Raw genomic sequence first — 72089 nt, 5'->3', positions numbered from 1 at the left:
CAATTAGAGAACGAGTCATTGGTCGTGCAAGACAGGGTCTGTACAGTTCCGTTGCTGAGGTGGTATTAGGGTTGTTCAGATGAGTTCAGTTCAAGAACCAAATGGTTGGCTGTTCCAGAATCTGATGGTGTGCAACTTTAGGGTTCTGTACCTCCTACCTAATGATAGCAGTGAGACGGGGGCATGACTGGATGGTAGGGATCTTTGGTGATCGATGCCACCTTCTTAAGGCAGCACCTGATGTCGGTGAACACAAAATGCTGGAGTAACTCAGCGGGTCAGGCAGCATCTCTGGAGAAAAGGAATAGGTGATGTTTTGAGTCGTGATCCTTCTTCAGATCTTCAGTGTGAACCAACATCTGCAGTTCCTTCCCACACCAGGCTTTTTCTACACCTGGCTCCACCTGAGGGGAAGGCTGTGCTCGTGATGGAGCGAGATGAGTCTGCTACACTCTGCAGCCACTTGCATTCCTGTGCTTTGGAACTGCCATACCAGTCCACGATGCAACCAGTCAGGATACCTCCTGTTCAGTAATGACCACTGCTTAACGTAGAACCAACATCATCCAGGGAATCCTTTATACAAATTATATCACCATGCTTATTTAGAATTCATTGAGGTTGAAAATTTTTCTTTGATTACTCATGCTAAATGGGCAGGAGAGCTCTACCCTCCTAATTTAAAATGAGCCAATGTCAAGAGGGGAATATACCATTCAATCAATACGATTGCACATATTAAGCATGAGCAACCACAGGGAGATTTCCACTGCTAGGTGTATAAACACACTTGAAAGCGAGAAGTGAAGATTGGCATTTTGTACAGGGATTATTCTCTACGACCTGTTTCTCCTTTAATGTAGTTTTCTGCTGCCAGAGTGATCCAGATGAGAATTCGGCACTAATTAGTTGGAAGAGGTTTCACAGAAGGCAAACGAGCTGCTACATTATGCAATGGTGAACAATCCATAATTATTATACGTTAATAACACAGCACCTCATTTGATTAAAAAGCTTGTAATTCCTGTTTACCATTTCACAGAAGTGTTACTGATTAAATATATTAGCAGCATAATAGAATTTTAGTTGCACACATGTTAATTGTTTATGCTGATCTTATTAAGGGTTTTGTAAAATAACTTTTTAAACTTCTGTCATTGAGCAAATTAAGTTAAATATATGACATTCAATGAGAACAAAAGTATCTGATTAAGATATCACAATTAGTAATTCCAGTCACAAAATTGTTTGTATAACTTTAGAGAGTTGCAAACAAATATATGTATTGCTATTGGTTTATTGTTGTCGTATTTGCTGAGGTCCGGTGAAAATAAAAAAGTTTTTATTTTTCAGTGGACCTATCCAGTGCAAATCAGACCATCAATCAGTACATCAGGTAGTGCACATGGGAAAATAAACAAAGTGCAGAATATGGTGTTACAGCTACAGGGAAAGTGCAGATTAAAAAAGGTTAGAATAATAATCTTCAATATTTTAACCTGAAAACCTCGGCGCAGAGGGAGAACAAAGAGGGAAGAGACAGAGACTTTAAGATTTTGCCTTCCACCACAGTGAGGAGGTGTTTGGTGAACTCACTGTGGTGGATGTTAAATTTGTGTTGATTGTGTGTTTTTGTCATTTTTTATTATATGTATGGCTGCAGGGAAACGAAATTTCGTTCAGACCGAAAGGTCTGAATGACAATAAACAAATCTAATCTAAATCTAATCTAAAAATCTATTACAGTTTCTTCATAATTTCTGGGTCTAAATCCTGGAACTTCAACCCCCCCCACCTCCCACGAACTGCAGAATAATATCTTTATTTCAATATTTTGTTTTTCGGGGCGGGGGGGGGGGGGGGGGGTTTAGGGGGGAGGGAGGGAACGGTTGAAGTTCCAGGATTTTAGACCCAGAATTGATGAATGGACAGCAATAGAATTTCAGGTGCAAATGCTGGAGAGAAACCTTTATGTAGTAACATTACATATCATGAGTAGGAAGAAACTGCAGATGCTGGTTTAAACCGAAGAAACACAAAAAGCTGGAGTAGTAACTCAATGGGACAGGCAGCATCTCTAGATAGAAGGAATGGGTCTCATTTTGGGTCGAGACCCTTCTTCAGACATTACATATTATCTTGACACCTAGACTTTATTGGGTCTGTACCCCCCCCCCCCCCCCCCCCCCCCCCCCAACAGCACTGAGGGAGTATCTTCACCTGAATGACTGCAGGGGTCATGGAGGTTGTTCACCATCAGTTCCGCAAGTGCTGTTCGGGACGGATAATAAATGTTGGCATTGCCAGTGACACCCAGATCCCAGAAATTGAGCAAATAAAAAGAGTCATTGCTGATTTAATGTTCTGTGATAGGGCAAATGAATTTAAATGGAAACTTGAGCAAAAGTAAAGGCTTCTTAAATGTAGTGCAATCTTGAATACATTTTGTGCCTGGATCACCGATTGCGACTCAATGTGAAACCCTTAGCTTGCTTCTTAAAGCCACATTACTGAAATGAAGATGAATTGTGAATGGATATTTTAGTAAAGCCACAAATCGTGCTCAGCTAGTCACATATGTCAATGCAATCCAGGTGCTGAAAATGTTGAAGTTTCAAACCTAACTGAGCTGGACGTATAACCTTGTCTTGTAGCCTCACAGACCTTTTGGACTGATTGACGTGTCAGTTTGGAAAGAATGCTACAGTGGTTTGGTTATTTATCTAGCTGCTAAGGTTCAGGACCATTGATTTTGAGACAAAGTTAAAATCTCACTGTGGTAGCAGTGGAATTTAAATTCAAGCAATTAACTAAAATTTGCAATATGTATAAAAAAAGCAACTTTGGTTATGGTTACTATTCCCTTCAGGATAGGGAATCTGCTGCCCTTATAGTCTGGCTGGATGTGACTCCTGGTTCATTCACATGGTCAGCTCTTCACTGGCTCCTTAGTCCAGTTTCAATCACAGGTAGACAATAGATGCTGACATTGCCAGCAATGTGCACAACTCATAAACAAATGAATAGAAGAAACTTTCTTGAAGCGACCCCAGCCCATCAAACAGGCCAATTGCACTCTCAACATCCGGATTACAGGCTTCTGTTGATAGTGCATTTTCTGGTCTACTCCTGACACTGCAGTGGATAGCAAGTGATCAACAGCCAACCCTGGCCTGCTTCTTATTGCAAATTTAGTCTAAATTGAATCAATGATGGCAGAGCCTCTTCTTCTTCTTCTTCTTGTGTATGGCATGCACAGCCTAAAGTTGTAGGACAAAAGTGCTGGAGAAACTCAGCGGGTGCAGCAGCTTCTATGGAGCGAAGGAAATAGGCAACATTTCGGGCCGAAACCCTTCTTCAGACTGATGTAGGGTGGGGGGGGGGGGGGGGGGGGGCGGGGGGAGAAGAAAGGAAAAAGGAAGAGGAGGAGCTTGAGGGTTGAGGGAGAGCTAAGAAGGGGAGGAGACAGCAAGGGCTACCGGAAATTGGAGAATGCAATGTTTATGCCGCTAGGGTGCAGACTGCCCAAGCGGAATATGAGGTGCTGCTCCTCCAATTTCCGGTGGTGCTCACTCTGGCCATGGAGGAGGCCCAGGACAGAGAGGTTGGATTCCGAATGGGAGGGGGAGTTGAAGTGCTGAGCCACCGGGTGATCAGGTTGGTTAATGCGGACCGAGCGGAGGTGTTCGGCGAAATGATCGCCAAGCCTACGCTTGGTCTCACCGATGTAGATCAGCTGACATCTAGACCAGCGGGTGCAAACAACTTGTTCTATTTGATCTCATTTGATTGTGCACGCCAGGTTGATTGCATTCATTGAAACAGGGCGGACCACGTGGAGGTTGCAATCTCCCACCCCGTGGCAGCGCCTGATACTTTTTATTTTTTATTTTATTTAACCTTTATTTAACCAGGATAAGTCTCATTGAGATTAAAAATCTCTTTTACAAGAGAGTCCTGGCCAAGACAGGCAGCAGCACAGTTCCACAGTTACAGACAATAATTAAAAAAAAACAAAAAAAAACAACAGAGAACATATAAATAGAGTCACAGTCAGATTCAAATTCAGCAGGGGTATTAAAATTAACAGCAGACTCAGCAGAGCCAGGGACTTGGTTAGGTTGAACATTCCTTGAAATCATATTTGTAAAACAAACAGACACAGTTAGAGACAGGAGGAGACGTGTGCTGCCATCTTGGATTTTTGCCACAGAAGATGTCGAGACGGTGCAGGTTTGGAATTCCTCCCACACCACACAAAAGCCAGACCGGCCCGGTCAGCACCGGCGAGGCAGTAAGGGGGGGGGGGCTGTTCTGGATGCAGGTGTCAAAGTCCAGAAAGATTTTCTCCCCTCTTTTGGTGCGCTAGTTTCATGGCAGGTTGCCAGCAACAGTTGTGGGAGCTCGGCAGTTAGTTGATAAGACTGCTCGCAGTCCCAAAACAAGCAGAAACTTTTAAAATAAATCTCTGCAGCGTCGCAGCGATACTCCAAGATGTTAAAGGTTCCGCTGTGCCTCCTCCGAAGTCCAAAAAGATTTTCTCCCCTCTTTTGGTGCGCTAGTTTCATGGCAGGTTGCCAGCCACAGTTGTGGGAGCTCGGCAGTTAGTTGATAAGACTGCTCGCAGTCCCAAAACAAGCAGAAACTTTTAAAATAAATCTCTGCAGCGTCGCAGCGATACTCCAAGATGTTAAAGGTTCCGCTGTGCCTCCTCCGAAGTCCAAAATACACCATGATCTGCACTGGAATTGGCAAAGCATCAAGGGCAACGGACCAAGTTCTGGTAAATGGGTTTTTATAAATGGGTACCTGATGGTCCGTATGGACAGGGTGAAGTAAAGGGTTTGTTTCTGCGTTTACAGCTCTTATGGTATTTATTCATAGTCAACAGAATGTCATAAGGACAAATGAAGCCAATTATAAGCTTAAGACCAAGAATAGAGTGGCTTATGGGATGTGCCTGGTTACTCACCAGGTGATTAAGATTGTGCTATTGCAACTACCCAAGGTCATAATTGAACCCAATTCCACTGGTTTTTGTTCCTAGTGAAACTCCATCATTTGGAGAATGTTGGAAAGCATTTTTTTCATTTAATTGTTAAATAAAAACAACTAAAATATGAAAAGCAAGAAACAAACTGCTGGAGGAACCCTTGAGGCCAGGCAGCATCTGTGGAGGCAAAGGGGTGGTTGACTTTTCGAATCTAGGCCCTGCATCAGAGTTTTTTTGCTTCCACACCTCCACAGACACTGCCTGACCCCTTGAGTTCCTCCTGCAGTTTGCTTTTTGCTCTATATTCCAACCTCTGCAGTCACTTGAATGATCGTTTATGAAAAGTTGTCAGGTAAAAGTAAAATCTTACACCACCAGATGGCACTGAAAGATTGCATAACCCATGGCCAATTGTAACTGGCTTCCAAAATAAATTTGCTTAGATGCGTGGAACTAAATTAAATGGAATTAAATGGAGAGCAACATTATTCCCCTCAGTCAATGTTGATGTATCTTCTCTCTCGACACAAAAGATATTAACTGGAGCAGAGGCTGTATCTCTACACTGTCTGAATGCTCAAAGCCATTAATACGAGGTTCAGGATGTTCAATTGTAATGCTTACAAGAAGATTGTTCTCCTGCCCTCAATGGATACATCCTCACTTCAGTAAATCCTTCAAAATTGATGTTGTCCTTCCCACATCCCACATTACACTCACCATGGCAAAGAGAAGCTGTAAGAGAAACTTAACCAGGTCCAAGGGGATGGGTATTTTTTACTGTAGCAGAAGGGGAGACAGAGGATGGACCTGATTCCCCGTTCTGCCGAAAACCTAATTTCAGTCTGCCTTGGCCTACATGATCTCCTGTTTACAAAACATTTAACACCCTTCCCCATTCCCATACTGACCTTTCTGGCCTGGGCATCCTCCACTGTCAGAGTGAGGCCACAAGCAAAATGTTTGTGTTGAATGCTGATTTTTCTAATTTCAAGTAACCCCTGCATTCCCTCTCTCTCCATCCCTCCCCCACCCAAGTCGTCCTGCCACTGTTCACATCCATATATCCCTTTTTTTATCACCTCTTCCACAGCCAACAATGGACCATTGTGGGCTCCACCTTTCCTTGGTCATCGGTGCTGGCTCTGATTTGTTCTGAACCTATTCAGACCTCTAGTTTCCCTCTCCCCCGAGTCTCAGCCTGAAGAAAGGTTTCTACCCGAAATGTCACCTGTTCCTTTTGTCCAGAGATGCTGCCTGACCCGCTGAGTTACTCCAGCACTTTGTGTCTATCTTTGGTGGACCTGGTAGAGTTGTGTGGGTTTATGAAATGGTTTGTCACTGGCAGGACATTTGCAAGTCAACACCAGCACCTGCAATCATAGATTTCAATTTCTTTACAACGAAGATCAGGAGATTGCGGAACCCACACCCACACAAGGCCCAGTCCAAGTGAAAATTCGAGATCAGGTTAAAACTGGGAAAGAGGAATAGAAGGTGGAGGGGGTGGGGGTTGGGGAGAGTATACGGCAAGGATGCAGAAGGTGGATGATGGATGAGAGGAGGGTCCTGTGGAGCAGACCCAACAAGGTGGGATGTTGTGGGTAACTGGCCTTTGTTTGTACAGTACATTGCAATGTCATGCAGAGTTGTTGTGGCACATTGAATAGTTTCATTAATATATGCACTGGGTATCAAAGATGGTCTGAAGAAGGGTCCGACCAGTCCATGTTCTCCAAAGGTGCTACCTGACCCACTGAGTTACTCCAGAACTCTTGTGTCTTTTTTTGTAAGAGAACATCTATAATTCCTTGTGCCATCAAGATGGACCTGTTCTCTACTATAAATACTTGGCAATATTTTGCAATCGTTCCTCGAGATTGTTCCCAGTGTTATCACATTTTCCCCAGTAAATGGGAAACCAGGAATATTAATGGAAATGAAATATTGCTGTCTGTCTTATATATATTCTGCATGCTTTTCAGATCAGCAGTGCAGGTCACATTGTAAACTCCAAGGAATCAGTGCTTGAAATATCTTTCATTTGATATCCAGTTTTACTAAGTTTCAGACCCTGGCTGTTAATTTTGACCTTGCAAATTCTTAATTCAATTCAATCTTTTCAATGTCTTCATTACCCTTAATTAACCACATCACAGATTCCATTTTCTCTCTCTAACCTATTACAAGTAACCTAGAAGCTAGATTCATATGCTTTGGAGTTTAGAAGAACAAGAGCTGATTTTATTGAAACATGTCAGATCCTGAGGGACCATTTAGATGTTAAAATGTTTTCACGAGTGGGAGAGTCTTGAAAGAGTCTTGAAAGAGGGGACAGTTTATAATTTGGGGGCTGGTTGTTTAAAACTAAATTACATAGGGGCCTTTTGCAGAGGACTGAATCTTTGGAAATCCCTACCTTCAGGGATGGAGAGTGATATTTAAAGAGTAAGTGATACATTTTTGCATGATCAGGGAATCGAGAGTGAGAGGAAAAACTGGCATGGGGCAGACCAGCCATTCATATTAAATTAGCTAATGGTGTAGTCCCGATCTCCCAACCAACCTCATTGTGGCTCTTGCACTTTCTTTATCCTGCACTTTCTCTGTAACTGCAATACTGTATAACACTGAATAATAATAATAATGATATAATACTGTAACATTGTATTTTGCACTCTGGTATTTTTATCTTTGTAACATCCGATGTCATTGTGTATGACTTGATTGCTCTTATACGTAGTATGATTTGGACTGAATAGCATGCAAACGAAGCTTTTCATTGTATCACGGTACATGTGACAATAATAAATCAATATCAATTCCATGAAATGGCAGGGTAGGCTTAAGGGCTGAGTAGCCCAAGCTAGCCTTTATTCTTTTGTGCTTTGATGTTCTAACAAGACTTAAAATGATTAAGGTATTTCACAATAGAACCAGTTGGTTGAACATCCAATATTTATATAAATATAATCGATTTTTGCTGATTGCAAAGAATGAAAACTGTGCAGTGTAGTCCTAAAATGCAATAAGTTCATATCTGCCTGTTAAACTATGCCTGTATATAAATCCCAGAGCTGCTACTAGGTCATGGAGTAATGATGACAAATGCAATTAGTTTTGCCATCATTTCTAATACAAGATCTTAGCAACTAAAATTTCTTCCCCACTGTTGAAATCCAACAAATGCTTTACTTCTCCAGATTTTCAGATGATTTTTCCCCACAGAGCAACCACAGGACACCACTGGAGTTATTCCTTTAATTTCCCTTTCCTCTCAAAATCCATACAAAATAGACAGAAGATCAAAAGGAATATATTTAGCAGAGTGAATATTGCAAAAGTGAATATAAACAGAGCACAGAATGTAGTGTCATAGTTAAGAGAAAGTGCTGATTAAAAAAATGTGCAAGGGCTGCAAAGATGTTGCAGACAGGTGGTTTAACAGACAGTCATCATGTTTGCCATTGACATTGTGGGCAAAGTGCCTGTTCCTGTACTGCACTGTTTTATGAGGTGGGTGGGATGTCGGAAAAATCTTCCTGAGCATATGAGATTCTGTTCAAGAGTCTGATAACAATGGGGAAGAAGCTATTCTTGTGGTGCATGCCTTTAAGCTTTTGTACCTTCTGCCTGATGGAAGAGGGGAGAAGGGGGATTTACTGGTGTATGAGCAGTCCTTGATTGTGTTGACAGATTTCCCAAGGTAGTATGAAGTACAGATGGAGTTGATGGCAGGGAAGCTGGTTTGCGAGATTGACTGGGAGTAGTGTCCATGGCTCTGCAGTTTCTGGCGGTCTTGGGAAGGTGGTGGTAAGCAGCCTTCTTGATCCCCTGAAGTGCCTCTGGTGAAAGTGCTTCCACAGTGCTGTTGGGGAGAGTGTTTAGATCCAGCAATGAAGAAAGGCCAATGATATATGTGCGGCATGGTGGTGTTCCCCTGCATCTGTTGCCCAAATACTCCTTTGTGGTAAAGGCATAGGGTTGTGAGGTTGAGCGTAGTGACTGCAGTGCATTATGTGGATGATACTCACCGCAGCTACAATGCACTAGTAGTGGAGGGAGGGAATGGTGAGGGTGGCGGATGGGCTGCTTTGTCGTTGATGGTGTCAAGTGTTGAGAGAGTTGTTGGAGATACCTTCATCGAGGTAAGAGGGGAATATTCCATCACACTCCCAATATGCCTGGTGAAAGGACTGGGGTGGCAAGAGGTAAATTACCTGCCCAGTCTTTGATCTTCCCTTACCATTACAGCACCTGGTCCAATTTTGAGCATTTGTTAATGGGAACTTGAGAAAGCTGATAGTAGGGGATACAGTGAATGTCAAAGAATGACAAAGGATTAAGAAGAGAGGGACAACATTTAAAGGAGATGTGTGGGGAAAGTTTACAGAGGGTGGTGAGTGGATGGTATGTGCTGCCAGGAGCAGTGGTTGAGGGAAATACAATAGTGTAGTTTGAGAGTTTTTGGACAGACATATGGCAATGCAGGGAACGGAGGGATATGGATTATGTGCAGGTCGATAAGAGATGATCTTGGCTTCAGGTTCGGCATAGACATGATGGGCTGAAGGGCCTGTTTTTGTGCTGTATTATTCTAAGTTCTATGTTCTATGCGCCAAGATGGTGAGACACTCTTGTTGGAGATGGCCTTTGCTTGCCAAGTGTGTGGAACAAATATTATTTGTTGAAAATAGGTGCAGGAGGAGGCGATTCGGCCCTTCGAGCCAGCACCGCCTTATCAGCCATAATCTGCCAGGACTTGGTTCTTGTAGGATGGTGGCCGCTGCATCTTCTGCTCAGCAGCAAATGGAGCTGAGGACTACTGACTCTGAGTGGGAGGCAAATACTTGGCATTTTGGGGGCCTGCACATTCCCATTCGAACCTCAATGGTTTAGCAGAATCAGAAAATGTTCCAGTAATGTCGAAAATGTCTTGTACTTCATTTAAATGCTCATGATTAATGGATAGTTACTTTATTAAATTTATACAACTCACCTAATTAGCCCTCAGTTAGAAGAGAAAGCCAGCTGATAATGAGAATATATGTTTAAAGGGAGCATTTGTTCAGGCTCTGATTCATATCTCCATGCAGGATGTTTGTTAATAGGAATGATTGGCTGAAGGGAATGATATTCTCTGTGCAGGAAACCTCCCAGTAAGATGTGACAACTACACTAGGTGAATAATGTCCAGAACTGTAGTGTATGGAGAAACCATTACACTTCTTGTTCTTCTTGCGTATGGCAGAGAATATGCAGACTCCACAAACAGCTAGCCTAATCTCACTTTCTATTCTCCCCACATTCTCATCAGATCCCCAAGACTCTACCACTCCCCTACGCACTAAAGGCCAATTAACCTCCCAACCCACACGTCTATGGGATGTGGGAGGAAACTGGAGCACCCATGAGGAAACCCACATGGTTACAGGAGCAACTTACAAACTTCACACAAATAGCTCTGGCAGTCAGGATTGAACCGGGTTTCTGGCGCTGTAAACTAGTTTCACGTAGTTTAGAGATACAGTGCGGAAATAGGCCCTTCAGCCCACCGTGTCCGCGCCACACCAACGATCATCCGTACACTAGTTCTATCTTACATACGGGGGATAATTTTTTATAGAAGCCCAATTAACCTACAAACCTGCACATTTTTGGAATGTGGGCGGAAACTGGAGCACCAGGAGGAAAACCACACGGTCACACTGGAAAACGTATAAACTGTTCAGACAGCACCGGACGTCAGGATTGAACCAGGATCTCTGGCACTGTAAGGTAGCAACTCTACCGCTGTACCACCGTGTCGCTCTCGAGTAACGGCTCTAATAGTCGCACCACCCTTCTGCTGCTCCTTCCGCTCTCTCGTGGTGCTACTTCAGTAGAGAAATTGTTCCTGGTCTCTCAGATGAAGGTACTATTAGTTTCTGGAGGCTGACTATGTGTAAATTGCCTCCTCCATTGCTGTGGTAAATTCACTTCATCAGCAGTAAGATGCTGTGAGAGATTGTGAAAAGCCACTATAGAAATGCAAATGTTTCTTTAGCTGCATCAGACTATAGTTCAAAGAATATTTTTTTTCAATGGAAATAAAAAAGAAGCATTTATACTCTATTACACTGATACATGGAATATTTCACAAATGTATTCATTTCTTATATCTGGGCTTCACTGGTGAAGCTTCTATTGATTACCCATCCCTAATTGCCCTTGATCAAGTGACTAGATGGCCAGTTCAGAGGGCATTACGAGTCAACTGCATCATTTGGTTTAAAGTCACATGGGGGTCAGACTGGGTAAGGACAGCAAATTGTCTTCTCTAAAGGACACTAGGGACCCAGATGAGTTTTCTAGCCTTTACTAACAATGGCCCATGAGAGTTTGTAATAAATGAATTTAAATTGTGTCGTGGAATCTGGACTCAGTCCCCTAGATTTTTACTCCGAAGCCTTTTGATTACTACCCCCTGATAATTTAATCCCCCTTGCACTGCTGTACTCTATTCAGTGAAGGCCAGAATATTTATCAAAATGAGTTACAGTGCATTTTGCCTAGCTTTCCAAATGCCCCAAAATGGAAACTCCAGTCTCAGAATAACTGGAGCTGTGGGTAATATTTTTCACAGTTCATTAAATGCAGCAGAGGTCCCACTAAAGAATGGAGGAGATAATCCTAGCGCTTTTTTTTAAAGAATAAGTAAGATCAGGTGTTAAATCCTGCGAATTATAACTTTGGAATCATTAGCCTGTTCCGGAAGTGGCGGCGCTGTAATACAGCTGCGGCTCGCCTGCAGTCTGTCTGTTTTTACTTTTTTTGTTTGTTTTTTTTGTCTAGTTTAGTAATTTTTTTGGTTATTAGGTGGTGTTATGTGTGTGGGGGGAGGGTGAAACAGAGCTTTCTGTCTCTCCCTTCGGGGGAATGCGACTTTTTGTCGTATCCCCCTTCTCTTCCCCCGTCAGCGCTGAGGCCTAATGGCGGAGCTGGCGGCCTCCAACCTGCGACCGACCTCGAGGGTCCGGAGGTAGAGCCAGCCAGGACTCACCAACGCGAGGCTGGCCGTCTTCGAGCTGTGGCGACGTCCGGGTAGCGGCACGACTCGGCGCTCCGGTGAGGGCGGACGGCGCGGGGCTGAGACACTCCCGTGCGGCCGGCACGGCTACTGGCTGGAAGGCGCTCCCGTGTGAGCAGCCCGGTGCGGGGCTGAGACGCTGCCGTGTGGGTGGACCGGCTCCCGGCTGGAAGGTGCTCCCGTGTGAGCAGCCCGGTGCGGGGCTGAGACGCTGCCTTGTGGGCGGCCCGGTGCGGGGCAGAGACGGTGCTACGGCGGCTGAGGCGGCGTTCTGGCGGCGGCGACCTGGATCCGGGGCTCGGCCGCGGGCCAGTGGAGGACAATGTCGGGAGCTCGCAGGTCACAGGCTGGTGCCTGTTTTCCGGAGCACCCGTTGCAACAGCTGCGGGCAGCTTTGACCACCCCCCAGGCCGTGGAGTTTGAACCGCGGGACTGACTTACCATCGCCCGGTGGGGTATCGCCTCGGCGCAGAGGGAGAAGAGGAAGGAAGAGACAGTAACTCTAAGACTTTTGCCTCCATCACAGTGAGGAGGTGTTTGGTGAACTCACTGTGGTGGATGTTAATTTGTGTTTATTGTGTTCTGTTATTATTACATGTATGGCTGCAGGCAACAGCATTTCGTTCAGACCGAAAGGTCTGAATGACAAATAAAGGATTCAATTCAATTCAATTCAAGATGTGAAGTACAGCTTACCTTTCTACTACAGGTGCACAACCTTTCATCCGGAGTTCCGGAAACCGAAAAGCTCCGAAAACCGGACAGTTTTTCCAGGATGTCGTCTGCACACCAAAGCGCGCGTTTGGCACCAAACTTGACCCGAAACGACCCACGGTCAACCCAGGTCTGTACTACTGTAGCGGCTGCCTCCTCCCCGGAGACCGGGGAGACACTTAAACATCTGTAAATCATTGCTTAAATGTTAGTCAGTTAGTTTGGAGGGCTTTTATGTGAAGGGGGGGGGGTGAAGGGGGAAACTTTAATTCTTAGTCCCCTACCTGGTCGGAGAGGCGGGGAGCGGGCAATGCCTTACCGGGTCGCCGTGCAGTAAGCTCCGGAGCGCTGTGGCCCCCGACTCCCAACATCGCGGAGCTGGGGCTGCGGGCGTCCGGCCGCGGGCGGCGCCGGTTGTAGCTCCGACCCCGGCAACTCTCCCCCTGGCTGCGCGGCGCTCCAAATCCAGCGCGGCCCGCGGCCGGACGCCCACAGCCCCAGCTCCGCGATGTTGTGAGTCGGCGGCCACAGCGCTCCGGAGCTTACCGCACGGCGACCCAGTAAGGCATTGCCCGCTCCCCGCTGGTATCCCAGCGCTGCGACGCCGCCGACTCCCAACATCGCGGAGCTGGGGCTGCGGGCGTCCGGCCGCGGGCGGCGCTGGATTTGGAGCGCCGCGCAACCAGGGGTAGTTGCCGGGGTCGGAGCTCCAACCGGCGCCGCCCGTGGCCGGACGCTCGCAGCCCCAGCTCCGGGATGTTGGGAGTCAGCAGCCACAACACTCCGGAGCTTACTGCACGGCGACCCGGTAAGGCATTGCCCGCTCCCCGCCTCTCTGACCAGGTAGGGGACTAAGAATTAAAGTTTCCCCCTTCACCCCCCCCACCACATAAAATCCCTCCAAACTAACTGACTAACATTTAAGCAATGATTTACAATGATTCCCCGGTCTCCGGGGAGGAGGCAGCCGCTCCAGACTTTTCAAGCTGCCCGCGCTACCTACCTAATCTACGCTAAAAATCTTCCATTCGGAAATCCGAAAAATTTCCGAAATCCAAGAAGTGTCTGGTCCCAAGGCTTTCGGATAAAAGGTTGTGTATCTTATCTCTGATAGCTCAAATAGGCATTGCAGCTGACGAGGAATGATTGAAGTTCACTCCTTGTAGTAATCTAATGGAATTCATTAAACCATTTCTTACAGACTTAATGGCGATAATCCTAGGTCTGTGTGGATTTAAGGAAACCTGTCATACATTGCAAATTATGGGGTATGAATTTGAATATGAAACTGTAAATGATCGGATAATGGATGAAATACATCTTGGCTTGGCAGATGAATTTCGATGTGAAGAAACGGAAAGCAATTCAGACACAAACACGATAACCCCAAAAGGACTATTACTTAAGTGAGAGGAAAGTGACGTGCGTGGAAAATGACAGAGACCTGAAGTTCCGATTTGCAATAAATTGATTATTTTGCAACAATGCTCCATGGGAGTGAGTGAGTAGCAAATCAGACATTGGGAAATTATATAAGGTCAATATTTTGCTGAAATAATGTGCTAATCATGCTGGTTTATCAATTATTGTTGCAAACACATTTAGGAGAGTGCGCACAGTTCTTGACGTCTTATTGCAGATATTGCAGCTATTTCAAAGAGGTGGGGAAGGGGACCAGGGCAATTGGGGAAGTGGGGAACAAATGATTGGAAAATAAGTTGAGATAAATGTTTCATCGCATTCCAAGGAAAACACTGTCCTCAAGACAACTCACATTATCCAGACCATAGAAGCAGAGGTAATGTCTAAGCCTGAAGAAGTGCTGTGAGGAGGTATTAAATTAAACAATCTTATAGTTAATGAGTCATAGAGAGATACAGCACAGAAACAGCCCCTTTGGGCCCTCTGAATCCATGCTGATTATCAATCACCCATTTACACTAATCCTACTCTAATTATTTTTATGTCCCCAATTTAATTTGCCCCATATTCCTATCACCTATGTTCGATTCACAAGAGACTGTGCATCTACCTGATCTATTCCTCTCATGATTTTATACCTCAACAAGATCATCCCTCATCCTCCGGCGCCCCAAGGAATAGAATCCAGGCCTACCCAACCTCTCCCTATAGCTCAGACCCTCTAGCCCTGGCAGCAATATTATAAATTTTATCTGTACCCTTTCCAGCTTGAACCTGGGTCTCTGGCACAATGTGGCTTGTTTTACCACTACGAGCCATAAATATTTGTATTTGTATTGCAACTTTAACACAGTGAAGCATCCTGAGATATCCAGAAGATTGCTGTCAGGTAAACATGGACAACAACCTTCAGGATGGTGTATCAATCCAGGTGAAGGGAAGGTCCTGAAGGATTCAAGGATATTTTATTAGGTATGTTGAAGATTCACAATGGGCAAATTGGGACTGGATGGTTTAAATCATTTTTTTTTAAACTATAATATGTAACTATACTTTACCAAAAGCCTTCTCAACAACAGGCGCTTCTTCGTTCAACTAAACGACAAGAAGAGCAAATGGAAAGCCCAAAAGAATGGCCTACCACAAGGCAGCGTACTGGCCCCCCTCCTCTTCAACATCTACACCAACGACCAACCACTTCCCCCACAATGCCGCCGCTTGCTGATGATTTCTGCATCACCACCCAACAGGAGAACTTCCAGAAGATCGAGTCTGTCCTGGAAAGCGCCCTCCAAGAGATGACAACCTACTACAATAACAACCACCTGAAACCCAACCCATCAAAAACCCAACTATGAAGCTTCCATCTTAAAAATCGAGATGCAGGAAAACAACTGAGCGTCTCATGGGATGGCCACAAACTCTCCAACCACTTCCACCCCGTGTACCTCGGAGTCACACTCGACAGGACACTCTCTTTCAAAACCCACCTTCAGAACACCAAAGCCAAGGTCAACACTCGCAACAACATCCTGCGCAAACTGGTAAACTCAAAGTGGGGCGCTGATCCACCAACCATCCGTGCAACTGCCCTAGCCCTGTGCTTCTCCACAGCTGAATATGCGTGCTCAAGCTGGAGCCGCTCCCACCACACCAAACTGGTTGACACAGCCCTCAACGACACCTGCCGCATTATCACGGGATGCATAAAGACAACGCCAGTCCCGTGCCTCTACGCCCTAGCTGGTATTGCCCCCCCCCATATCAGACGATCCATCGTCGCCCAAGACGAGCGGAGAGCTCAGGAGATCGATACCAGGCACCCCCTGCACGGACACACAGCACCTCCACCCCGACTGAAATCCAGAGCCAGTTTCTTGCAGACAGTCCCACCTCTCCAGACAACCAAAGAAACAGCAAGGACCAACATCTGGAAAGATGAATGGAACCAGCTCAACACACGAGCCCACGACTGGATGGAGAGAGGAATCACTCCGACTGAATGCCTCGCCAGCGGGCACGACCTCCCATGGCCAACCTGGAAGACCCTCAACAGATTACGAGTGGAGCAGGGGAGGTGCAAAGCACTTATGAAAGCATGGAACTACCAGGCAGAAGACACATGCAGCTGTGGAGCAGTACAGACAATGTCCCACCTACTGGAGTGTGACGACGCCCCCCAGTGCAGCCCCCAGGACCTGGCTGAACCGACCCGACCAGCTGTGACCTGCGCCAGATACTGGCAGAACGACATCTGAGATTGCAACGGACTCGAAGAAGAAGACCATAATATGTTTGCTTCTAATAAAAATTAAAAATAAATTTAAAAAAATCATATGGGGAGACTGGATAGGCTAGCACTGTTTTAATTGGCATTTAGGAGGTTGATGGGTGACTGTCCCACTGTACGAGATAATTCAAGAGCTCTCCTGAGTTTAAAAAATAATCAAACTCGTGGTAAGTACGTAGAATGTATGTAGAAACATAGAAACATAGAAAGGGTACGTCGGAGCTCGGGACGTCTCTCAGCTAAACTGGCAGGGAACATAAAAACTGACTGCAAAAGCTTTTATAGATATGTGAAGAGAAAAAGATTAGTTAAAACAAATGTAGGTCTCTTGCAGTCAGAAACAGGTGAATTGATCATGGGGAACAAGGACATGGCAGACCAATTGAACAACTACTTTGGTTCTGTCTTCACTAAGGAAGACATAAATAATCTGCCGGAAATAGCAGGGGACCGGGGGTCAAATGAGATGGAGGAACTGAGTGAAATCCAGGTTAGTCGGGAAGTGGTGTTAGGTGAATTGAATGGATTGAAGGCCGATAAATCCCCAGGGACAGATAGGCTGCATCCCAGAGTGCTGAAGGAAGTAGCCCCAGAAATAGTGGATGCATTAGCGATAATTTTTCAAAACTCTTTAGATTCTGGAGGGTAGCTAATGTAACCCCACTTTTTAAAAAGGGAGAGAGAGAGAAAACAGGGAATTACAGACGAGTTAGTCTAACATCGGTAGTGGGGAAAATGCTAGAGTCAGTTTTTAAAGATGGGATAGCAGCACATTTGGAAAGTGGTGAAATCATTGGACAAGGTCAGCATGGATTTATGAAAGGTAAATCATGTCTGATGAATCTTATATAATTTTTCGAGGGTGTAACTAGTAGAGTGGATAAGGGAGAACCAGTGGATGTGTTATATCTGGACTTTCAGAAGGCTTTCGACAAGGTCCCACATAAGAGATTAGTATGCAAACTTAAAGCACATGGTATTGGGGGTTCAGTATTGATGTGGATAGAGAACTGGCTGGCACTCAGGAAGCAAAGAGTAAGAGTAAACGGGTCCTTTTCAGATTGGCAGACAGTGACTGCAAGGCTTAGTGCTGGGACCCCAGCTATTTACAATATATATTAATGATTTGGACGAGGGAATTGAATGCAACATCTCCAAGTTTGCGGATGACACGAAGCTGGGGGGCAGTGTTAGCTGTGAGGAGGATGCTAGGAGGCTGCAAGGTGACTTGGATAAGCTGGATGAGTGGGCAAATGCATGGCAGATGCAGTATAATGTGGATAAATGTGAGGTTATCCACTTTGGTGGCAAAAACAGGAAAGTAGACTATTATCTGAATGGTTGCCGATTAGGAAAAGGGGAGTTGCAACGAGACCTGGGTGTCATGGTACACCAGTCATTGAAAGTAGGCATGCAGGTGCAGCAGGCAGTGAAGAAAGCAAATGGTATGTTAGCATTCATAGCAAAAGGATTTGAGTATAAGAGCAGGGAGATTCTAATGCAGTTGTACAGGGCCTTGGTGAGACCACACCTGGAATATTGCGTACAGTTTTGGTCTCCTAATCTGAGGAAAGACATTCTTGCCATAGAGGGAGTACAGAGAAGGTTCACCAGACTGATTCCTGGGCTGGCAGGACTTTCATATGAAGAAAGACTGGATAGTACTCGCAAGAATTTAGAAGATTGAGGGGGGATCTTATAGAAACTTTCAAAATTCTTAAGGGATTGGACAGGCTAGATGCAAGAAGATTGTTCCCGATGTTGGGGAAGTCCAGAACAAGGGGTCACAGTTTAAGGATAAGGGGGAAGTCTTTTAGGACCGAGATGAGATTTTTTTTTCGCACAGAGAGTGGCGAATCTGTGGAATTCTCTGCCACAGAAAGTAGTTGAGGCCAGTTAATTGGCTATATTTAAGAGGGAGTTAGATGTGGCCCTTGTGGCTAAAGGGATCAGGGGGTATAGAGAGAAGGCAGGTACAGGATACTGAGTTGGGTGATCAGCCATGATCATATTGAATGACGGTGCAGGCTCGAAGGGCTGAATGGCCTACTCCTGCACCTATTTTCTATGTTCTATGTTTCTATGAAAGGGTCTTGAAAGGCAACATTTTCACAGTGTGGTAGGCACTTGGAACAAACTGCCATACAATACAATTACAGTGTTTAAAAGACATTTGGACAGGTTCATTGAGTAGGAAAGGTTCAGAGGGATATGAGCCAAACACAGGCAAAATGGGACTAGTTCGGATAGACATCTTAGTTAACATGGACATGTTGGGCTGAAGGACCTGTTTCCGTGCTGCATAACTCTATGTCTATGACATTCTCTGACCCATTCACTGGAAGATTATGATTGACAGCATATCCAATCAGCAAATTATTCTCAGAAGAAATATTCCAGCAAGTGGGTAAAGATGGAATGAGTTCCTGGGCAAGATTACACAGGTTAATTCAAGTTGCAATTGGTAGAAAATAATATTTAGCTGTATTTTCTATGCTGAAAATTGGATGACACCTGTTGCATTTGAATTCCAATGTGACTGATAAAGCCCAGCACAGCCTTCGCATTTCATTGCATTTTTCTCTGGTGCCTGAGGCAATCCATCCTGACTTTGCTTGGTTCCATTGTTAGTTCATCTGTCTCTGCAAGAGATGCTATCATGTAGCCCCTCGTTCCAATTTACCTTCAGACTCAATGACAACACTACCAGAGTGAACACATATCTGGGAGCAGGAGATCGATTGTGGCAGATCAAAATCATCTTTTCTTTACTGTGGCTCATGTGGTAGCACTCTTGTTTCAGATGTAGCGACTTGTCATCCAGTTAGTGTTGCACTGAGACAGGCTGGGGTTGTTTTCAGTTGGTGCCGTTGTTTTGTTTTGGGTACGAACCTGGATAGGAAAGGCATAGAGAGGATATGGGCCTAACTTGTAGACCCAGGATCCATTCCTCAAAAACCCTGGATCTAATGTTTAGACTCTCTTTCCCAGCCCCAGACTCCCTGGCAACATAAATCGTTTCTCATCAACAACCTCAAGGTATCTCAAAAACATTAATTAAACCCCTCTTTAACTTTATATCTTCCGGGGATTCCAGCCTGAGATGTGTAATTCCTCACTATCATTTATCTCTTGGAGTCCAGATATCAGTCAGGCAAATATTCCCTGGAAGGCTTTGATAGAGCAAGCAGGGTGACTTAACAGGTCTTCATCGGCGGTCAGTTGAAATGAGTATGACTGTCCTCTATGGAGGACGCCTGTGCGTGACTTTGTTTAATGTGGGGAGACTGGTGCACAGACAGCCACCACACGGTCCTTGACAGATCTGGGTCAGGATCCAGTGGCATGGAGTCCAAGACGACCGGGGGCCCTTTTCTGCTGCAGCCTTCATCTGCCTTCCCAGCCATTGTGATGCTCCACTAAAGTCATAGAAACATAGAAACATAGAAAATAGATGCAGGAGAAGGCCATTCGGCCCTTCGAGCCTGCACCGCCATTCTATATGATCATGGCTGATCATCCAACTCACTATCCCATCCTTGCCTTCTCTCCATACCCCCCGATCCCTTTAGCCACAAGGGCCACATCTAACTCCCTCTTAAATATAGCCAATGAATTGGCCTCAACTACCTTCTGTGGCAGAGAATTCCACGGATTCACCACTCTCTGTGTAAAAAATGATTTTCTCATCTCGGTCCTAAAAGACTTCCCTCTTATCCTTAAACTGGGACCCCTAGTTCTGGACTTCCCCAACATCGGGAATAATCTTCCTGCATCTAGCCTGTCCAACCCCTTAAGAATTTTATAAGTTTCTATAAGATCCCCCCTCAATCTTCTGAATTCTAGCGTGTACAAGCCAGTACACTATCCAGTCTTTCTTCATATGAAAGTCCTGCCATCCCAGCAATCAGTCTGGTGAACCTTCTCTGTACTCCCTCCATGGCAAGAATGTCTTTCCTCAGATTGGGAGACCAAAACTGTATGCAATACCCCAGGTGTGGTCTCACCAAGACCCTGTACAACTGCAGTAGAACCTCCCTGCTCTTATACTCAAATCCTTTTGCTATGAATGCTAACATACCATTTGCTTTCTTCACTGCCTGCTGCACCTGCATTCCTACTTTCAATGACTGGTGTACCATGACACCCAGGTCTCGTTGCATCTCCCCTTTTCCTAATCGGCCACCATTCAGATAATAGTCTACTTTCCTGTTTTTGCCACCAAAGTGGATAACCTCACATTTATCCACATTATACTGCATCTGCCATGCATTTGCCCACTCACCCAACCTATCCAAGTCACCTTGCAGCCTCCTAGCATCCTCCTCACAGCTAACACTGCCCCCCAGCTTCGTGTCATCCGCAAACTTTGAGATGTTGCATTCAATTCCCTCATCCAGATCATTAATATATATTGTAAATAGCTGGGGTCCCAGCACTGAGCCTTGCGGTACCCCACTAGTCACTGCCTGCCATTCTGAAAAGGACCCGTTTACTCCTACTTTTTGCTTCCTGTCGGCCAGCCAGTTCTCTATCCACATCAATACTGAACCCCCAATACCATGTGCTTTAAGTTTGTATACTAATCTCTTATGTGGGATCTTGTCGAAAGCCTTCTGAAAGTCCAGATATAACACATCCACTGTTTCTCCCTTATCCACTCTACTAGTTACACCCTCGAAAAATTCTATAAGGTTCGTCAGACATGATTTACCTTTCATAAATCCATGCTGACTTTGTCCAATGAATTCACCACTTTCCAAATGTGCTGCTATCCCATCTTTAATAACTGACTCCAGAATTTTCCCCACCACCGATGTTAGACTAACTGATCTGTAATTCCCTGTTTTCTCTCTCGCTCCCTTTTTAAAAAGTGGGGTTACGTTAGCTACCCTCCAGTCCTCAGGAGCTACCCTCCAGAATCTAAAGAGTTTTGAAAAATTATCACTAATGCATCCACTATTTCTGCGGCTACTTCCTTAAATACTCTGGGATGCAACTTATCTGGCCCTGGGGATTTATCGGCCTTTAATCCATTCAATTTACCTAACACCACGTCCCTGCTAACCTGGATTTCACTCAGTTCCTCCATCTCATTTGACCCCCGGTCCCCTGCTATTTCCGGCAGATTATTTATGTCTTCCTTAGTGAAGACAGAACCAAAGTAGTTGTTCAATTGGTCTGCCATGTCCTTGTTCCCCATGATCAATTCGCCTTTTTCTGACTGCAAGGGGCCTACATTTGTTTTAACTAATCTTTTCCTCTTCACATATCTATAAAACCTTTTGCAGTCAGTTTTTATGTTCCCTGACAGTTTTCTTTCATAATCTATTTTCCCTTTCCTATTTATGCCTTTTGTCCTCCTCTGCTGGAATCTAATTTCTCCCAGTCCTCTGGTAGGCTGCTTGTTCTGGCTAATTTGTACGCTTCATCTTTTGTTTTGATACTATCCCTGATTTCCCTTGTTATCCACGGATGCACTACCTCCCCTGATTTATTATTTTGCCAAATTGGGATGAACAATTTTTGTAGTTCATCCATGCAGTTTTTAAATGCCTTCCATTGCATATCCACCGTCAACCCTTTAAGAATCATTTGCCAGTCTATCTTGGCCAATTCATGTCTCATACCCTCAAAGTCACCTTTCTTTAAGTTCAGGACCCTTGTTTCTGTATCATCCTCTGCCTGTTCCACCATTGAGGTCTTGGTTGGATTGCTCTTTGTCAGGGACCTCCCCCTCGACCTTACCGCCATGGGTGGCCCTACCAGGAGCATAGCTCCAGACGGCATCGCTCTCAGGATCTCAGGACCACACAAGCTTCTCCACCACGACAAGGTAACAATCCACAGAGAAGAGGGTTTATGGCAATAGTTTCTGACCATGAATCAAACAATTGAGCCATATAAAGTTACCAATCAGCCCAGTATGATACCTTAAAAATAGTTGCATTCAAATGAATCTTATTGCATATAATGTTTTCTATTCACCGTCAAGTTTACTACAAAGGCGTTAAAATCTCATTCAGGGCAAGGACAGCCAACATCTTAATAATACTCCATTATCCAAAAGGAAGGAATTGGACACATTCAATGCAGGGAGGAATAATCCCATCTTTGCCCCCATAGCAGTGACCTTTGGCTTCCCCCTGGGCCAAGAACTATGGCTGTGCCTCCACAAAGTTCCCATGGGTCAGGGACACTGTCACACCTGCTCCGTGAATGTCCATAAGACATTCATGGCCATGTATCCAAAGACTGAAGCACGTCACATTAATCAATCCAGGGAGGTCTCAATGATTCAATGGTTTTCTAAGGTACAATGACATTTTTTTGTGTGTACTGTTCAGTAAATTATTACTATACATAAACATAATCCCAGATTAAGAACAAAGTGCTTAGAAATAGATAACTGAGACTGTTTACAAGAGTCGCCAAGTTTTGGCGCCATTTTCAAAGCCCGCGCTGCAGCTGGCCATTAAGGCCCGTGGTCCTGGCTGCAGGGCCTCCAGCCATCGCCTCGATCCGAGTGGCCAGCGAACCGTCGTTCTTCTCCACGCCCGGCAGTCACCTCTCTTCTCCATTCAGCACCTCAGTGGGACACCAGACAGTGTTCAAGTTTCAGACTTTCCCTTGTAATGCAACAGGAAGAGAAAAATAGATTACCTCATTAGTGGAGGAAAAGACTTGAGAGCATTGGAATCTCCTTTCAGGTCACATATCTCCTTTAACCTTGCAATTTATTGCTATTTGCAACATAATTTTAGAACAAATAGCTCCCACAAGACCAAATTCATTAAATGTTACCCAGAGGAAATAATCTATTGCCCAAGTCACTAAGTGGTAAATATTGAATACATTTTTAAATTGGTTATTAAAATAAAGGTCACTTTCTGTGGTTAAAATAGTTATATGTAAGAATTGTATGTTTATTTCAAGAAAATGAATTAGATTAACTCTTCTGCATCAGGGAGGGACGGGTTTGAAATCTTAACAGGATGTACAACAGGCGGTGAGTACAAAGTGTCAGAATGTGCCGTACTTCCATTAATCAGTCACTGTTTTAAACTTTTGATAGGGCATCTAATTATGTGTGAAACAGAATTGTAAAGGAAATTAATTAAACACAAAATCATTTAATACTTTAATACATTAACTTCATTAGATGTCAGCCACAGGGCACCGACAGTCAAGAAGATTGTTGCTCATTCAATGCACAAGCAAAAGCAAACTAGTGCTTCTTCAAGATTAACAGCAAATGTCATTAGAAAAAAAGCAAAAGGATTTTTTTTTGAGGGAGCAGGGATTATTGCAGTGAATTAAAAAAAAACCACGACCCCTTTGACCTCAAGAAGGTACACAGCCTTCGGAAATAAGGCAGATTAGCTGAGACTAAACAGCTAAAGGTATTACAGAAACTGAACATTTAATACTGTGTACACAGAGATTGAAAATCAAGCTTCCTCATTGAATAATTGATATGTACCAGGGATCGCAAGGGGTCATTGTTGTTTTACTTTATGCAGCCCATTTTAGCTTTCATTTTAAATTCAAACTTGCTGTTATTTGATTTTGTTTTTGGCAACTGCGCCTCCAGCAGTTGCCTTTTGCGACAATTTCTTTTATTAAGGTATTGATATTTAAGCAGCTACATTTCTTAGAAAAAAGTGAAAAAAGTTGTTTTATGCTTATTATTGTCACATGTAATGAATACAGTGAAAAAAAACTTATTTTCCATGCAACCCAGGCAAATCATACCTACCTGCAGGTGCAACAGGTAATGCAGGAGGCAAAATAAACACAGTTCAGAACATGGTGTTACAGCTACAGAGAAAGTGCAGATCAAAAACGTACAAGGGCTGCAACGAGGTAGATTGGAAGATCGGGAATTTGTCCTAAGCATATAAATAGTCGGTTCAAGAGTCTGATAACAGTGGGGAAGAAGCTGGTCTTCAATCTGATGGTATGTGATTTCAAGTTTTTATATCTTCTGCTGCACGGGAGAGGGGAGAAGAGAGAATGATGAGGGTAGTCGTGGATCATGTTAGCTGTTTTCCCAGAGTGTAGATAGAATCGATGAGGGGTGGAGAATGGGAATAGTGGTTTATGCGATAAACTGGATTGAATTCACTACTCTCTGCAATTTCTTGCGGTGTTGGACAGAACAGTAACCATGCAAAGCTGTGATGCATCTAAAAAGGATGGTGCATCTTTGGTGCATCAGTACAAATTGGTAAAAGTTATTGGAGACATGCTGAATTTCCTTAACCTTCTGAGCTATAGCCCTGTCCCACGGTACGAGTTCATTCCTAGAGCCCTCCCGGGTTTAAAAAAGATATAACTCGTGGTAAGCACGGAGAATGAACGTAGCTGGTAGGTCGGAGCTCGGGGACGTCTCTTAGCGGCTCATAACGCTAACAGCAGGTACTTGGGAAGACTCGCTATCGGCAGGTAAGCTCGGGAAGACTCATGAAGATTTTTTAACATGTTGAAAAATGTCCACGAGAGCCCCGAGTACCAACGAGTGGCCATTACCGTAAATCTCCGAGTTCGAATCAGGGCAAACTCGGGAGAACTCTTAGAATGAACTCGTACCGTGGGACAGGGCTTTAAGTAGAGGTGTTGGTATGGTTTCTTAACCAAGTGAAAATGTGGTTTGACCAGGACAAATTATGGTGATATTTACCCCTTGGAACTTGAAGCTCTCAACTATTTCCACATCAACACTATTGATGCAGATTGGAGTGTGTACTCATCTTGCTTCCTGAAGTCGACCACCAACTCCTTTGTTTTGCTGATATTAAGGGAAAAGTTGTAGTAATTGACACCATGTGGTTATTTTTACAACAACCTGGTTTGTCTAAAAGAACAGATTTAGAAACATAAAGAATAAAATGCAAACAATTAGGTATTTTCAAGGTCTGGTTTTTACTTTAGTGTATATAAGATTCTTCATATATCACTATCGCCCTGAAGTAAGGGACTGTAGGATATTATTATGCATCTTTTACTTCCAAAATTAGATTGAGAAAAGGGTAAGACTGAGAAGTCTGGTTAATGCATGTCAATGTCCAATCAAAAAAACATTGTTTTCTAAATCATTTTTCCCTACTGACAGTCTTTTTCTCTTTTTAAACACGATGCCCTTATAATCCAACAACTCGCATATGACGGAATTTACCTGGAAATCCTATGCACATCACCTTGAATGCTTGTATTAGTGAGACAGTTCTTTAGAGAGAGAGATACAGCACTGAAACAGGTCCTTCAGTCCACTGAGTCCATGCTGACCATTGATTACCCATTCATGCTAGTTATTCCACTACACACCAGGAGCAATTTACAGAGGCCAATTAATCTACAAACTCATTCGTCTTTGGAATGTGGGAGGAAACCAGAGCACTCAGGGGAAACCAATGTAGTCACAGTGAGAATGTGCAAACTCCACACAGACAGCATCTGAAGTCAGGATCGAACCCGGGTATCTGGCACTGTGAGGCAGAAATTCTACTTCTGTGTCACTGTGCCCCCCTTAGCTTTAACAACACTGGATTAGTAAAACCACATGGTCTGTATGAGAGAAGGAGACTTATTTGTCTCACTGAAACTTAACTCTTCAATACAATACAATACAATACAATTTATTTGTCATTTGAACCCCATTGAGGTTCAAACGAAATGTTGTTTCTGCAGTCATACACACAAGAAAGAACCAAGACACAACACAATTTACACAAACATCCATCACAGCGCATCCTATCCTCGCTGTGATGGAAGGCAAAGACTTATCTCTCCCCTGCACTTCCCATTCCCCTCCCGATGTCAGAGTCAAAGTCAAAGCCCCCGGCGGGCGATGGTAATTGTCCCGTGGCCATTTACGCCGCGCCGGGTGATGCAAGGCCACGCTCCGGGTCTTGTTGTTGGAGCCCCCGGCGGGCGCTAGCAAAGTCCCGCAGCCATTCCAAGCCGCGCGGGGCGGCGATGTAAGGCCCCACTCCAGGTACTCTTCAACCCCGCAACTCGGGCGGGTGAAGTCGCCGTTGCGGAAGCCCCGAAAAGCGGTCTCCCAGCAGGGACCCGCGGGCTCCCGGTGTTCCTGTCCACCAGACCTGCGGTAAGCCTCCGAATCTCTGGGGTCGGGTCGCAGCAGCGCGCCACCACCGCTCCTCCCGCTCCGAACTCGGCCGCGATGGTGAGTAGGTCCGTAGCTCCGTGACTGGAGCCCCAGGTCGTTCCTGCTGGAGGCCACTCCACGGTGCTGGACCCCAACGACAACGGAGACCCGACAGAGAAAAGGTCGGGTTCTCCGTGCAGGGGATAGATTTTTTAAAGTTTCCCCCACACCCCGCCCCCCGCCCCCCACACACATACCCACACACATACACAAAAAATAAAATAAAAACTACATTCAAACGAGACAAAAAATAATAAAAGGACAGACGGACTGCAGAGGCCGCTGCGACGTGAGTCGCGCCGCCGCTCAGCAGCACCACACACTGTTAGCACCTTGCTTCTTCATTTAGAGTCATACATCATGGAAGCAGGCTCTTCAGCCCAATTCATCCATGTCGACCAAGCTGCCTCAACTAACCAAGTCCCATTTTCCAGTGTTTGTCCATATCCCTCTAAACCTTTCCTATACGTGTATTTGTCCAAATATCTTTTAAATGGTGTTATTGTACCTGCCTCAACTGCATTCTCTGGAAGATCATTCCATAAACCCCCAATGTTCCGTGTGAAGAAGTTGCCTCTCAAGTTCCTGTTAAATCTTCAAGTTCCACCTTAAATCTATGCCCTCTAGACCTTGATTCCACCTCAACAGGTTCACCCCTCCATCTTCTGGTGCTCCAAAGAATAAAGTCCTAGCCTAGCCTAATCTCTCCCTATAGCTCATGCAGTTGAGATCTGGCAACATCCTTGTAAATGTTCTCTGCATTCTTTCCAACTTAATGGCATATTTCCTGTAGCATGGTGATCAAAACTGAATACAGTACTCCAAGTGTGGTCTCATCAATGTCTTGTACAACTGCATCATATCATCCCAACTTCTGTACTCAATTGCCTAACATGTGCCAACTGAAACATTAGCTTGAACCTTGTGCCAGCACTTCTTACATGAATATTAGCAGGCAGCAACATTTCTATCCTGCCAAAAACTCCACCAGCATCCTCTTTCAAGGGTTCATCCTTTGCAATTCACATCAACTTAAATTAGATTTCACCATAAGACATATGTTTTTCTGTTGCCTCTCCTTTCAGCATTGTGAAGAGGCATTTTCCTTCATGTCTCCCTGGTCTGTTCTTCCATCTCCAACAATCTGTGATCTAAAGGGCCTGTCCCAATTTCACGACCTCTGCCGAGTTTGCCCTTGACTCATACTCACAGCATGGTCTTCACGAGGTCGTAGGAGGTCGTAGGTAGGTCGTAGGTAGGTTGTGATGCTAGTCGTAGGTACTCGTGGCATCGGGTAGGTCGCAGCGTTTTTTCAACATGATGAAAAATGTCCACGAGCAAAAAAGGTTGTGAATTAGGTCGTGAAAGTGGGACAGGCCCTTAACTCCCTTGATTTGTCTTTACCCCCACATCTCTCAATGTCATTGGTGATCAAAATTAACAATTAATCATGACATCAATTGGTTTTTTTTGCGGGAGAAAGTTCTAAATAATTTCTGCTCCAGTTGCAACATTGCTTCCTTACTTCACTCTGAAATCCTGGCTGCTCATTTCATCTCTGCCCTCCAGTTCTGGACTCCTCAACTGATGCACTTCCTATCTATCCTATTAATGCTACAAATACCTTGAAATCAGATCGTTCCACACACTTTTAAATTTCTGGGAATATAACCTTGCCTTGTGGAATATCTTCTTATTGTTTAGCTCTTGGAATCTCTCTCATCCCGGCTAGTCAGGATAGTGTGTGAGCTGGAGTGGAGGCGGCAATGGTTGGTGATATCCTGCCCCTGTCCTTCTTGATGGTAGCAGGTGTCAGTTTGGGAGGTGCTATTGAAATAACCTGAACAAGTAACAGCAGTGAACTTAATAGATGCATTATGCATTATAAGATGCATTATGGCCCAGGCAACATCCACGAAGTCCTCTGACTCCCTGTTCAAACCAACAAGCTAATCACCAAATTCCTGGAGAAGGAGAAGATGGAGGTAGCTACAGCAGTTAGTGCTGCTGCTTCATAGCTCTAGGGGCCTGGGTTTGATACTGACGTTTCAGCGTGGAGTCTGATTGTGTGCAGTGTGGTACTGATTGTGGATGATCAGCCATGATCACATTGAATGGTGGTGCTGGCTTGAAGGGCCTAATGGCCTGCTCCTGCACCTATTGTCTATTGTCAATTGTCTATTGAGTCTGCACATTTTTTACCATGATCAAATGGTTTTTCCCGGGTGTCTTGGTTCCCCCCCCGCCCGCGCACCAACATCCCAAAGATGTACTGGTAGGTTAATTGACCACGTCAATTATCCCCTAAAGCAAGTTAATGGAAAAATAATCAGAGGTATTGATGGATTTGTGTGGGAGAGAATAATTTGCAGGAACGCAGGGAAATAAATAAAGTGGAAATGGAATTGATGGGCTTGCATGGATCCATTGGGCCTCCTTCTGATGTGTAATTAAGTGAGCATGGGAAGAAATGTGCATGAAACCAGAGAAACTCAGCGGGTGAGGCAGCATCTATGGAGCAAAGGAATAGGCGACGTTTCAGCGATTTTTCCAGCATCTGCAGTTCTTTCTTAAACCAGAGAGAAATGCTTGTTGGTTTCAAATGTGTATATCCCATTGTTTTTGTATGCGGTACTATTATAGGATTTTAGAATTGGGAATAGATTAATTGTTCTTAAATAATAAAGATTGGTTTGCAAGAAACAGAGATCTCCATGCCATTCTGATTTAACTAGATTGGTTCAAATATTGCTATTGAAGGGTTAACTAAAAGTTTGAGATTTTTAGAGATTAGGCTGGTTAAGAATTCCTGATTAATGTTGTTTGCGACTGAACTGAAACTTACATTGTAGCACTCCTCCTCTGCCCCCTCGTACTCCCCAACTGGTCATCCAGTGAGGAGACTGGATCATTAACACAGCCCATCAGCCAAGAACTGTCGTAATGAATCATTTGAAAACCTGAAAATGTGCGAGGAAGCCACAGGCAGCTGTTCACAGAGTAATGTTTCTACAAAACTGAAGTATCACGGATAGAGGAACGATGGATTTACTAATCAACTCCTTGAAATCCCACTGTTCGGAATTCACAACGTATATATTGACACTACTGTTTGAGTATGAAATGAAATTGTGCAAGCACTTATGAAGGATTCAGAGCAAATCTCTATTTACAGCCAACAGAATCAATTGATTCCACAAACAGAGACTATTTGAGCAATGCTCTGTGACAAGCAGCCTGTAGAGTATATTTAAACGGTACATTGCACTAGTCGGCAAGGTTTATTTAAACATTGCACAACAGCAAACAGTCTACAGAGTCTAGTTTAGAAAGTGGTATGGAGCAAACAATTATAGTCTATTTAGAGGGTGCACTACACCTTTAAGCGGCCTTTTCACGGGGCGACTTGACGCAAGAGTTAACCGGAGTTTAACATCGTGGGAACCTCGTGCGATAACAGTACGGCATTCGTGGACCACCGTGGACCACCGTAGCGCTAACGGCAGGTCATCGTGTAACTTGGTCACTCGGGAGAAAATTCAAGAAAGTTTGAATTTCTCCAAGATTGACTTGTACACTTGTGGTTGAGTATTGCAACATTATATGAACATAGTGGCCAGTGCGATATCCATAATAACTCTTGCGGGTACCGTGGGAACTCCTGCGAACGGTGAACCCGGAAGCTGGACAGAGGGAACAGAAGGTGAGTAAAAATTATCTTATGTGGGATTGAATTTAAAAAATAAATAAAAATAAAGATTTGCATCCGCATATGGACATCAACTTATTCATGAGTTATGTTAATGAGATTCAAGAAAATAACTATAATCTTTAAAAGGGACTTTAAAAGGGACTTTACTGAAAGGTTACGCATTTTTATGGTCCGTGAGAAATTTTTCACATGTACTTCTTTGAGAGATACAGGTCGGAGTCCTCGGGTCCAGGGGTCCGGAACGCTACCAATCAATGTTGTACAGAGACCCGTGTAAGGAGTGAACTGTACATGCTGGTTTAAACCGAAGACAGACACAAAAAGCTGGAGTAACTCAGCGAGTCAAGCAGCATCTCTGGAGAAAAAAAGCTGATGTTTCGGGACGAGACACATCTTCAGACTCAATTCCGATTAGGCTGTCTGAAGAAGGGTTCCGGTGTTGGGGGAGTCCAGAACCAGGGTCCCAGTTTTACAGTCTACCGTGGGAACTCTTTAACTCAGTAAAGTAAAGTAGCCTTTATTGTCATATCAGCGCACAGGCAGCAGTTGACTGTTGCACTATTCAGTTTCCCAGGGGGTCGGGACGGGACTGGAGTTGGGAGAGAAAGGTGGTGGAGTCGAGGGAGAGGAGGGGGAGACAGATGGGGGTGTCTTCATTTACTGACGGCGGGTGTCTGTCACTGAAACAGGCAGGTGAGATTTCACATCCACCTTGTGTGTGCCTCTCTCTCTCTCTCCCTCCCTCTTACACAGGCTGAGAGACTCTGCCTCTGTGAGTGTACGTCTCTTTCTCCCCCTCTCCCACACACAGTAAGACCGAGGTACTGTGCTCAGTCCATCTGTGTCTCCCACATACACAGTAAAATATGTCTCCAAATGAGCCAATTCAACCAAGGGAGGATATATATAGTGTGTGAAAAAAAAAGTTACATCATTTGTGTCACGTGTAGTTCACGATGTTCATTCAAGATTTAACGGGAATGCTCGGGAAACGGACAAGTCACTCGCACAAATAGCAGAAATGCCGAGTACCGTGGGAACTCTTTATCTACTGCCGTTATATCGTGCGAGACTCGTGCTGGACCACGACCTCTTCACTCTGGTGACATCTTGCGTCAACTCGCCCCGTGAAAAGGCCGCTTTAGTCTATAGTTCATTTAAAATTGTTCAAAAATTATAGCAAATGGAATTCCTGACTGAAACTTTTTTTTTTTCAATTCAACTTTAATGTCATTGCACAAATACTGAGTATGGGTACAACGAAATGCAGTTTTGCGTCAGTCCGTAGTAGTGCAATATAGAAATTTAAAAAAAAAAGAAGATACAGAATAATAAAAAATACAGAATAATTAAACAATGGGGACGGAGGGACGGAGGAATCTATCGGCGGGACTCCGAGTTCAGCAATGCGACGGTATGATTGTAGAAGCTGTTCCTCATCCTACTGGTACGAGACCTGAGGCTCCTGTACCGCCTCCCTGATGGGAGGAGGGCAAACAGTCCATGGTTGGGGTGGGAGGGGTCTTTAATGATCTTCCCAGCTCGTTTCAGACACCGTTTTCGGTGGAGGGCATCCATGGCAGGGAGCGGGGCACCGATGATGTGCTGCGCGGTTTTCACCACCCGTTGTAGTGCCTTCCTGTCCGCAACAGTGCAGCTGCTGTACCATACCGTGAAGCAGGCGGTCAGGATGCTCTCGATGGTACACCTGTAGAAGTTGGTCAGGATCTGGGGGGACAGGTGGGCTTTCTTGAGCCTCCTCAGGAAGTAAAGGCGCTGCTGTGCCTTTTTGATCAGCTTGGAGGTGTTGAGGGACCAGGACAAATCCTCCGAGATGTGTACCCCGAGGAATTTGTAGCTGGAGACGCGCTCCACCTCAGTCCCGTTTATGTGGATGGGGGTATGTCTGCCCCCTCTGACCTTCCTGAAGTCGACAATAAGTTCCTTCGTCTTCTTGGAGTTGAGGACGAGGTTATTATTGGCACACCAGGTTGTCAGGTGCTGGACCTCCTCTCGGTAGGCTGACTCATCGTTGTCACTGATCAGTCCTACCACCGTGGTGTCGTCAGCAAACTTAATGATGGCGTTGGATCCGTACTTAGGGATGCAGTCGTGGGTGAAGAGGGAGTAGAGGAGAGGGCTGAGCACACAGCCCTGTGGCACGCCTGTGTTCAGTGTTATAGTGGTGGAGGTGAGGTTGTTGACCCTAACAGACTGTGGTCTGTTGGTGAGGAAATCCAGTGTCCAGTTGCAGAGGGAGGTGGAGATGCCAAGCCCGTTGAGTTTGGTGATCAAGCTGGCGGGGATGACAGTGTTGAAAGCGGAGCTGAAATCAATGAACAGCAACCTGTTCATTGAAACTACAACATTGAAACTACAACATTGAAACTACAACAATGTCTACTTATCAAACAGATTGATTTCCCCAGAAATATTCAGTGAGTGAAGGTAAGTTATGCCCTACAAATTATGTCCATAATAGTTACGGTAATGTAGTCCCTGTGTATCTATTTTTTTGGAAATTAACTAACGATCTTCAAATTGACTGTAATTTGTATGACTTTATACAGCCAAAATTGAAGGAGCAGAGGATTGAATGCCAGGTTGCTAACAAACTCCCTCTCGCTAGGAACAGGGCAATCTGAAAGGTGAATGCCTTGTTAGGGTACTGAGAGCGCTCATGCATATGGATGTTGATTAAGATAAACCGACAATTCTGTTAATTGTGAGATGCAACCAGCTTCCACAAGAAGAAAGTTTGGAAATTATCATTTGACCTACCAGCCTTAATGGTTTCCATTGGAGGGGGGTGAAGGTCAAAATTCCCACTGCTAGGAATGCCTCCTCCCATCTCCCCTCAATACTGATCTGATTGTAAACCTCAGCTTCACAACCCTGTCGAGCCCAATAACGTTGTATCGCCACCTTCCTTGCCAAGAATCTATAGACCATTGCCTTAAAAATATTCCACTGTCCTTTGAGAAAGAAAGTTACAAAAATTTATGACTGTGAGCGAAAAAGGTCTTGCTTCATCTCTGCCTTAAATGGGGGAACATTTATTTTTAATCAGAGAATCCTGGTTCTAAATTCTACCACAAGAGAAAACATTCTCTCCGCACCCATTCTGTCCAGCTCTCTCAGGAACGTATATGCATAATCCATCATCAATATTGCTTCATAAAACCCACATGGCAGGGGCTGTGGAGCATTTTTGAAAGTGAGGGGGCTGAGTGATCACTGATCACCGATCTCGGGGGTACCCGGCGAGGGAGTGGAGTGACCGTGTGGCGGAGGGTGGGGGAGGGGGGACGGTAGGGACTATTTGAAATTTGATGTATTAAAATCATGTTTTGGTGCATTGTAGAAGTATGATTTCAATGTTTTTTGTTTGAAGTATTTTTAAGAATGTAGGGCCAACATGAGAGATAGGAGCAGGTGATTATTATTTTTGTTATTGCTCGACATCCAAAAACGGGGGGCCATCCCTGCCTTAAAAAGTGGGGGGATATATTCCCCATCCCCCCCCCCTCAAGGATCGATGCCAGTGCCTTCCACGGTATAGAAAATTTGACAAAAAAACTTTTAAATGGGTTATAATTTCAAGTGGTATTTTTTTTTGTTTGTAGTTGGAAAAAGGGACAAGATATAATCATAACATTTCCTGATTTTGCAAAGTCACACAAATTATTTGCTCGGGGAAAAAATCCAAGTATTTGGAAAGTATGCATTCTCCTTTTGACGTATATTTCATTTTGATTTGACTTTAGAATCATCAAACCATGTCATTAATAAAGGGGGTATATGTTTGTGGAAATGTTGCTTTTTAAAAAGTAAAACCTTCAAGAAATCTAAAATCCATTAGAAATATACATTTCAACGCACTGCCTCTTGCCCAGAGTAGGTGAATCGTGGACCACATGACAGATTTAAGGTGAAGGGAAAAAGATTTCATAGGAATCTGATGGGTAACTTTTTCCATACAAAGGGTGGTGGGTGTATGGAAAAAGTTGCCAGAGGAGGTAGTTGAGGCAGGGACTATCCCAACATTTAAGAAACAGTTAGACTGATACATGGATAAGACAGGTTTGGAGGGATATGGACCAAAAGCAGGTAGTGTAGCTGGGACATGTTGGTGGGTGTGGGCAAGTTGGGCTGAAGGGCTTGTTTTCACACTGCATCACTCTATGACTACATTATACCTCCACCATGCATGTATGCTTCAAAATCATGTGGTCGAGAGTTGTGGACTCTCCCTCGCAATCTTCCAGAGTGACTGACTCACGTCCAGGCATCCGGGGTTTTACAGTCCTGCCCCCCCCCCCCCCCCCGGAAGGGGCGTTACCTTCACAGTGGTAATTGACAGGCAAGGGGACCAATCAGCAGATCTCAAGATATTTTAAACACTCATAAGTTTTTTATTTTTCACCAATCGGAAAAGTCCTCGGGGCTGCCTCTGCTGAGGGGGACTGTGAGTAATATGGCCAAAAATCATAGCGCAATATGGTAGCGGTTTTTCTAAAATCAATATACAACGCTGACAGGAAGTGGTCAAGATGAGACTTTTAGTTATATAGATACTCAACCATGAGCAAGTTACATAGAAACATAGAAAATAACTGCAGGAATAGGTAATTCGGCCATTCAATATGATCATGGCTTTAATATAAAATCAGTACCCCATTCCTGTTTTTCCCCCATATCCCTTGATTCCTTTAGCCAGGGTGAATTCAGCGCAGAGACTCTCACGGCAGCGGCGCAACGCTTCCGACGCCTCCGACGGCCCGGGACTCTTGCACTGAGGCTGCTCCATGGCCAGATCTGCAGCGAGCAACTCGCCAGCCCGACAAACACTCTCCAGCCCCGGCTCCCTGTCCGCATCTGCCCCCGTCGCTGCTTCTGCTTCCATCCCTCCCACCGCCTCAGTTCTACAACACCCACAACCAGGTTGCTCAGAGCACAGGCGTGCCTCGTCCAAAACCGAGACAGTGAAACATGTCTAGCCAAAAACGTGGGGGGGGGGGGGGGGGGGGGTGGGGGTGGGGGGGTTGCAAAAAGGACACAAAGTGCTGGATTAACTCAGTGGGTAAGGCAGCATCTCTGCAGAACATGGATAGGTGATGTTTCGTGTCAGGACCTTTCTTCAGACTCAGAATTTGGAGTCTGAATAAGGGTCCTGACCCAAAACGTTACCTATCCAAGGCCTTGACCCGAAACGTCACCTATTCCTTTTATCCAGAGATGCTGCCTGACCCGCTGAGTTACTCGAGCATTTTGTGTCCATCTTCGGTGTAAACCAGCATCTGCAGTTCCTTCCGACACGTTACGTATCCATATTCTCCAGAGATGTTGCCAATTCAAAGACCCACTGAGTTACTTTGTGTTCTTTTGTTTAAACCAGCATCTGCAGTTCCTTGTTTCTACACTTGTTGCAAATAACTGATTAAGTTCAGGTCATGCTCTTTTTTACTTATGAATCATAGGTATTAGAGAATTTCTAATGAAAAATTATTAAGAAAACAAACTTGGAGATGACTAATCTCCTGCAGTCTGTTCTGACATTTAGCCTTATGTAATCTAGATTATATAATATATTATTATGTAATATAGTGTAATAATAATATAATGTAATATACATCTGACCGTAACCTCATTATTGTACTGAGGTATCCAATTTGTGAACAGCAAGCCCTAACAACAGCCTAGCTTTATTGAGCAACGATGTGTCTGAAGATGGGTTTCGGCCCGAAACGTTGCCTATTTCCTTCGCTCCATAGATGCTGCTGCACTCGCTGAGTTTCTCCAGGATTTTTGTGTACCTTCGATTTTCCAGCATCTGCAGTTCCTTCTTAAACACTATGTGTTTTCAGCATTTGGTTGAGAAATAAATATTCACCGTGTGGCTACTGTCAAAGTTTGGCTGCAGATTCTTCCCAATCGCCCACTGAGGGAGCAGGCTGATCGGTTGAAAGATAGCATTGCAGCTTGACAGGGAAGCTTCAGCCAAGAGGTATTAGCTGGTCATGAGTTTAAAGGGCCTGTCCCACCTGGGCGTCATTTTGAGAATCCCAAATTCCTGGGGCGTTGAGCGCTACCCCGCGTCACTGCCTACGCCATCACGCCTCACCACGCGCCATGTACGCGTAATGCACGCCACGTGCGCGTCATGCGTCATGGCGCGTAAATGATGTCGCATAAATGACGAGCAAACGAGGCAAGTGGGACAGGCCCTTAACTTACAAATTTTGACCTTGAAGTAATACAATTTTGACCTTGAAGTAATTAGGTTCAAATGTCTTTATAACAACAAGTCCTAAATATGCAATATTACCTGCAAGACATCATCATGAACAGCTTCATCAGTGTCTGGACAACTTCCAAACCAATTTCCATTTGGGGCAGAGTGCCCCTCCACTCTGAATGTCCACTCTGTTTAGATCAATAAAAGAAATACCAGAATTAAGTTTGGGGCAGATTCATTTGTTACACCATCAAGAAATCCTGAGGATAACCTTGAATTGACTGAACCCGCATGATAATTCAGTTTCACTTCATATACCTGAGTGTATCATAAATCTGTACGTCTGTATAAATAGATATTTATTGATATATAAATAAAATTCATAATGTATAATAACAAAACTTGACTGATCCCTAATTGGAAAAAATAACTTATTAAGAGTAATCAATATTACAACAAAGCAGAGGAGTGTACCATGTCAACCCAAGTAAGGACTTAACTTTATATCCGCACACATGCAATTTATTTGTGTGTAGTGTTAATTGTGTGAGCTGGTCCTGTCCTCAGAGAGAGGCAGGTTCTCTATCCTACTTGGAATACATTTGTTACCATGCAGAAAAGGAGATGTATTTGGCGCATACACCTCACACTTCATTACAGATGTAAAATGACTTCTCAGTTGAGAAGAGAAAGCCAAATATCTCTCACAAGCTTCTTCGGTAATCGGCAGCAATAATTCATTTAAGTTTTCTACTTCATTCACCTTTCTGATGTGATTTCTATGGTAGAGATAGACACAAAGTGCTGGAGTAACTCGGTGGGTCAGGCAGCATCTTTGGAGAAAAAGGATGGATGATGTTTCGGGTTCGGACCCTTCTTCAGAATTATATGGTGATTATATGATGTTTCCTCAGGCTGGACTGCGTAGAACCAGGGTCACAGCCTTAGGATAAAGAGGTCAACGGTTTAGGATGGAGACGATGGGAAGCTTCTTCTCCCAATTGGGTGTGAATCATTGGAATTCTCTCCACCAGAGGCCGTGGGTGCTCAGTAGTTGCATCTATTCCGGGCTGATATTTTTTAATGCTAACAGAATCCAGGGATTTGGGGATTGTTGCCAACATGGTAAAACCAATTATCTCAGTGGAGAACAGGTTCCACAGTCTGTATAGGCTTCTCTTGGCATTCAAGCTTATTTTCTTAACATTGCAAAGTACTCAAATATTGGATTATATTTGTGAAGTTACAACTAACAGTACAGAAACAGACCATTCAGCACAACCAGTTTATGCTTCTTCTGTCCTTACTGCGTCTTCTTTCTATTATGTACCTCAATACTCCATTCTCTGCATGCTGTTTATTGTGCCACCCTATTCATGTTCTGTGAATTGTCAGCTTGTTATGTTTACAGAAATCGTTTCCTTTATTGCAGATTGTTCTGTCAATCTTTGAGAATTTAAGTCCCTTTGCTTCTCACTCTAAAGAAAACTTTGAATACAAAACTGAGCTTGAATTCTACAGCTAAGAAAAAGTATCCAGATTGATTAGCATTGGTTTGTGTTGCCCATTATTCATGCGGTTCTTGTGAGCTGCATGATCTTTGATTAGCAACACAGTAAACATCATTTCTTTGTCCACAGTTACAAAAGAAAACATTGAGGTTGTTAATTGGAAATTGATTTATTTTTCATTTAGGCTTGCATTTGTTTGGCATGGAAAGAGGCCATTTAACTCACTGCATCTGTGCCAAGTCTTTGAAGGAGCTTTCCAAATACACTCACTTACCCAAACAACCCCCTTGCCCCGCAAATTTCCTATGTGTCCAATTCCCATTTGAGTATTATTGATGAATTACTGTAGCTTCCACTGCCAATGTGTCCTGAAAAGAGGCAGTATTTCCTTTGTTTAAATCATTTTTGATGTTTACTGTGAAAGTTAAGACATGGGCACTGGGTTAGGTCAATGATTTTCCTTAATTCAGATTGATCTCATTTGAGACAAGTTAGCAACGGCAAAAAAAGAGATGTTCCAACTCGCTTCTTGCTGAATCCTGGTATACCTTTTCAGAGGAAATCCTTCACACTGCAAAGACATACAGGTTTGTAGGTTAATAGGCTTGGTATAATTGTAAATTGTCCCCGGTGTATGTAGGATAGTGCTAGTGTGAGGGGATCACTGTATAGGGGGGCTGAAGTGCCTGTTTCCACGCTGTATCTCTAAACTAAACTAAGCTAAACTAAGTAAACTAAACTAAACTAAACTAAACTAAACTAAACCAAACTAAACCCATCTTCATCTGGTTTCTTGAGGTCTTCTGCACATCATTTGGGGATATAAAAGGAACATCACTCTGCCCACCAAATAGGAAAAAAAATAGTTAAATCACACTGCTGGCAAATCCCTAAATAATTTTGAAACATTCCAAATTTTGTCTGGATATTAAAAAGTATTTAAAAGATTTAACATAGAGCATAGAATGGTACAGGGCAGGAACAGGTCCTTTGGCCCACATTGTCTGCACGAACATGATTGAATTGAATTTCCTTTATTGTCATTCAGACCTTTCGGTCTGAACGAAATTTCGTGCCTGCAGTCATACATACAATAATACAATAATAAACAACAGTAAACACAAATTAACATCCACCACAGTGAGTCCACCAAGCACCTCCTCACTGTGATGGAGGCAAAATTCTTAGGGCTGCAGTCTCTTCCCTCCTCTTCTCCCTCTGCGCTGAGGCGATTCCCCACCGGGCGATGGCAAAATCAGTCCCGCGGCTCACCGAGCTCCGCGAACGGGCCGGCTCAAACACCGCGGCCCGGGGTGGTCAAAGCTGCCGCCCTCCAGTCCAGCGGACGCAACCGCTGACGACGTCGTCCATTGGCCCGCGGCTGAACCCCGGACTCAGGTCACCGCCGCCAGAACGCCGTCTCAGCCACCGGAGCACCGTTCCAGCCCCGAGCCGGATCGCCCTCACGTGAGCACCGTTCCACCCTCGGGCTGGGCCGTCCCCACGGGAGCGCCGTTTCCCTCGGGCTGGGTCGCCCACACGGGAGCGTCTCAGCCCCTCACGGGAGCACCGTTCCAGCCCCGAGCCGGACCGCCCTCACGGGAGTGAGCCCAGGGCGAGTCCTGACAGGCTGCCTCTGGAGCCTCGAGGTCGCCAGCTCCGCCATTAGGCCTCAGCGCAGACGGAGGCAGAGAAGGGGGATACGACAAATAAGTCGCATTCCCCCGAAGGGAGAGACAGCAAGCCCTGTTTCAACCCCCACCCCCCACATAAACACTAAAAAACCAAAAACTTAACTAGCCAAAATGGAAAAAAAAAAAAAAAAAAAAAAACAACACAAAAAAGTAAAAACAAACGGACTGCAGGCGAGTCGCAGCCGTTCACCAGCGCAGCCACTTCCGGAGATGCCAATTTGGACTAATCTCCACTGCCTGCATATGATCTATATCCTTCCATTCCCCATATATCCATGTGCTTATCTGAAAGCCTAATCAATGCTACTATTGCATCTGCCTCCATCACCACCCCTGGCAGTATGTTCCAGGCGTCGACCACTCTCTGTGTAAAAAGCTTACCCTGCACATTCCTTTTAAAATGTTGCTCTTCTCACCGTTCAGGGTGGCACAGTGGTGCAGCAGTAGGGTTGCTGCCTTACTGTGCCAGAGACCCGGGTTCAATCCTGATTGTACGGAGTTCGTACGTTCTCACTGTGACCGCGTGGGTTTTTTCTGGGTTCTCTGGTTTTCTCCCACACTCCATAGATGTACAGGTTTGTAGGTTAATTGGCTTCTATAGGTTGTAAAATTGTCCATAGTGTGTCTAGGTTAGTGTACAGGGTGATCGCTGGTCGGAATGGACTTGGTGGGCTGAAGAGCATGTTTCCGCGCTGTATCTACAAAGTCCAGAGTCTTTGCCTTCTCGTCTTTGACATTGTCACCCTGGAAAAAAAGATTGTGACCCTATTTATGTAAAGAAATGTTAAGATACTTAAAGAAAATAAATACACTTCAAAACATTACAAAATCAAAATTAACAAGCCACTGGAGACTTAACAAAACACTTAAAATAGTATAATAATACAATAAATGCCTTGAAGTCATTTAAATATGTTGATTGTTGTGCATTCCAGTTCTCTGCCATCAGAATCAATGGGAGAAGATTATTTGTGTCCTTGGATATAGTGCTGAATTGTTTGGGGAATTTAGACTATGAGCATTGGGCAATTAGCACATGTTCCAGCGACTGCACGTAACTGTGAAGAGACCTACATCAGGGCTGGGCCTGGGGTGACCGGTTGTGACTTATTGATAACAAGTCCTAATTTTCTTGTCTGCAATAAGATCAGGAAAGTTTCTGTTGGTTTCATGGGGTTATTCCACAAAATGTGACAGTCACAATGTCTATATTTCTCAAATGTATTTGATCAGGCAGAGCGAGTTCAATGAATTTTTAACCATATGCTGTTAATTTATATTATATTCATCATCGTTTTCACTATCTTCTGCAAATAAGGTAAGTTGGATGAATTTCCCATTAATTGACATTGTGTTTGAGACCTTCCCCGAACAATGTGTGTGTCTGGGCATCTGAGTCAAGGTCAGAATTGCACTGATAAACCTCAATTAATGTGCATCAAGCCAAAGGGAGTATTTTAGGCTCCAGGAATGGAAATTTGTTCCTGTAAAGTAGCAATCAATGTCACAACCTGGTTAAGGTCCAGAGAAACTCTACCAACTTGAAATAAATAGATTGCTGGCAATTACAGATATCATACTCTCTTGAAGCCGCAACCTTCATATCTCGGTCGCTCTTGGTAGTGAGGATGTTTGACTCAGTCCTAATGAGACTAAAATTTGACTGCTGTCAGAATATTATTTGGAAGTAACTATCACTCTCCAGCATTTACAAGTTTTCTAAATCGATAATTGATTAAAGAAGACACAAGAGGGTGCAGATACCGGATTCCTGACTAAAAAGCAATTGATAAGAAACTGAGTCTGAAGAAGGATTCCGACTAGAACTGCCACCCATCCTTTTTCTCCAGAGATGCTGCCTAACCCATTGAGTTACTCCAGCACTGCATCTATCTGATGAAGGAACTCAACAGGTCGGGCAGCATCTGGGGAGGTAAATGGACAAGCAATGTTTCAGGATGGGTCTGAAGATGGGTTGAGAAGCAGAACATTGTCTGTCCATTTCCTTCCACGGATGCAGCCTGACCCATTAAGTTCCTCCAGCAGCTCATTTTTTTAGTTTTGTTTTAAAGGACAACTTTATAAACTTCAAATAACCTACCATCATAGCAGGAGACCTTCTAATTCTAACAGTGTCAAAATGGGTTGGACACAGCACAGAAATGAGGAGAAATGTATTTATCCTGGTGAAACTTTGGAGTTATTTACCCAAGAGGATTGTGGAATGTTTGTACTGTTTATATTCAAGACTGGGATCAATGGATTTTTAGATGTCAATTAAATTCAGGGATATGGGGTTTGTGCGTAAAGTGTTACCAAGGTGATCACCCTTGCCCTTTGTTGGAAGTATGGGTACAAGGGGCAGATTGGTCTTTTCCTGTTTCTATTTCTCAAGTTCTCCCGGCTTTATGTTAGGCCTAAATAGAGCGCATATGAAGGACAAAATGCTCGTAGATCATTTCTACCACTTCATGTCGAAAAATTGTTCAAGTTAATATTCAGGTCCTCAAATTGGTGACAGGTAAAAGATCAGCCCTGATCTTATGAATGCCCCACTTCTTAGATTTATAATATTAACTAGACTAAGTGGGACCCGTTGGGTCCCATGTTCACACGGGAGGGCTGGCAATATTCCATTTCTCCACCAATTCCAATATAGGTGGCCAGTGGTGGGGGCGGGGGCTTTCTGGAGCATTGGTATGGGTGTTGTGGGCTGAAGGGACTGGTCTCCAGAGAGCTAGTATGGACGTTGTGGGCCAAATGAATTCTTGGGGTGGCAGCTCAGTCCCTCAAGCCTGATGTGCTGACAGCTCACTCACGGCTGGTGGGCTGGCAGTTGACTCACGGCTATTCCTTGAAATTCCATTTCAAGCAGGGTGCAAGGCCACAAAATTCAAATCCATTTTCCTACCATTTCAAGCAGGGTGCAAGGGCACCAAATTCAAGTGCAGTTTCCTACCACTTCAAGCATGGTGCAAAGCCACCAAATTCAAGTGCAGTTTCATACCATTTCAACCAGGGTGCAAGGCCACCAAATTCAAATGCAGTTTCATACCATTTCATGCAGGGTGCAAGGCCACCACATTCAAATGCAGTTTCATACCATTTCAGATTCAGATTCAGATTCAGATTCAGATTCAATTTTAATTGTCATTGTCAGTGTACAGTACAGAGACAACGAAATGCATTTAGCATCTCCCTGGAAGAGCGACATAGCAAATGATTTAAATAAATAATAATAAGTGATAATAAGTGTCCGGGGGGTGGGGGGGTGATTGGCAGTCACCGAGGTACGTTGTTGAGTAGAGTGACAGCCGCCGGGAAGAAGCTGTTCCTGGACCTGCTGGTTCGGCAACGGAGAGACCTGTAGCGCCTCCCGGATGGTAGGAGGGTAAACAGTCCATGGTTGGGGTGAGAGCAGTCCTTGGCGATGCTGAGCGCCCTCCGCAGATAACGCTTGCTTTGGACAGACTCAATGGAGGGGAGCGAGGAACCGGTGATGCGTTGGGCAATTTTCACCACCCTCTGCAATGCCTTCCGGTCGGAGACAGAGCAGTTGCCATACCATACTGTGATGCAGTTGGTAAGGATGCTCTCGATGGTGCAGCGGTAGACGTTCACCAGGATCTGAGGAGACAGATGGACCTTCTTCAGTCTCCTCAGGAAGAAGAGACGCTGGTGAGCCTTCTTGATCAGAGTTGAGGTATTGTGGGTCCAAGAGAGGTCATCGGAGATGTTGACTCCCAGGAACCTGAAGCTAGAAACACGTTCCACCTCCGTCCCGTTAATGTGGATGGGGGTGTGCGTGCCGCCCCTGGACTTCCTGAAGTCTACAATGAGCTCCTTGGTCTTCTTGGAGTTAAGGGCCAGGTTGTTGTCAGCGCAGGGTGCAAGGCCACCACATTCAAATGCAGTTTCATACCATTTCAAGCAGAGTGAAACCACCATAAAACCGCACAAAACACCACACTCACAGTTCAGTAGACGTTCAGTTGATTCACAGCTCAGACAGAGTCGTGACCTCTCCACCCCCCATCATGCAGAGACTGAGCCACACCCACACATCCGGGTTTTATAATCCCTCCCCTCTCCCACCAGAAAAGGTGTGGCCTTCATGGCGTGATTGACAGGAGAGAGATTCTCAACATTTTTAAAACATAAATAGCACTTTTATTTTTCATTGATGGGAAGAATCCTCTGCACCTGATGAGCGGAGGGGGACTGGGTAAGATGGCCAAAAATCACAGCTGTAAGTGGTAGTGTTTTATCTAAAATCAATATACAGTGCAAACAAGAAGTTGTCAAGTTTAGACCACCATCCATTTGCCGTGCTTTATAATTCAACCCAAAACCCCAAACCAACCATTTGCAGTGCTTTTTACTTCAACCCAAAACCCCAAACCAACCATTTGCAGTGCTTTTTACTTCAACCCAAAACCCCAAACCAACCATTTGCAGTGCTTTTTACTTCAACCCAAAATCCCAAACAATTTCTTACTCTTTCTGGCTTGAATGAAAGGCAGAAAAAATAGAAGCAGGAAGGGTCAGTTATTAAGATACTGTCTGTGTGGAGTTTGCACATTTTCCTGTGATCACCTTGTTTCTTCCAGCTGCCCCATTGTCCACCCTCATCACTAAGACGTGAGGGTCAGTAGGTTAATTAGTCACTGTAAATCACACCCTAGTATGTAGGTAGATGGCCCGGGACTGTTGATAAGCACATGGAGGAAATATAATGGGGTTAGTGTCAGATCCGTGTACATGGTAGTTGATGGTCAGTCAGGACTCGGTGGGCTGAAGGCCTGGCTGTAGAACCAGAAATGGGGGAAGTTGTCATAGATAACCATTGGAAATGTGTGGGATAGAACGGAAGGCAAGGAATGATTTAGTGGAAAAATGAATGAGGAACGCTGGCAGTATCTGTGCCGAGCAGAAGTGATCTCAGTATCATCAGCTCCAATGAAATCCGTCACATACTGCCCAACGAATAGCCAATCATTTCAGCCTCCAGGAATTTAATTTCCTCCACTTGAAAGTTTATGCCTCAGTTCCCTGGCTTTAGGAAACTATTCCATCAAGTCTCATTATACTTGAACATAAACAAAATACATGTCCGGACTGTCTGAAGAAGGGTCTGAACCCGAAACATCACCTATCCATGTTCTCCAGAGATGCTACCTGACCCGCTGAGTTACTTCAGCACATTGTATCTATATTTTGTAAATCGGTATCTGCAGTTCCTTGTTTCTACTCTAAAATGCGTGCTCAAATGTATTTTTCTGCTGACCAATGTCTTGTAGGTTATATATAAATAGAGAGTTCTGAAAATACTCGTCAGTTCAGGCAGCATCTACAAAAACGATAACAGGGTTAACATTTTGGGTAAATGAAATTTCATTAGAAATGGAATGGGTTTTAGGATGCAGAGAAAGGGAGAGAGGAAGAGAGAACAAGAACGAAGGTCCCTGGCAGAGTGGAGGGTAAGAAAGATGAAATGACAAAAGGATGATGGTAAAGGGGAAGGAAGATGGATCAATTTGGTAAGCGGAAATAACAGGATCATTAAGTAAAGTTATTGAAGGATGTGCCAGTAGTGCTCTAATGTGCTCAGTCAGAAGGTTGGATGCTGTTGCGCAAAATTACATTGAACAATATAGGAGAGAAGTCAGAGCAGGAGCAAAATAGAGAATTGAAGTGACAGGAAAAATTACACCCTTTACCTAATTGTTATTGTTTTGCTATTCACAAAAAATAAGGTAAAGGATTTTTCAATGCAAACTAATCTATCATCCTGAGAATAAATCTCTTGTCAAATGGCTGAGTTACTAATTCACCACCAGCATACTAAGTGACTTCGTTTTGAAATTTCTGTTTGACATCAAATGAACAAGTGAAAGGTCAATTGAGAATGAGAATATGCCATAAATTAGCGGTAGTGTACACAGCAATGATATAAAGAAGAAACAATATATAATTGGCATCTGAGGGGTTTCCAATATCCATCAGTATTTTTTGTCATTTGAGGCAGAGCAGGGCAGGTGGGCTTGAGGAAGCTTGGATGACAAGAGAAATTAGGACTTTGGTCAAGAATAAGAAGGAGACATGGAGAGGTATAGGCAGCTGGGATCAAGTGTATCCCTGGAGGAGTTTTGGGAACTGATAGAGATAGCTGTGCCAGAAAATATTACGAGTAACCTGAAGAGATTTTATGTGCATTAAGGGGAAAAGGGTAAGTAAGTATGTTTATTGGCCAAGTATTCACATACAAGGAATTTGCCTTGGTGCTCTGCCCACAAGTAACAACATGACATACAGTGACAGTTACGAATGACTCAGAAAACACTGAACATTAATAATAATAAAACATTAATGATAAAACACCATAGATCAAGCATGTGAACCAACAAAATACCAGATCAAAGGAAGGCTACATATTTTTGGCTGTTGAGTGGAGCAACTACTCGTGGATAAAAATTGTTTTTATGTCTGGCTGTGGCAGCTTTGACAGTCCGGAGTCGCCTTCCAGAGGGAAGTGATTCAAAGAGTTTGTGGCCAGGGTGAGAGGGGTCCGAGATGATCTTGCCCGCTCGCTTCCTGGCCCTTGCAGTGTACAGCTCATCAATGGAGGGAAGGTTGCAGCCAATAACCTTCTCAGCTGATCGGATGATTCGCTGCAGCCTCCAGTAACCAGAGAGAGAATATGGCTCCTCAAGCATCAAATCTCAGTGTGGAGCCACAGGAGATGTGCAAGGACCTCAATGAATAAGCTTGGACGACTAGTGAAATTGGGGCTTTGGTCGAGAATAAGAAGGAAGCATGGGACAGCTAGAGGCAGCTGGTATCAAGTGTATCCCTGGAGGAGTTGGTGGGGAGTTCTCTGGAGAAGTTTCAGTGTTGTATGGGCATTTTAGCATGTAGGTAAGAATCAACTACAAACCATAGGTCTGGGGTCACATATACTCAAGATAAGAGATTCCCTCCCCTGCAAGATGTATTTCAGCTTGTCATGGGAACTGCTCTGTGCAGGACTGCAAGAACTGCAGAGAGTCATAGATGCAACCCAGTCCATCATGCAAAACAGCCACCAGGCAGTCACCCCCGCCCCCCTCATTGATTCCATCTACATTCATGCCGCTGCCTCGGGAAAGCAGCCAACATAATCAAGGACCTATCACACCCTGGTCATTCTCTCTTTTCTCCACTATGAAATTTCGTTCAGACCGAAAGGTCTGAATGACAATAAAGGAATCTAATCTATTCTAATTCTGTTGAGCAGAAGATCTAATCGCTTGTAAGAACGTGATACCAGGTTCACGACCAGCTCCTTTCCCACTGTTATCAGACTCTTGTACGGACCTCTCATAAGCTAAGGATGATTTAATGAACTTCCAATCTTTTTGGTTGCAGCCTTTTCCCCTTTATTTTGCATCCAGCAGCAAGTCTGGTTACATTTGGGATTTGCTTGTGTGGGAACATAGTGCATGTCTTAAAATAACCCCTGGCCAAAGCCTGCTGGACGTGACTCAGCTTGGTCACAACCAATTTGAATCAGGAGCATCTATCAAAGGAAGGAAAGAGAGGGATTTTAGTGCAGTTTTTTCAACTAACCTTTTTCTTGGCCAATCTTGCCTATTGCTTGATACACAGCTCTTGGCTTCTAAAGTTAGAGCATGGTTCAAAGGAAATATGAAGATTTTCTCCTCAACTAAAGGAGATGAATAATCTATCTCAAGACATCGACCATCTTAACATCGCCAAGTGCTCCCCTACCCCAGCTTATCCAACACTCTTCTTTCCAATCTCTCTCGTCACACACCCTGTAAAAGAGTGTATCCAAAAATAAATGTAGCACCTGTCCTAACTTGACACATGTCACATTGACCAGACACCATAGTGGTTGGAGATCCACATTCCTCCAACCTACCAAGATTTCATAAAGTTCTCATTCTTAAATATACTGACATGAGATGTTGTTGAATAATGAATGGAATTTAAATTCCACAACTACCATAGCGGGGTTCGGATTGAAATCCCTCGATTGTTAGTTTTACCAATGTACCACCTCATCCCTCTTTATCTCTGTATATTTCTCCAGCACAACAACCTTCCAAGATCTCTGTTCTCTTCCAAGTCTGACCTTTGGTTTATGCCCAATTTGAATCATTTCACCAATACCCTCGAAGCCTTCATCTCGAATTCTTCCCCTAAACTACCTTATTTCCCGAATTCTTCTTCCTCTATTAAAACACTCCTGAAATGAACCCCATCCTCATTTTTCGACCTTTAACATGGCGTCAAATTCTTTCTTGCAGTTCCTGTGGAAAAAACATTAATTATTTTGCTACATTGAAGATGTTGGAAAGTTATCATTAGATGAGTTCATAAGTTCATAAGTGATAGGAGCAGAATTAGGCCATTCGCCCCCTCAAGTCTACTCGGCTATTCAATCATGGCTGATCTATCTCTTCCTCCTAATCCCTTTCTCATGCCTTTTCCCCATAGCCACTGACACCTGCACTATTATTGTTTGTTTATTTTTATATGTGTGTGTGTGTGTGTGTGTGTGTGTGTGTGTGTGTGTGTGTGTGTGTGTGTGTGTGTGTGTGTGTGTGTGTGTGTGTGTGTGGGTGTGTGTGGGTGTGTGTGGGTGTATTTATTTGTTCGTGTGCGATCACATCTTCTAGAAAAAACGACGTGCTAATGGTAAATCTTTACATATTCCGGTAGAGATTTATCCCCTGAAGTCAAAAATCGCCTTGTCTGAAAAATTAATGCATTATTTCTCGAGTTATTAATCAAAATGTTCAAAAATCTGAAGAAACTTGGAAAAAAATAACTAGCAAGTGCAATTGCATTTTTTTTTAAATGAGGGAGGGTGCATAAGGCGAAATGAGCAGCCCCTGCACATTTGTCGGTTATGGGTGAGTGGTGGAATATTACGTTGGGGAACGGGTTGCGTTGGGGGACCAGGACTCCCATGTGACAGGGACCCAACGGGTCCCACTTGGTCTAGTATGTTTATAAATATGTATGTATATATGTATGTGTATATGTACTGGAAGAATGTATATATGTCTGTATATTCATACATACATATACACACACACACATATATATACACATATTTATAAAAATATATACATATACACACTCACATACACACACATACATATACACGTATACACACACTGGAACTTTTCTCCTTTATTATATTGTTTACAGAGTACTATGTTTACATATTCTGTTGTGCTGCTGCAAGTAAGAATTTCATTCTTCTACTTGGGACATATGACAATAAAACACTTGACTGTTGACTGTTAACATAAAGTCTGCTCACTCTTTGCAAAATTACCTGCGGTAAAATAAATCTTATTTTTGTGTTGGAGAGGAAGGATAGAGAAAGAGATTAAATCAGTGGAATCTGAGATTAAAGAATTAAAGTAATCTCAGATAACGTCATGACGTTTTTCAACATTCTTAAAAATAGTTTTCAAGTAAATAATTTGCTGCATGCTAAGCTGAAATGATGCTTAGAAGACTGGAACAGATTATGTCTAGCAAGCTGGGAAATTATTGGAGCATCAGCAAGGAAATAAACAGATAGTAAATTTAAACTGAAATTCAGGCTGATATATTGGATCCTGTGGTTTGTTGTTCATTTAAATATAAGAACTAGAAGCAAGATTTGACCATTTAGCCCAGGGGTGGGGAACCTTTTCACGTTGGAAGGCCGCATTTAGTTAGCTGTAATCTAATAAGGGCGCATCCAAAACATTTCAATTCTACTATGTACTAACTTCAAGAAAATGAAAAAAAATTGTTAATTCTAAAGTTAACTAACCTTATAATGACTTTTTGTGGCTGATTTTTGTGGGAAAGCATATGAATATTTGGTGGCAACATGGAGGTACGCAGTTTCAGCTGATCTTCTAGATGGGTGTCCGTCATTTGTGACCTTAAGGACGTCTTGATTTGGGTTAGGTAGGAGAACTAATTCGTAATTAGGTAGGAGATTCTACAGTTGCACCATCGAGAGTCTGCTGATGGGCTGCATCACAGTCTGGTACGGGAACTGTTCTGCCCACAGCCGCAAATCACTACAGAGAGTGGTGAAGGCGGCACAGCACATCACTGGCAACTGTCTCCCGGCCATTCAGGACATTTTTCACAGGCGGTGCCTGCAGAAGGCACACAGCATCATCAAGGACCACAGCCACCCAGCACGCAGACTGTTCTCCTTGTTGCCGTCAGGCAGACGATACAGGAGCATGGCTGCATGTACCACCAGACTTAAGAACAGTTTTTACCATCAGGCCATCAGGCTTCTGAACTCATAAACACATCATATATGTTGAATATTTTATTATTGTCTTTTACCTACCAAAGTCACTTTTATCTTATCTTATTTTATCTTAAATTTATCCTTGTAATATCATTGCTGAGGTGACCCGTTGTCTTGTCAAACACATTTCATTGTTCCGTTGACCCTGTGTTAACCTACATATGACAAATAAAATTGAACTGATCTGAAAGTAGATTCACAGCAATAAGTGGTTGAAAAGCAAGAAAGCATTTTTCGTGCATTTTTCATGGTATATTCTACTGCATTTTTCCATATTTGAATCGGATCTTTCTTAGCGTCAAATAAGGACTTTAAAATTTCATCTTCTGTGAGCTCAATCAATTCCATCTGTAGTTCTTTAGGAACCTTGGAGACATCAACTAGGTGATGTTGAAATGCTAATTTGAATGCTAAAAAATGCTAATTTTGTTTAATCTTCTTTTACTCTTTGGTATTTTAAATACTTTCATTTTAAGATTAAAATAAAAATAATAAGATGAACAAAAACATATTAATAAAAATAAAAGTCTGAAGAAGGGTTTTGACCCAAAACGTTGCCTATTTCCTACGCTCCATAGATGCTGCCTCACCCGCTGAGTTTCTCCAGAATTTTTGTCTATCAATAAAAATAAAAGGATTTGTTCTACAAAATTTGGATTCATTCAAAAGGCCGCACTTAATGGCCTAGAAGGCTGCAGGTTCTCCACCCCTGATTTAGCCCCTTGTGAGCTGATCTGTAGTTTAGTTTTAGTTTATTATCGTCACGTGTACTGAGGTACAGTGAAAAGCTGAAAAATCTTATATTTCAGTGTCATAGAGTTATACAGCACGGAAACAGGCCCTTCGTCCGGTTTGCACGTGCAAGGTCCCCCATCTACACCAGTCTCACCTGCCCGCATTTGGCTAATATCTTTCTAAACCTTTCCTATCCATGTACCTGTCCAAATTTATTTTAAATGTTGTTATAGTTTCTGCCTCAACTACCTCCTCTGGCAGCTCATTCCATACACCCACCCTGTGTGAAAAAGTTGCCACTCAGATTCCTATTAAATATTTCCCACTTCACCTTAAAACCATGTCCTCTCGTTCTTGATTCCCCACAGAGCTAAAGGACACCGTGTATCCACCCTAAATCTACCTTCTTACACTATCCTCATATCCTTTGAATGTGTATCAACTTCAACACTATCTCACTAATGCCTCCATGCACAACCGACTGATTTATTTTGTGTATTTACCAGAATGATGTCTGGATTAGAAGCTTTTCCCTACTTGGATTGTTTTATAGACAATAGACAATAGGTGCAGGAGTAGGCAATTTGGCCCCTCAAGCCAGCACCGCCATTCAATGTGATCATGGCTGATCAACCCTAATCAGTACCCGTTCCTGCCTTCTCCCCATATCCCCCGACTCTGCAATCTTTAAGAGCCCTATAAAGCTCGCTCTTGAAAGTATCCAGAGAACTGGCCTCCATCGCCCTCTGAGGCAGAGAATTCCACGGACTCACAACTCTCCGTGTGAAGAAGTGTTTCCTCGTTTCCGTTCTAAATGACTTACCCCTTATTCTTAAACTGTGGCCCCTGGTTCTGGACTCCCCCAACATGCTTCCTGCCTCTAGCGTGTCCAAACCTTTAATAATCTTATATGTTTCAATAAGATTCCCTCTCATCCGTCTAAACTCCAGAGTATACAAGCCCAGCCGCACCATTCTCTCAGCATATGACAGTCCCGCCATCCCGGGAATTAACCTTGTAAACCTACGCTGCACTCCCTCAATAGTAATAATGTCCTTCCTCAAATTAGGGGACCAAAACTGCACACAATACTCCAGGTGTGGTCTCACGAGGGCCCTATACAACTGCAGAAGGACCTCTTTGCTCCTATACTCAACTCCTCTTGTTATGAAGTCCAACATGACATTCGCGTTCTTCACTGCCTGCTGTACCTGCATGCTTACTTTCATTGATTGATGAACAAGGACCCCCAGATCCCGTTGTACTTCCCCTTTTCCCAACTTGACACTGTTTAGATAATAATCTGCCTTCCTGTTTTTGCTATCAAAGTGGATAACCTCACATTTATCCACATTAAACTTCATCTGCCATGCATCTGCCCACTCCCCCAACCTATCCAAGTCACCCTGCATTCTCATAGCATCATCCTCACAGTTCACACTGCCACCCAGCTTTGTGTCATCTGCAAATTTGCTAATGTTACTTTGAATCCCTTCATCCAAATTATTGATGTATATTGTAAATAACTGCGAGCCTTGCGGTACCCCACTAGTCACTGCCTGCCATTCTGAAAGGGACCCGTTAATCCCTACTCTTTGTTTCCTGTCTGCCAACCAATTTTCTATCCATGTCAGCACTCTACCTACCCCCAATACCATGTGCCCTAATTTTGCCCACTAATCTCCTATGTGGGACCTTATCAAATGCTTTCTGAAAGTCCAGGTACACTTCATCCATTAGGTCTCCCTTGTCCATTTTCCTAGTTACATCCTCATAAAATTCCAGAAGATTAGTTTAGCATGATTTCCCCTTCGTAAATCCATGCTGACTCTGACCGATCCTGTTACTGCTATCCAAATGTGTCGCTATTTCATCTTTTATAATTGACTCCAGCATCTCCCCCACCACCGATGTCAGGCTAACTGATCTATAATTCCCTGTTTTCTCTCACCCGCCTTTCTTAACAAGTGAGATAACATTACCCTCCAATCCACAGGAACTGATCCTGAATCTATAGAACATTGGAAAATTATCACCAATGCGTCCACGATTTCTAGATGACACTTCCTTAAGTATTCTGGGATGCAGACCATCAGGCCCTGGGGATTTATCAGCCTTCAGTCCTATCAGTCTACACTACACCATTTCCTGCCTAATGTGGGTTTTCTTCAATTCCTCCGTCACCCCAGATCCTCTGGCCACTAGTACATCAGGAAGATTGTTTGTGTCCTCCTTAGTGAAGACGGTTCCAAAGTACCTGTTCAACTCATCTGCCATTTCTTTGTTCCCCATAATAAATTCATCTTTTTCAGTCTTAAAGGGTCTTAATTATTTTTTTCCTCTTCACATACCTAAATAAACTTTTATTATTCTCCTTTATATTCTTGGATGGCTTACCTTCGTACCTCATCTTTTCTCCCTGTATTTCCTTTTTAGTTATCTTTTGTTGCTCCTTAAACATTACCCAATCCACTTGCTTCTCGCTCATCTTTGTTACGTTGTACTTCTTTTTTATTTTTATACTGTCCCTGACATCCCTTGTCAGCCATGGTCGCCCCTTACTCCCCTTGGAATGAACTGATCCTGCACCTTCTGTATTATTCCCAGAAATACCTCCACTGTCATCCCTGCTAGGGGATCTTTCCAGTCAACTTTGGCCAGCTCCTCCCTCATGGCTCCATAATCCCTTTTATTCAACTGTAACACTGACACCTCCGATTTACCCTTCTTCCTCTCCAATTGTAGATTAAACTTGACCATATTATGGTCACTACCTCCCAATGGCTCTTAAACCTCAAGTTCCTTTATCAAATCCGGTTCATTACATAACACTAAATCCAGAGGTTCTCTGGAAGTTGAACGAAGACCTGTTAGAAGTATGTAGTATTAGAGGCATTGATAGTCAGAACCTTTATCCTAGGGTAGAAATGTCAAGGATACTTCCAAGAGGGAGCTAGATAGGGCTCTTAAAAAATAGTCAGGGGATATGTGGAGGGCAGGATCAGCCATTATCAAATTGGTGCTGGCTCGAAGGGCCGAATGGCTTACACCTGCACCTATTGTTTATTGTCTATTGACCAGAGGGTGTAGATTTAAGGTGAGTGTAAGTACCTGACTCTCACACAGGTAAAGGTGTAAGCATCTTTAATGTTCATTCCAGTATCCGATATGCGGTACATCATACATTCAGTCTGCTGCAACTACTGAATACAGTAGGCGAGTTCTTACACTATAAAGCATGCACTAGGCGGAGTTATTATTGCTAAGCGTTCTGATTGGCTAATATGCAATAGCCAATCTACAGTGAGAGAGGCAAAGTTTAAAGAACATGTGCTGGGTAATTTTTTTACACATAGAAAATTGGGTGCCTGGAACACACTGCCCACAGGTGGTGGTGGAGGTAGATGGCATTTAAGAGGTTTTTAAATAGGCACGTGGATATGCAGGGAATTAAGCGATGTGATTCATATGCAGCCAGAGGAGATTAATTTCACAAGTTCACGTTCACAAATTATAGGAGTAGAATCAGGCAATTTGGCCCATCGAGTCTACTCCGCCATTCAATCATTACTGATCTCTGCCTCCTAATCCCAATTTCCTGCCCTTCCCATAACCCTTGACACTTTAATTTAACCTGGTATCATGTTCGCCACGGACATTGTGGGTCATAGGGCCTGTCCCTGTGTTGTGCTGTTCAACTTTCTATGTTCTAAGGTGGCGACTGCATAGAATAGTACAGACTTTAGCAAAGCATTTGCCCCAATTGGTCAATGCTTGTGAGCTAACAATCCACTGGCCCCATCTCACTTTATTTCATCTAACCTCGGCAACATATCTTTGTTTTCCTTTGCTCTTTAGCATTTAATCCAGCTTCTCCTTAAATGCACCTCTGCTGACACCTCAGTTATTGCCTGTAGTAGGTTCAATCACTGATGTGAAAGATAGAATCTCTCGAATAGCACAGCTCTGCTCTCCCTATTTTGTGCTCCAGTTGCTACATGGGGTTTGAACCACAATCTTCCTGATGCTTGAGTTAGAGCGTACAACTGAGCTCAGAGGAGAAAGTAAACTCGGGTTCTCTTTTTATAATTGTTCTTTGACTTCTCTGTTCTTAACATAAATGAAAAACTTAAAATGCATTTGAAACTTAACATAAAACCTCAGGGATTGGTAAGTTGAAACAGAAAGCCTTTGCCACAAGTTATTAATGTAGAGGGTTGTTATACAATTTTCGACTTTAATTTCCATTAATAGCCTTTTCAATGCAGACTGCAAAAAATCCTCAGAGAGATCCAATAGCCTTTCCAAATTAGATGGCACTTTGTGCCAGTTTTTGTGCATTGGTTGATGTTTGATGGGGAGAGTTTCAATTTTTCTTTACAAGTACACCACTGAGCAATAGGTTCATGGACACAGGACCATACTCTACTCAGGAATCGAATAAATCCCTTGTTGGAGTTCTGATGTCTCCACAGTGACTGACATTGTTCCTGTTATAAATTATATCTCATTGAGAGGAAGCTTGAATGGAGCGTTAACTCACCAGCATTGACCAGTTGGGCTGAATAATCTGTTTGAAATTTGTACATTTCATGAAGTGGACATCTTGTGAGCAGAGCAACCAGGGGCTTGCTGTCTCTCTCTGATTTATTTTTCTTGGATGTACCATTTCCCTTGCTAATTCATCCCACTCAATAATTCTTTCCATTTTTCCTTGAAACAGATTTATGCCCTACAGAATCTTAGCTGTTGTCTTAAAGATCCTATTGGTGAAGATTATCATATCCAGCCTTGATGACTGTACGTTATCAGGAAGTTTGAGAGATACAGCAAACCATCGGGCACTTTGGTCCACTGCATCCATACTGGCCATCTTCATTTACACTAATATGCCTAAACTCATTTTATTCTCCCCTCTTTCCTGCCCCAGATCCTACAAATTAGGGACAATTTACAATGGCTCATTTCCCTACCAATCTGCATGACTGGGATATGGGAGAAAACCAGAGCATCCAGAAAAAACCTGTGCAGTCAGAAGGAGAAGGTGCAAACTCCATACAGACAGGTGGTCAATATTGAAATAGGGTCTCTGGCGCTGTGAGGCAGTGACTCTACCAGTTGCACCATTGTCCTGCATGCTAAAGTCAAAAAATAAAGTCATTTCCATTATGCTACATGTTCAATGACTGACTTATCCATGAGATTTCCTGCTTGCATTGTTCCAGGCAACTTAGTGTGGTGGCAGCTCTTCCTGTGGCTGCTCGCCCTCCCATCATTCTGTGATCATTTCCCACATATTGTTTCTGTTCAGTTCCTACCTACAAATAGTTTGTGTCGTGAAATGGTTATCAGCATTGGAACCCCTTCGCAACCTGGGGCCAGCCTGTCCTAAAATATTGCCGCTGAACAGCAATGTGGCCTTAGCTACGAGCTAATCTGATATTATACTCTATGTCTGTTCCCATATTAAGGCACGGGTAGAATTGGAAATTGCTGCACATTTATTATCTCTGAAAGTTGGATGCAATGCATATAGTCAAAACAAACTGAGTTAAATCTTATGACCTTCATTTTGCAGTCAGAGGTGAGAATTTTCCATCATTATTTTGTGCGATTTCATCAAGAGAGCAAGCAAAATGAGTCCCATCCTGAAGCTCAGAAAGAACTGACAGAAAGATAAAATACAGGCCCTTTCCTGCCTGGAGAGTTTAAATGGCTTCAGACATGTTCGAAACTTTTGAAAGTCTTTAAAAAACGTTTTGAAACTTTTAAAGAGGTATTATGCATGATCAAATCACTGGAGAGTTTTTGTGAGATGAGGAAGTGTTCCAAAGACTCTTTTTAATTTAACAAGCAAATTAAATTCTGCTGCCTGTGTCTCCTGCATCTGTTGCTGATGATGATCTTCTGTTAAAATGTATTTTCCTCCACAGAAAAAATGTTCCTGGCCCTTGGTGCATGATCCCTTGGTGTATTAAATTTGGAAGGAGTGGTGAGTCAATTCAGGTTCTCAAGGCCTTAATGATCTCCATTTTAATTTTAACAATTGGAAAGTTAGACACCATCAGCCTGCTTGATTGACTCATTCCCTAGACCAAGGGTGGGCAACCTTGTTCTGCATAGGGGCCAGGACCCATGTCTGTGAGCGGATGGCGGGCTACATTTATCACCATAGACAGAGGTAATAATAATATATACAAACTAAACTTTGACATATTTATATATTTAAGCAATGCTAGACTAAGTGGGACTAAGTACGGAGGGCTGGTCCCCTAATGAGGGGGGGGGGGGGGGGGGGGGGGGGGGTTCTGGAGCACTTGCATGGGTTTTGTAGGCCGAAGGGACTGATTTCCAGAGGGCTAGTATGGAAATTGTGGGCCGAATGGATTCTTGGGCTGGCAGCTCAGCCACTCTGGCCTGGCAGGCTGGCAGCTTAGAAACTCAGGCCTGGTGGGCTGGCAGCTCAGAAACTGCCAGAAATTCTGCTGAAAACAGGTGACTGTGAGAGAGAAGGGGGAGAGGGTGGACAATCAATTTTAGACATTTTCATCTTTTTTTACAGATCACAGCAATGAAGGGGGAAAGTCTATCCTTGCGTGGATCTCTGGAGCGCTAGTATGGGTGTTGTGGGCTTAAGGGACTGGTTTCCAGAGGGCTAGTATGGACATTGTGGGCTGAATGGATTCTTGGAATTGCAGTTCAGTGAGTCATGGCTGGTGGGCTGGCAGTTTACTAAGTCATGGTTGGTGGGCTAGCACTTCAGTCACTTACAGCTGGTGTGGTGGCAGTTCACTCAGTTACCCCTCGTCCCTTCACCCCCCAACTCTGCTCCTTGCCATTCCCCTCCCCCCTACGCATTCAGTCCTTCTCCCCTCAACCTCCCCCCCCCATGCACTCTTAGTGGCTCTCCGACAGCGCAGCCATTCCTGCCTATTAGGTGCCCATTGTGATGAAGAACATGCAGACATGGCAAGTGGAAAAAGGATTTATTAAAGTTTAAAATTAAAACATTGCAAGTCCAACCTCACAGCACTCCAAGCACTCCAACAGACACACACACAGACACACACACAGAGAGACACACACAGAGACACACACACAGGGACACACAGAAACAGACACACACAGAAACAGACACTCACACACACCTATACACACACTCACACACATACACAAATACACATACACTCACACACACAAAAAAACACTCACACACATACACACACAAACAACAAACACACATACAAACAGAAAGACACACAAACACACACAAACACAAAGACACACAAACACACACAAACACAAAGACACACAAACACACACAAAAAAGACTCACACAAAGACTCACACAAAGACACACACAAAGACACACACACACACACACACACACACACACACACACACACACACACACACACACACACACACACACACACACACACACACACACATAGCCACACAGCCACACACAAACACAGACACACACAAACACACAGACAGACACACACTCACACACAACACCAATACTAAAATGGCAAGTAACTTCAGAACGTGGTAAGCATACTGAATCCTGTTACTAACCATATACTCTATGTAAATAGTTTGAAAATAAGAACACAGGTGTGTCTAAACCAAATGATTCAAATGTTTAAAGCCATTTTTATTCTGAAACACTCCTCTAGAGCTGCTGCTACTGCAAAAATGTGCTTTAAATAACTTTGAACAAACATACACACACACTCACCATATGAGCTCTCTTGAATTACTCAAATGGTTCAGGGCGGTGTCTCCACTTTGGGCCTTCCGCACTCAGTGCCACCTCTGAACTCACCGGAAATGACGCAATCAGCACCACCTCTCCACTAAGCGGAAGTCATGGAATGAGCGGCAATTTTGCATTAAACACAGTCCTGATCTAATAAAACATTTATTCACAGTTTTTCCTTCCAAAAACGATTGCACAGCAAGCAACATTTAAAACGCAAGCCACATTTAAAAAGCAAAACACATTTTAAAATAAAGGCACAGTTTAAAGGCACAATCAAAAGGCACACTTTTCAATTAGCGGCAGTCAAAAGGCACACTTTTCAATTGGCGGCCTTTCAAAAGGCACACTTTTCAATTAGCGGCAGTCAAAAGGCACACTTTTCAATTGGCGGCACAGTAAAAAGGCACATTTTTCAATTGGCGGCACAGTAAAAAGGCACATTTTTCAATTGGCGGCACAGTCAAGATGCATAGTCAAAAGGCACATAAAAACATTTATTCCTTCCAAACACAGTTCCAAATAAACCACATAAAAGCACATAAAACCACATCACAGTTTAGTAGACATGTGTTCAGTGTTCACTTGATTCACAGCTCAGACTGAGAGTCATGACTTCTCCCTCCCCCATCTTGCAGCGACTGCGTCACGTCCACACTTCCGGGTGTTATAGTCCCTCCCCCTCTGACCGGAAGGGGCGTGGCCTTCATGCCCTGACTGACAGGAGAGAGAATCTCAACATTTTTAAAACGTTATTAGTCTTATATTCTTCATCGATGGGAAATATCCTCTGGTTCTGACAGCTGGAGGGGGACTCTGAGTAAGATGGCCAAAAATCATAGCCGTAAGTGGTAGCGATTTCTCTAAAATCAATATACAGTGCAAATAGGAAGTGGTCAAGATTTGACTTTTAATTACTTGCTTTTTCAAACCAACCATACTTGCTTTTTCAAACTAACCACATTTGCTTTTTCAAACCAACCGCACTTGCTTTTTCAAACCAACCACACTTGCTTTTTCAAACCAACCACACTTGCTTTTTCAAACCAACCGCACTTGCTTTTTCAAACCAACCACATTTTCAATTTCAAACTTCATTTTCACGGGCACATTACGGGCACTCACAGTTTAGTAGACTTGTGTTCAGTGTTCAGTTGATTCAAAAGCTCAGACAGAGAGCTGTGACCTCTCGCTCCCCCATCTTACAGCGACTGAGGCACGTCCACACTTCCGAGATTTATAGTCCCTCCCCCTCCCACCAGAAGGGGCATGGCCTTCATGGCGTGATTGACAGGAGAGAGAATCTCAACATTTTTAAAACATTAATAAGTCTTTTATTTTTCATCGATGGGAAAAAACCTCTTGCCCTGACAGCTGGAGGGGGACTCTGAGTAAGATGGCCAAAAATCACATCCGTAAGTGGTAGCGTTTTTTCTAAAATCAATATACAGTGCAAACAGGAAGTGGTCAAGTTTAGACTTTTAGTTATATAGATTATGTCTACTGAACATAAGAGTTAGTTTGAGACACTGGTAGTGAAACTATCCTCACCCCTCTGTCAGTCTGATTGTCTGTCTCATAGCAGTTAGTGTGACACTTGGTGTTGTTTTTTGCTCGACAGTCTCTCAATATTAGGTGACAGGCTGGAAGAGGCCAGATGCAAGATGCCATCTAAATGGGCATCAGTCAGTTGGTTTCTTAATTTACTCTTTACTTAATTTACTCTTCGTGTATTTCATTTTTGAGAGGAGTTGCTCGCACATGTAAGTACTGCCGAACATTGACGCCATTTTTTTTTGCGTGATCTACCAAGTTGGTGTACATACCAGTTTCAAGATATTTCTTGTAGAACTCTAGTAGAGATATGTCTGTTGCATTAAATTTAGATCTTAATACATCGCTGCACTGCATCTCAATAAGTTATATTTGAACATTTTCTGGTGCAATGTCGATGTCCACATGGTTGTTTGCCATGGAGTGGCAAACAGCCTGAATTTGCTTGTGTGTTGGTGTCTGTCGGTTGGGTCTCCTTGAGTTTAGGGAAATGAGCTTAGCATGATTTCTCAAGCTGGCATCCCCACAGTTATAGTTTTGTTTCGAAGACGACAATGTGTCGACACATCTCATGTATGAGTTGATTTCTTCCCTGAAGTTGCAAGTTGAGGTTGTTTAAATGAGCTGTTAAATCTACCAGAAATGCTCGACTCGAAAGCCATTTAGGATCATGAAATTCTGAGGCATCCACATTTTACCTTCGAGGAATGTTGCTGTTTCTTCCCGCAGAGTGTATAGTCTTTCTAACATTGCAACTCGACCGAGCCACCGAACGTCGCAGAAGTAGAGCAGGTCGCTATACTGGGCCTCTGCTTCCGACAAAAGTTGTTGAAACTGATGATGGTTCAGTCCCCGAGACAATATCAGGTTTACTGCTCTTACCACTACGTCCATCACATCCTTCAAATTTGAAGACTTGGCACACAATGTTTCCTGGTGGATTAGGCAGTGCATTTTGTTTTAATTAAAAAAAAAAAAAATCCAAGGCCTTCCATGTGGTTTTGAAGCAGAGCCACGACACCTCTCCAACCATTGCTGCTGCTCCATCAGTTGCTACGCATACTAACTTAGATAGATCCAGCTCCATGTCTGGAGTACACTTGGACAATGCTTCAAGAATGTCTGCTCCTGTGGTAGTACCCTTCATAGGTACCAGTTGAACAAACTCCCCAACAGTGTCGAAAGCTGACTTTACTCCACGTACATAACTTTTAGTTATGTTAAAGTGTGATTTTTATGTTTTTTTAAATGTCTTTATGTGGGGGAAGAGGGCACGGTAAGGGGGATACCGTCCTTCGGTCGCTTCCTGGAGAGGACGCGACTATTATTCGAGTCGCGTCCTCACCCCCCCAGCGGCCTACCTACTGGATTGGCGCGGCCTTTCCTGCCGGGATCGACCAAAGCTCCAGCAGTGGCGGGACAGCGCTGTAACATCGAGGGGCTGGCGATGCCTTACCGGGGATCGCCATCTGGAGCCCGGAGTGCTGGACCTGCTGCACCGACATCATGGAGCTGCGGTTGCGGAGCTCCCAACGCGGGCGGCGCTGATCAACAACGCGGGGTCCTGCGACTCCGCCCGGCTCGGCCTGCGGACTCGGGAGCTGCGGACTCCGGCTGCGGGAGGCGGCTAATCAGGAGGTCCGGGCCGCTGAGGAGGAGGATGTTCACCGTCGGGGATCGGCGTCGGCGTTCCACCAGCCCGGCGTGAGGGCCTGAACATCGGGCCGCCCGGTGCGGCGACTGCGGGTGCTCGGAAGGCCCACACCACGGATGAACATCTGGGAAGATCGGAGGGGAGGCTGGCTGGACTATGGTGCCTTCCTCACCTTGGTGCCACTGTGTTATGTTGTGTCGTTGACTTTCTGTGTTTGTGCTTTTCTTTTTTTAATTCAATTTTATTTTTAATATGTTTTATTATTTATTATTTATTTATTTTTATGATACTGCCTGTAGGGAAAATTCATTTTGTTGTCTCTAATTGAGAATAAATGATAATAAATTTGAATACAATACAATACAATACAATAGTACAAACACTGCACGCTGAGCGGTGTCTTAGGTATCTGCACTCTCATCGAGCGCTATTGAGAAGAACTGGAAATTTTTGCAATAGTCCTTTAAACAGTTTTTCACATCTGTTGACATTTCCTCTATTTGTCGTGCAACTGTTCTTGCAGAGAGACTGACATTTGAAAATGAAATATTTTTCTCGGGACACAGAATGTCCACAACTGCCATCAAACATTAATTTGCAAAATCTCCGTCAGTGAAGGGCTTCATTTGTTCTGCTAACAACTTAGAAACCGCATAGCTAGCACGCGTGTTCCTTTCTGATTCCACACTTTGTTTCTTGGATATCAGACTTTGATTTGCCTGGCCCCATTTAAGGTTATGTACTTCATGCTTCCTTGCTTGCCCACTAACTTCATTATATTTCGGGTGTTTTGTTTCATAGTGCCGCCTGATGTTGAACTCCTTGTTCACACTAACACTTGCGTGGCAGATGAGGCATGTGGGCGTGCCGAAGCGTTGTTTAAATAGGTACTTTTCTGTTCAAGTGTCTTGGAAGACTCGGCACTCTGCACCCACCTTCTTGTGGTTTTGTAGCCATTGGGGTCACCTCATAATATTTCTGGACTCGATCCATCGTCTTTTCATGCACTTCCTAGCACTTCGTTCACTGCCCCATATCTCGACTGTAAATCGTGCTGCGATTAGCCGTTGAGCGGAAGGTAAGGAGGGGTTTGAGAGAGAGTCCCTTTCCGCCCCAGCTAATCGTAGTTTTGCCGCGCTCACTGTTTGCGCTTGTTATAGGATTATAGATGACGGAGGTCCTCAGAAAAAAAACGCCCTGCGGGCCGGATGATTTCGGGTTACAGGCTGGATCCAGCCTGTGGGCCGTAGGTTGCCGAACACTGCCCTAGAAAGTCATTCTTCTATGGTTGCAGTGTAAATACAAAGTTACCTGCCTTCTTCTATCCCATAACATCTCCCAAACCTAGTGGAAAGCAGGCTTCCTGACATGCCCGACAACAGGCTTGGCAACGAGAACCAGCCCAGAGAGGTTGCCGCCGAGCCCAGCCTCTGCTTGCCCCATGGAGAGGATGGAGTTGGACTGAGGGCCGGTTAGGGAACCGGCGACAGGAGGAGGTGCAGGGCCTTGAGGGTGGAGAGGGCCGCAGGAGGCCGGGCTGCAGCCTGGGGCTTGCCCGGAGAGGGAAGGCTGCCGAGCCCAACCTCAGCTCACCCCATGGATTCGGAATTGGAAAGGGGTGGAAGGAGATGCCGATGGCAACAGACACTTGACAAGTGCCCGGTGAGGGGAAGCGAGGGTCTTACCTTCTGTGCCCTCAAGGTCAGCTGTTGGAGGCACCTCCTCCCCTGGGGAATAAGGGCTGCACAGTGCCAGGCGTGGATAGGGACATTGGATTGCGGGACAACCAAAGTGGAGGCAACCCCTGTAACCGACTTTGTGGGCAACTGCAGCTGGGACTGTAAAATGGCGTCAAAATGCTACCTCTTACATATTAACTCAGTGGGTTGTGCTGTTCATACAATACTAACTGGGGCAATTGTGTTTATGTACGGGGATAGTTTGGCTGAGTTGTATGCAAAAATATTAATTTCACTGTACCTTCTACACGTGACAATAAAGAAACTATGAAACCATGAAACCCACTACCGCCAAGAAAGACAAGGGCAGCAGACACATAGGAAGATACCACCTACAGATTCATTCTGTCACACAATTTGAATTCTCCCTGCTGAGACAAGACATAAAGTTAATATTTAGCTGTGCAATATTAGTAACAAGCACAGTAAAGGGGCTGTCCCACTGCGGCGTCCTAATCCGCGAGTTCAGACGAGTTTGCCCTCAACTCATACACGCAGAATGGTCGACACGAGGTCCTAGGAGGTCTTTGTAAGGTCCTTCATGCTCGAGAGTAGTCCCCGCGTACTCGAGGCCTCAGCTAGGTCGTGGCGTATTTTTCAAAGTTGAAAAATGCTCGCGAGTAAAATAAGTTTGCCATGGAAAAAATCGATACTTTTTTGGTTTGTAGGTTTAGTCGTAGTAGGTCGTAGTAGGTTGGCATGTTATTCATAGGTAATCGAGGGTAGTCAAAGGTAATCGAAGGTAATCGAAGGTAGTCGTAGATAGTCTTCAATATAGTCGAAGGGAGGTCGAAGGGAGGTCGAAGAAGGTCGTCTTCACTCTCCACTATCGGTGTCCAATTTTCCCAAAACTAGTCGAAGCTAGTCGAAGCTAGTCTTCAACATAGTCAAAGGAGGTAGAGGTCTTCTACATAGTCGAAGGAGGCCTTCAACATGACATTTTTTCAAACTCTCCTAAACTCTTCTAAACTCACGAATTAGGTCACCACAGTGGGATAACCCCTTAACATGATACATATTATTACACATATATTATTCCAATATCCATTAGTTTTAAAGACAGTGTAGGAAGGGACTGCAGATGCTGGTTTAAAACAAAGGTGGACACAAAATGCTGGTAACTCAGTGGGACAGGCAACATCTCAGGAGAGGAATGTGTGACGTTTTGTGTTGAGACCCTTATACAGACTAGTCAGGAGAAAGGGAAATGAGAGATATAGATGAAGATGTAGAGAAATAAAGAACAATGAATGAAAGATATGCAAAAAATTAACAATGACCCCTCTTAACACCAACTAGATAGGGCTCTAGGGGCTAGCAGAATCAAGGGATACGGGGAGAAGGCAAGCACGGGTTACTGATTGTGGATGATCAGCCATGATCACAATGAATGTCGGTGCAGGCTCGAAGGGCCAAAAGGCCTCCACCTGCACCTATTTTCTATGTTTCTATGTTTCACCCTTCAAAAGGTGTCAACCCTTTATTTGTAATTTAAATAATTATTATTACTTTTAAAAAGGAGCAGGCCAATTGTGATTTTAGCCGGGAAGGTTTTACTTAAAATATAGCAAGACGTAGAGAGGTTGACAGACTTGTTGCTCAATCAGTGATACCATCGTTGTGGAGTGAGAAGATTGAGGGATCAAGGTATGACGAATGCTAATCGCCCTTCAGGGAATGCTTACAGTACAGCAGTTCAAGCTTGGAATAATTCAATGATAATCAATAGAGATTTGGACTTTGCACATCGATCGTCCACAATTCATTCCACGCAGGAGACAGTAACTCAGCTTTCCGGTATTTGCAAGTTGTCTCCATCACGAAGTGAGTTATGTGGGAATAACCCGTCTGGATTATCTTCCACCTCACTTCAGGCTGTGCATCAGCTGCAAGGGATCATCTGTTGAAATTAAATTTAGTAGCTGCACCGAGTACCTGAAATAAAATGTCAAGCACGCGCAAGTGTTAAGATTGTGCTGATCAAACATTGGAGATCACACAAGGTTGCTGTTTCATGGAGCAATGGTGTAATTGGGTATTGACTGTTCCTCTAATATTCTGTGGGTAATTGGATGCACAATCATAACTTGTTCATTAGACTCTGCTTTGAAAAGAGCAGGATATGTCAATGGTCTGAAGAAAATGAATATAGACAGGGACGGCATTTCAGATTTAACTAAAATTAATTTCACACATTTGTCAATCCAAGATAAGAAACCAATGTCACTGTTCTCTATCAGGTCAACATCCCCAGACAGGCCATTGCTTGGTTAGGTTACGTAGGCCATCTTGTGTACAATCCCGATACCAAAATAACCCTCTATTCCAAGCTCTGTTCTTGCGAGACATCAGCAGGTAGAGAGGGGAAAAATATAAATTCAAGGATATTCGCAAAGCCTGCTTAACAAAAACAAGCTACATCCCAGTTGATTCCTGTGGTTCCCTGGACAGGACAGCACAAAGTGGAAAGGTGCATTTGGGATGGGAAAGGGACCTCGTGCACACAGTGGGAGCACACAGAGTCCCACATAAATGTTGAAAGGACTGTCCCACTGTTAAATGACCCACCTGATCTTCAGTTATCTCCAGCCCCAAGGTGGGCACAGTGTTGCAGAGGTAGAGCTGTTGCCTTACAGCGCTAGAGTCCCGGGTTCTATCCTGACTCCAGGTGCTGTCTGTACGGAGTTTGTTTGTGGGTTTTCTCTGGGTGCTCCGGTTTCCTCCCACATTCCGAAGATGTGCAGGTTTGTAGGTTAATTGGGTTCTGTAAATTGGCCCTCGTGTGTAGAATAGACCTAGCGTAGGGCAAATGTTGATTGCCATGGATTTGGTGGGCCAAAGAGACTGTTTCCATGCTGTATCTCTAAAAGTAAAACTGTGGCAGAACCTGTGTCCACGTTGGCCTTAGTATCACCTCAGATCCCAAGAGTGGAATTAGTTTATCCTTAATCTCAAGGAACTGCCTAGGAAGTAGGCGATTGTCAATATGCCCATTTACCAAGCAGCGATCAAGTACAAGACTAAGCAACAATCAGTCCACTATTTAAAGCAGGTGTGTCTCTTTCCATACCCATATTACACACTGGGCCAAAGTACCGGATCTAAAATCATTGCTTTCATTTAGAAAGACTTCTGTCGTTTTTCAGGGCATTTTACAGGAGTGTTTCTGATACAAATCTTTGACACCAAGCTATGTAAGAAACCATTAGTACAATCAATCTAACGCTCAGTCAAAAGGTATCAAAACAACAAGGTTGTCAATGGCAGTGAGAAGTATAACTTCTTAACTTTTTGTTTTTGGCTATCTTCCCCTTTATCTGTTGGACAATCAATATGTCATTAATTTGGAAAGAGTGCAGAGAAGATTTACGAGATGTTGCCAGTGCTCAAGCGATAGGGAAAGATTGGGCAAGCTAGGACAATATTACTCGGCATGTAGAGTAGTGCAGTGCATCTGGTGTGAAGTTTTATGTCTGAAAGATCGAGTAACAGATTAAAAAAGGACCCCCAAAAGGTGATTAACAGTACATTCTACAAAGAAAAATTTGCTGAGCTAGGGAAAATTACTAGGCAGCTGGAGTAATTGGAGCATTCTTTCATTGAACGACCAATTTGCCTCCTTTTGTGCCAAGACACAAACAAGACAAACCAACCGTTCTTGAACACTGCAGATGTAAGAGAAAACACAGCGGGAGATCTGTTATCCTTCACATTCAGACTCAGATTCAGTTTCTGAATCGGATTAATTTATTGTCATTTACACAAAAGTGCAATGAATTTCCCTGTTTGCATGATGCTCACAGGCTAACCTTAAAGCAAAAAGAGTCTTAACCCAGAGTTGACCACAAGTTGTTAGTGGTATTTCATTAGCAGGAAGATCCTTCCAAATATAACACCATAGAGGACGGAACTGAGTATTTACAAAATTCCTGCATTATATAATTCTTGCTATTCTGTTATAGTTCTCAGATACAGGTGGAAAATCATTTTTAAGGATTCAATTAATGGTATTGGGAGGGAAACATAGCCTCTGGAATCCGTTTGAATTTTCTTGTGTTATGGTTTGTGTTGAGCTAAACATTGGACTAGATTCCATACATAAGATGTTGCTTTGATATTTACTGTCTGTTGGTCACTGTCTAACATCAGACATTGGCACGATGTGGCACGCTGGCGCAGCGGTAGAGTTGCTGCCTTACAGCGCCAGAGACCTGGGTTTGATTCTGACTATGGGTGCTTGTCTGTACGGAGTTTGTACATTCTCCTTCTGACCTATGTAGGTTTTCCCCGATACCTCCTGTTTCCTCCCACACTCCAAACACATACAGGTTTGTAGGTTAAGTAGCTTGGTATAATTGTAAATTGTCCCTAGGATAGTGTAAGTGTGCAGGGATCACTGGTCGGCATGGGCTCGGTGGGAGAAAGCCTGTTTCTGCACTGTATCTCTAAACTAGACTAAACTAAACTAAAAATTGCATCTGGTACCCATCTGTCACTTATCCGGGTTCTATCAGTGTCCAAGTCATCGAACAATGACATTGAGAGAGGACAAACATAATGTATTTGTAATTAGTAACAGTCTGTTTTGTTATCAATTATTTTGAAAAATAATGTTGGCTCAGCATTGAGAAGTATCGACTTTATCTGCAAAGTATCAATATTTAAATGCAAGCCCATGAACATCCTTGTGGTTTTTGAATATGCTGATGCTGAGTAATTCAGGTTTGTGCACTGCAGTAAAAGGCCATTCAGTCCACTCTGGCGATGTTGTGAGACCTCTTCACTTGGCGACATTTTGGGTTAGGACCCTTCTCAGACCCGATCTGAACCATCCTACCCATGTTCTTGAGTGATGCTGCCTGACCAACTGAGTTACTCCAGCATTTTGTATATATTTTTTGTAAACCAGCACCTGCAGTCCACAGGCCAGTGATGAAGCTAGTTTGCAAACCTGTTCTGCATTTATATTCAGAAACGTTGAAGTTGAATAGCTGTTTTCAGAGAGCAAATTCTGTTTAACAGTTTCTCGTGAAGCATTACTCAATCAGTTGCTCAGCTCAACAAATGAATGGCTATTCAAAAGCATAAAATAAGTTATCTCTTTACAATACAACCATTGCTGGTCTCACAAAGGACAGCACTGAAATAAATCGCTCGCTAATAAAGTGAAACATTGTGACCTTGGATTGCTATCCTTGGGAGATGCTTAATCTTTACAACATTTTTTTTCATGTGTGCAGATTAAATATAAATTGTTTAGCAGCATATTCTTTCTGTGCAGAGGAATTATTACTTATCTTCCTATTTATCTGGCTCATTGCTACGACTCTTGCCTCTCAGGCACAAATCCAATCTCTGTTCTAAATTCCAATGCATAATGCAGGCTAACATTTCATTGTGACAATCATGGTACCAAGACAGCATCTGAGCTATTAATGTTAGGATGTGACTAAAACTGATGCTGAAATTTGGATAAAGGATTCCTCTCCGATGATTTTGGCTCTTTGTTGATTTTTCTCAGGGGCAGAGAGTGCAGATAACCCATCCATCATCTGAAATACCATGTTTGGGGAGGTATACCCGTACTAGCTATACATGACCGGAATCTGCAGTGTAACTGCACATTCATTAACCGGTCTACTGTTGCGTGCACATTGATCCCAGTATGAACCTTGTATGGGGAATTAACTGTGATGAAGCCAGAAAGGTATCATTAAGAGCTAAATGTGATGCAGTCGAGGGCCATGCTTTCCTCTGTCTCCATAAGCTGTGGGTTTAAGTCCTTCTCCAGAGATCTGAGCAGACAAATGCTCCAGCACCCAGGAAATGCTGCACTCTTCGCAGTGTTGCTGCCTTTTGGAATGAGATATCAGACTGGGACTTGACTGCCTTCACCGGTGAATATAACATTTCTGTGGAACCATCTTGAAGAGGCACAAGTGAGTTCATCCCAGTGGTTTGACCAGCACAGTGGCACAGCAATAGACCTGCTGCCTCACAGTGCCAAAGACCCGGGTTCGATCCTTGACCTCGGGTGCTGCCTGTGCGGAGTTTGCATGTTCTCCCTGTGAATAGAAACATAGAAACGTAGAAAATAGGTGCAGGAGTAGGCAATTCGGCCCTTTGACCCATTCAATATGATCATGGCTGATCATCCAAAATCAGTACCCCATTCCTGCTTTCTCCCTATATCTCTTGATTCCATTAGCCCTAAGAGCTATATCTAACCCTCTCTTGAATACATCATGTGTATTATGTGTGTTGACTATGTGGGTTTCCTCCGGGTGCTCTGGGTTCCTCTCACACCCCAAAGACGTCTGGGTTTCTCTAGTTTAATTGGCCTCTGTAAATTGACCCAAGTCTGTAGTGGGATGACTTGTGTGAAAGGGTGATCAATGGTCGGTGTGGACTCAGTGGGCTGAAGGGCCTGTTTCCATGCTGTATCTCTAAACTAAAACAAAACTAAGATACATGGACAAAATCCATCCCCCAACCAGCATAACTAAAAGATTATGTCCATTCTGTGAAGATAGACTCACAATGCTACTCAGCGGGACAGGCAGCATCTCTGGAGATAATGTCTATTCATTATCAGATTGATGATTGCGGGAGCTTGCTGTGCATCAATGCTATTGTGAAGTTACTTGTTGGATACTTCATTTTTCAGGCCCTGAGGTTTTGAAGGGTGCTATACTAATGCAAATACACTTTAAAAAAAATTCAAATAACTTGCAAAGGAGCAGACTTAATCAAACTCAAGATAGACACAAAATGCTGGAGTAACTCAACGGGACAGGCAGCATCTCTGGAGAGAAGGAATGGGTGATGTTTTGGATCGAGACTCTTCAGACTAGTTAGGGAAAAGGGAAATGAGAGATATAAACCATGATGTAGAGAGATAAAGAACAATGAATGAAAGACATGCAAAAAAGTAATGATGATAAAGAAAATAGGCCATTGTTCGCTGTTTGTCAGGTGAAAATGAGAAGCTGGTTGACTTGGGAGGGGGACGGATAGAGAGAGAAGGAATGCCATGGTTACTTGAAGTTAGAGAAATCAATATTCATATCACTGGGCTGTAAGCTGCCCAAACCTGATCAAACTTGTTGGGTACCATTCTCCTGTGTTCCCCACATCTTTGCATTGGGCATGCCTTTAAACTCAAGCCTGGGACAAGTATTTCCTTAACTTTAATCCATCTTTGTATTCATTTCTTTAGCAGAGTACCCACATAATAATGAGAACAGTAACAGTAGTTATGGCGTCATATGGAACTGAAACAGATCTTTCGACGCAATGAGTCCACATTGACCACCCAACAGCCAATTATACTTATCATGCGTGACCCATCAAATAGCCCCCGATTCCACTGGTCATCTACAGACTAGGGGGAATTTACGGTGACCAATTAACCTACCGACCTGCACAACTTTGGGATGTGGGAGTAAAACCGGAGCACCCAGAGAAAACCCACGTGGTCACAGGGAGAACCTGCAAAATCCGCACAGACAGTCAGGATTAAACCCAGTTCACTGGAGTCCTGAGGCAGGTGCTCTTCCATCTGTACCTTTGGGCCGGCCAAATAAGTTCCATTTATATGGTGCCTGTAAAAACAACCTGAGCTTCCTTCTGTGCAACATATTTCCTCACAATTAACGCCCTTGACAGTCGTGTCAGCTTGCTGGCATCAGATACTCCTGATGGCACAAGGAACTTAAAAACTATGCGAATAAATTTAAATAAGTTAAAAAAAGTCAAACAAAGAGCCTTAAAATGCTGACAACTAATTAATAATGTCAAAATAAGGAAAATTAAATAACTATACATCGAGGCACGTCAAACTGCGGATTCTGAAATACTCTGATGACGAGACCTGATGCGGCTCTTGACCGGAAACGGCAACCATCCCTTCCCCACCACAGATGCTGCTTGACCAGCTAAGTTCTTCCAGCAGTTTATGTAGGAAGGAAATGCAAATGCTGGTTTACACCGAAGAGAGACACAAAATGCTGGAGTAACTCAGCAGGACAGGCAGAATCTCTGGAGAAAAGGGATGGGTGATGTTTCGGGTCGAGACCCTGCTTCAGACTGAGAGTCAGGGGAGAGGGAAGCAAGAGTTATGAAAGGGTTCAAAGAGCATGTGAGATGTGAAAAGGACAGATCAAAGCTGATGATGATCAAGGAAATGTACAGAGGTTTGTTTATTTGCTACCCAACTGCACATATTTTTTATATCATGCCATTTCAAGGAGTGGTTGTACAACGGCCCATCTTGGAATCTCTCCTGAATGTTGTGCTTTGGCACTGGACACTACGACAAGGACAGTGGCTGAGAGGAAGGGGTAAAACTCATGGCACTGGAATTCCAGCTCCACTCCATCCTCCTCGCGACTTCAATAGGGTTTTATCGGCCTGGTTTGCAGAGTAAAAACAAACCCAGAACTTTGTTTTCAACTTCAGCAGGTCCTTCTGCAAATACAACGACG

At 43.8% G+C, this 72089-nt stretch overlaps 1 long non-coding RNA gene across 1 annotated transcript; it reads left to right on the top strand.

Moving 5' to 3' along the window:
* The first annotated feature begins 32770 nt into the window (after positions 1 to 32770).
* Positions 32771 to 56883, top strand: LOC116974019. The gene is made up of 3 exons (XR_004412259.1): positions 32771 to 32819; positions 32942 to 33019; positions 56825 to 56883. It is a non-coding gene; the product is annotated as an uncharacterized LOC116974019 (long non-coding RNA).
* The last annotated feature ends 15206 nt before the right edge of the window (positions 56884 to 72089 follow it).

The sequence above is a fragment of the Amblyraja radiata genome, chromosome 6, assembly GCF_010909765.2.
Source record: "Amblyraja radiata isolate CabotCenter1 chromosome 6, sAmbRad1.1.pri, whole genome shotgun sequence".
NCBI classification, from domain to species: Eukaryota; Metazoa; Chordata; class Chondrichthyes; order Rajiformes; family Rajidae; genus Amblyraja; species Amblyraja radiata.
The sequence above is the reverse complement of the archived record's forward strand: the minus strand, read 5'-3'. Positions and strand labels throughout refer to the sequence as shown.